This window comes from Ammospiza nelsoni, chromosome 18 (assembly GCF_027579445.1).
Source record: "Ammospiza nelsoni isolate bAmmNel1 chromosome 18, bAmmNel1.pri, whole genome shotgun sequence".
In the NCBI taxonomy this organism is placed as follows: Eukaryota; Metazoa; Chordata; class Aves; order Passeriformes; family Passerellidae; genus Ammospiza; species Ammospiza nelsoni.
The window spans coordinates 10,005,309-10,075,035 of record NC_080650.1 but is presented as its reverse complement, the minus strand read 5'-3'; the positions used below and the strand labels follow the sequence as shown (position 1 = coordinate 10,075,035).

The 69,727-nt window shown below is 54.4% G+C and overlaps 2 protein-coding genes across 2 annotated transcripts; both read right to left on the bottom strand.

Annotated features, from left to right (window-relative positions):
• Positions 1-4,726: 4,726 nt before the first annotated feature.
• Positions 4,727-8,255, bottom strand: HSPB8 (heat shock protein family B (small) member 8). Its single transcript, XM_059485211.1, has 4 exons — positions 8,162-8,255; positions 7,401-8,070; positions 6,301-6,364; positions 4,727-5,474 (listed from the first exon to the last, which is right to left on the bottom strand). The coding sequence occupies exons 2-4, from the start codon at positions 7,777-7,779 to the stop codon at positions 5,315-5,317; spliced, it is 603 nt and encodes a 200-aa protein (XP_059341194.1). The 5' UTR covers positions 7,780-8,070; positions 8,162-8,255; the 3' UTR covers positions 4,727-5,314.
• Positions 8,256-15,999: 7,744 nt separating this feature from the next.
• On the bottom strand, positions 16,000-55,710 carry SRRM4 (serine/arginine repetitive matrix 4). The gene is made up of 13 exons (XM_059485313.1): positions 55,580-55,710; positions 37,597-37,740; positions 35,179-35,259; positions 34,317-34,388; positions 32,990-33,016; positions 32,476-32,526; positions 29,787-29,879; positions 28,642-28,804; positions 20,067-20,404; positions 18,345-18,551; positions 18,001-18,111; positions 16,833-16,979; positions 16,000-16,240 (listed from the first exon to the last, which is right to left on the bottom strand). The coding sequence occupies exons 1-13, from the start codon at positions 55,708-55,710 to the stop codon at positions 16,000-16,002; spliced, it is 1,806 nt and encodes a 601-aa protein (XP_059341296.1).
• Between the last annotated feature and the right edge of the window lie 14,017 nt (positions 55,711-69,727).

Below are 69,727 nucleotides of genomic sequence, written 5' to 3'. Positions count from 1 at the left end.
GGAGCTGGGGATTGGCACCATCCTTATTAAAACCACTCACTCACACCTCATTTTACCTTCCCACTGGAGATGATTTAGCTTGATTTATTCTAATTAGTTGTAATTTATTGTTTTAATGAGCTCTTCTGCAGGCTTTTTGTGCTTCATAACCACCCTCCTTGGCTGCTACAATGCATTTCAAGGAGGTCTTTTAATAAGGAAAGGTTTCCAAGGCTGCTTCGGATAGGGAGGTTTTTGTTGGAGTATGAAAGGATCAAAATTAAGGCAGAATTTCCCTCTCCTCCAGGATGGGTTTGCTGGGGAGCATCTGGCTGGGAGCAGGAGGCTGCCCCTCAGCACTTCACCCACATGGCAAGAGTCTCCTTAATTATCAGCAGCATTTGCAACTGGGTTTAAAGACTGACAAAAGAAAACAAATAGGAGAAAACTCTCCTTCCTCTGGCTGCAGCTCTGGAGCAGGGAATTGGGGCCTGGAAGGTGCAGCTGCAATTCTAAGGATTGGTCAGGGATGCTCAACACCAGGGTCACCCACACTGCCCACCCAGGAGGGTCTGTGCTGCTGGAGGGGGCCAGGACACGATGCCATAATCAGAATTAATTCACCCACAGAGATCTCTCCTCCCCTCCCCTCTGCTGGGATGGGTGAAGCTGCAGGAACTTCCTGAGCTGCTCCCAGGGGTGGCTGGGCCATTTCGTGGCTTTCCAGCCTTTAATTTGGAAGGGAGAGAAAGGCCATCTGGTCAGGTGGGTTATTTCTGTGACATTGGGTTCGACCATTAGAAGAAAAAGTAAGTTTTCCCTTCTCTGTCCCCACAGCCACCACGTGGCCAAATTCCCTTTGGAGACATCCAAAATGAAGCAGATGAGATTTGCTTTGCAAGTAGAGACAAAAAGCTTCGTGAAAGCAAAACCTCCAAAGGGGGAGAAACTCCCAAAAAGAGAAACATGAAAACCCCCAAATGGCTTCAGCTCCAGCACAGAAACACATGGGTGCTTACAGGATATTTTCTCTGGCTTGAACAGAAGCAGCTGAGATTTGTGTGAGAAATAGTGAGAAACCCTTGGGGAGCCAGGGATGCTCCAGAGGGCCCTGGGAAGGGAAAATCTCCTGGAAGTGTCACAGCAAATCCCCCGTGCAAACCCAGATGGAGCCGCTGCAGGAGCGGGAACGGAGCCAGGGGAGAGCCTGGAGAGCTGCACATGGCCTGGGGGCTCTGCAGCCCCAGGGACTGAGGAGGAGGAGGATGGAGGAAGCCAGGCTGGGCTCCTGCGTGTGCAGAGGCTCCCAGAGGGGCTGGAAAGCACAAACAGCCCCATGAAACAACAAAGGGCCTCTGTGGGCACCCCAGGACACCACAGCAAGATCCAACAGGGAGCAATGAGAGACATCAAGGGTGAGCCAGTCCATGGGCACAGGAGTTAGTGATGGTGATGCTCCCCAGAGCAGGAATGGCCACAGCTCTGCCCAGCCACCTCCTGCTCCTGCCACAGGGGCTGGGCAGCGGGAAAATCAGATGAACCCTGTTCTTGGAGAAGGGACCGGGTCTCTGGAGCTTCTTGTGGATTATTTACCCAGCTCCACACGCTGCCAACCAAAATAAATCAATTCAGCTTTTGCTTCCATTTTAGGAAAATGAATCCTCTGGGACAGGCTGGGAGCTGGTGCCCTGCTGGGAGCCACGTGCTCCCCATCCCAGCCCTGGTGGGGTGCAAGCAGGACTCAGAGCCCCTCGGGCCCACTGCCCCATGTCCCTGCCTTGCTGGGGACAGACAGCAGGACACAGGCAGGAGCTTTCCTGAGCCTCCTGCCACCCTGCAGAGTCCTCCCACGGCTTGGGTGACCTTTTCCTTATCTCCTCATGTCCTCCAGCCCCTCACAGCAGCAGGTCCTGCAAGGGCAGGTTCCCATGATGTAGCCCCTTATCTCATGGTGCTGAGCCCTCCCCACCAGCCCATTCCAGCCCTGTGCTGGCAGCACTGGGGATCACCCGCTTGTGCTGCAAGGGGGATCACCAAAAATTTAACCCAAACCACAAAAGCTGCATGGACCACCCACATCTCCCTTCAGCTGCCCAGGAGAGCTTTGCTGGCACTCCTCAGAGGGAACCTTGCAAGCTCATGGTCCTGAGATGCTGCTGGGTTTCCTCCTCAGCCCCAACCCCAGAACTGCTTTTCTGGAACAGGCACTCTCCTTCCTCCTGCCCCACCAGTTACAAATTGCCCAGCATTCAAACTACTTAATCCCAGCAGCTCTTTCAGATCTGTTTGCATATTTGACCAGAACCGGCTTCTAAGAAAGAAAATAAAATAACAAAATCTTCCAAGCGCCTGCTCCTGTCTCCTCCCCATGCAGGATGCTGTGTTGGCAGCATTGGTGCTGTTCCAAGAGCAGCCTGGGAAAGGCCACATTAGGATGGCTCCTCTGTCTCCTTCAGCAGTGAAAATCATTTGGATGATGTGGATATCGGGGAGTCTGAAAAAGGGAGCACTGTCCCCCTGGAATGAGGGACAGGGCTGGCAGGGAGGTGCTGCTGTGGCTGGGCTGCCCCATGCAGTGTGAATTGCTGATAATCACAGCCCTGCCCTTTCTGCCTCGAGTGAGAGAGGTCCCAAAATGCAGAACCAGGATCTCAGCCCCTCCTGGGCCCCCTCAGGCAGCCCCAGGTTCAGACCCACCCATGGGATGCCCTCAGTCACAGGCTGTCCCTTAGAGCTGTTCTAAGCCACGAGCCACGATGTGTTCTGACACACCTGACGGGCTGGAGCTGCTCCAAACCCACAGATGTGATATCCCTGCACAGAGGCCTCCACTGCTCAGTGCTGTGGGGCTGGAGGCTCCAAACCCACACCTCACACACGAGGGAGGGTGAGCAAACTGCTCCCAGTGCCCACAGCCCCAGCTCTGCTCCCCTGGAGCCCCAGCAAGGCACAGATCCCATCCCTCTCCTCAGACACAGGGGAGAGGCTGCTGCAGGAGTGCCCCGGTGTTTCCAAACCAATTTTTGCATTTTGCCCCAGTGTTTCCAAACCAATTTTTGCATTTGCAGAAATGCCACCAGGGATTACTTGTTTAAAACCTCCTTTGCAGGGGTAATCAGATCATACTTGAAAAGAGCCTCAGGATCTGCAGTTACAATTATTTCATTAGGATGTGATACTCCAGACCATCCAGGAGCTTGGGAAGCTGCTGTTTGCACAGGCCCGAGCACGCTGCCCAGGGAAGAGGTCCTTAGTGCTAATTGCCAATGCCAACCCCGGCCATTAGGAAATTATTGCTAATGCAGCTGACAACAGCTTTTATAAGACTCTATTAAGGAATTCATCAGAAAGCAGAACCAAATAAAGCAAAAAGCTATTAAAGAAAAACAAAACTCACCCCCAAAGTGCGGGATCAGCAGGAACAAGAAGCAGGAGCTGTTGTGTGAGTGCAACAGCCCCAGAGCTGAGCCCAGGGCTCCCTTTGTCCCAGCACTGGTGTTGCATCAGCCTGGGGCCCTCCCCAAATACCCTGGGATGGGAGAGTGGCTCAGCTGTGGCTCATTCCCCCCTGGCAGCTCCCTGTGGAGTCACAGCTGGTCCCCTGCACCTGCAGCCCTGCTCAGGGAACCATCCTGTGCCAGACAGGGTGCAGGGCCAGGATATGGGTGCAGGGACCTCCAGCCCAGTGCTGGGCCTGAGCGTGTCCCCAGGAACCCCCGGGGTCCTTCTGGGAAAGGGGAAAACACCGAGGTTGGTCCTGGGGATATTTTTTCAAAAGCCTGATAAAAATAACTCTCTGAAGGGGTGAGGAAGAGGAAGGACAATTTGTGCTGGAGAGGAGGTGTCACCCACAGGGCCTGACAGCTCCAAGTGGCACAAGGACACAGGGCTGGAGCAGTGACTCATGACTTTTTGGCGTTCCATGCCGCTGTGGGTATCGCATTTCGGGGATTATATTTTATTCATAAAAATTGCTGTGCTCACAGCCCTGCCTGGCAGAGCCACAGAGGCTGAGCTTGGGGCTGGCTCTGCTCTGCACCATCAGGGGGTCCCAGCTCTGGAGCAGCTGCTGGGTGTTAAATACATTCTGCACAGCTGGGTGAGAGTGCCCAGGTTCCCCTGCTCGACCTGGCCCGTGGGTGCCTTGGTGGCACGAGGTGCTGGGCCAGGGTTTGCAGCACGTGGTGGGTGTTGTTGGTAACCACCTCCCAGAGGAGCCACAGCAAACATGTGAGGCTGTATTTTTAACTCTGAGGTCCTGCTGACATGGAAAACTGGGTGCCTGGCCCAGGTGCTGCAGAGATTGATGGAAAATTTCCTGCCTCCCGTCAGCAGCTGGGCTTTGCTAAACCAGGCACTGCAGTGGGTGACCAAATGGGGCTTTGCCCCAGGAATGATTTTAGGGCTGTGCCCAGAGCCCAGCAGACACCATTTGGGAAGTGCTTTCTCTGCAGGTGGGAAGCTGGCATGGTGGGATGGATGTGGGGATGGGGCAAATCCAACTTTCCCAACTCACAGCCTGGTTTAGCATCCCCAAGCAGGAAGAACATTTTCAACCCCCTGAGGCCACGATGAGCCCATGGTCCTTGCCAGGCCCTCGTTGGTGCAGGCATCCCACATATCTCTCTTGTCCTTGCCTTCATGGGGATAACCTGTGACAAGCTGGAAGGTGGCAGTGACAGTGACATTCCCCTTGTCCCCACCACCCTCCCACAGCCCCACCGGCTCAGCTGAGACAAGCAGAGGCTAAGAACATCAACTGGGTTTTATTCCTCAGGTCTGACAAGTAAAAGCACAAATTCTCTTTGGAAATAAGGAAAAAAAAAAAAAAACAACACCAAAACCCCAAACCAACGTTCAAAGCACGCAGATCGTTTCTCAGGATGGAGGCCACGCCGCCAGACGCGTGTCCTTCGCAGAGATGTAGTTTAAAAAAAAACAAAAAACCAACTCATGGAGGAGAAAAGACACAGAGCTACAGGTTTCCATGTCAATTTTAAAGAAAAAAACAAAAAAAACCAGGCCCTTTTTTTGCTATTGTATTATAAATATCCCATCCGAGCGACTCGGAACAAACAATAACCATAAGGAGGAGCATCCTTTCTGCTTGGCCCCGTGGGCACAACATCTCTAGCGGCACTCAGGGCGCCAGAAGCCCTCGGGGGCGGTGGGCTGGCACCCGGTGCGTGCCCCGGCTCTCGGCGGGGGTGGCGGGTGCTGCCATCATCCCTGCGAGCCAGCGGCACCCGTCACCCTTGCCCGAGGCTGTCAGGATGCCGCAGGGACCGGGGGAAGGGGAAGGGGACGAAGGGACGGGGATGCCGGGGGTGCCGGCTCAGGTGCAGGTCGCCTCCTGGCTCTCGACGGGGATCTCGCTGCCGCCGCTGCCCTCGCCGTACTGCTGGTAGGGGGGGATCTGGGGCGCCTCGATGATCAGCAGCCCCTCCGGGGACAAGGAGGCGAACACCGTGATGGGATCCACCTCGTAGGGCAGCCTGCAGGGGGGCAGGAGAGACGGGATGGGTTAGGATGCTGCGTTCCCGGTGCATCCCGACCCTCGGAGCCCAGGGGATGGCAAGGGTGTTTTAAGGGGGTGGCAGCAGCCCCGGCGCCCCGGCAAAGCCTCTGTTATTGCTGGAGCGCCTGGGAATGTGCGGGGGATATTTGGAGCGGGCTCCTGGCCCCGCGGGAGCTCTGTTTAATCTCCCCGGCAGATGTGTTTGACGGGATGTCAGCGCCGCGCGGGGCAGGAGAAAATCCCGGCCAGCCTTGCCCGTAAAAGGAGCCCGAGCGCCCGGCAGCAGCGAGCCCCAGCCTCCCCGTGGGAGCTCGGGACGCACAGCGCTCCTCCAGGCTGGAAAAGCAAAGCGGAGCCGCTGCCAGCCGAGGAAACCCTTCCCATGCCCTGGGCTCCGATGCTTTTCGCTGTTCACCCCGTGCGAGCCCCGCGGGTGGGACCTGCCCCCCGCGTGGGTCGGGGCTCGCCTTCGCGGTGCTGTTGCCAAAGCGAGCCGCGGGTGAGTCACGGCGATAGCGATCGCTCGGACATCACGGGGATGCGGGGATGTGCCGGCATGGAGCCCGCCCGCCGTGCCCGCTGCTCCCGGGCTCGCCTCCTCCCCGCTCCCCCGGGCATGGAGAACACTGACACAGCCTCAAAAAAGGCCTCCTCCTCCTCTCTTTCCCTTGGGAAATCACCCCGTGGCCCGGGGAGGCCAGGCAGGTGCTGCAGAGGAGCAGATTTTGGGATGGAACAGTCCCTGCGTGTGTGAGCTGGGGCACGGGGACTGGCAGAGCTCGGCCGGACCAGCCGGTACCTACTGGATTTTCTTGGTGAAGTTCTTGGAGACGATCCCTCCTTCCACCTGCTGCTCCTCGTGTTTGCCTGCAGGGAAGGCCAACACCCCACATCAGCACCTTATTATTTTTTCCCCAACAAACAACAACAACTAAACCCAACAGGAGAGTTTTCCGAGCAGCTGTTTCCCTGTCCCAGTGCAAACTCTTTCTCTGGGGAGGGCTCAGGAAGCCTCTCCATGTGGGGAAGGAGATGCTAGACACAGCACAGCCACATTTCCAGTGGAAAACTGGGGTCTCACAGGCTGCCAAGAACTGGGGCTTAAGAAAATAAACAAATAATAAAACCATTGTTGGTGGCAGCATCCCCCTTGGCCTCGCCCCCAAGGATGGGCTCTTTTCTGCCCCTCTGTCAAGTTGGGTGTTCCTGTACCTGGAGCATCAGCCAGAGGCTGCCTGGACCCCCCTGAGCTGTGGCTGTCCCCCTATGCTGCAGTGAGCTCCAAACAAACACTCAGAGCTGTGTTAGGTGGCAGCCCCCAGCCCTCCCGGGTGATCCCAGCCCGGGGGACCCAGGGACAATGGGAATGTCACTGCCAGGCTGATGGGACACTGAGGGCAGTCGTGGGCACCCCAGAAGTGCCGGACCCTATACCCACTGCTCCCGACATTAATTTACATTTCAGGGATGTGTTTGTGGCTGACTCAGCCAGGCTGGGCTGGGGGCTGCGAGCAGCTGCTCCTTTCCTCCCAGCCTCTCCCTCGGCCCCTTTAAAGGGAATCTCCCTCCGTGCCGACCTCACCCTGGCTATAATTAACCGAGCAGAGCTGGGGCCCCTCTTGGCTGCTGGCTCCGGGTGCTGCCAGCCAGGGCACAAAGCAGGGAGATCTACCCCAAAGGACACGTGTCCTTCCTCATTTTGGCAGCAAACCACCATGGCTTGTGAGCCAGATCCCCCTCGTGACACCCAAACTGCCTCTGGAGATGCCCCAAAGCCCTTCTGCAGCCCTCCCCTGCTCCCAAACAGGGGGTTCTGCCGCCCCCTTAAAACAAAGGCGATTTTGGCACTTTGCAGCAATCCCTTGAGCTGGCAGTGCCACCTCCCCGCTGCCCTGGCTCTCACCTGACACCTCGACGTAGCCATCCTTGGTTTTGACGGTGAGCTCCTCGGGTTTGAAGCTGTGCACGTTGACACACACCTTCCAGGGCTCGCGGGGGAAGGGCGCGGGGCTGCGGCTCTCGGGGTACCCCCCGAAGTGGGCGCCGTACGCGGGGGCCATGGGGGGCGTGCGGCCCAGCCCGGCGCGCAGCGGGCCCGGCCAGGTGGTGGTGAGCCGGGGCCGAGCCCAGTCGGGCCAGTCCGCCGTCAGGTCCCCGGGGAAGGGCGACAAGCCGAAGTCATCGTCCAGCAGGCGCGAGGTCAGGCCGGGCTCCCGGAAAGGGTCGCGGAGGCTGCGCCTGCCGGGGTAGTGGCAGGAGAAGGGCATCTGGCTGTCGGCCATGGCTGCCTTCCGAGGGGTCTGAGCGTGTCCCCGCGGCTCTCACGCGGAGCCTCAGCCTCTGTGCGGCTGCTCCTGGCTGCAAACTTCCCCCGGGAGCCTGTCCCGGAGGAGGCGCATCCACGCCGGGTGGGACGCGGGTGCGCGGGGACGGTGCCTCCTTCCCGGCACCAGGTGAAGGACGAGGAGAAAATCAATTCGGGCTGAATCACCGGGAGCCGGAGGAGCGCAGGAAGGACGGAGGGAGCTCTCTGGCCGCGAGAAAACGCTTCCTGTCTGGCTGCGATCCCAGGACTGGGGAGAGGAAAATAAAACTTCTTGTCAGGAGAGAGAAAAAAAAAATAATAAACCCAAATATCCTGAGATTAAAAAGCTTCTCTCTCACTTCTCACTCTCCAGCACTTTATGTGCAACTTTCCCTGCTGCTCCTGGGTGAGAGCTGCAATAAATGCCTGAGCCTGGAGCCCAGAAACTTCTCTAACCTTCCAGCCGTTGGGCGAGAACTATTTATATGGATTTCGGAGGAGGGGGGTGTGTGTTTTGCAAGTCCTGCCCTGTCAGCCGAGTATTTTGGAGAGGATGAAACAGCCGAGGAGAATTTGGGCAGTGGCAGCTGACCTCTGCTGAGGATCCCGGCTGCCACGGGGCCGCGGCGCTTCGGCAGCTGCCCCAGCCCCTGTCGCCCCCTCCTGCTGCTCTGCCCGCCCAAAATAGCCCCCAAGCTCAGCCGGGGCTGGCTGCTTTCACCCCGCTGTCACCTGTTAAAAATACCGCGGTGGGGCTGAGCGAGCTGCTCCCCTCACTGTACAGCCGCGTGTCCCCAGGGCACCGCCGTGCCGGGAAATGGGTCACCCACTGCTGGCACCCCCGGCAGTGGCACCCCACGGGGGTGGGTGGGCAGTGTTTGGGGCAGGGGCACAGGGTGAGCCTCTCCGGGATGCCTCTCTGGCCATCTTCACCAGCTGGGCCCGCAGAAGCATCCCCTGACTGCGGGAAGGAGATGGACCCTGGGCAGCAGCAGCGCTGCTCAGCACCTGCCTCATCCTCATCCTCCTCATCCTCCTGGCCCCGCCGCATGCCCCGGCCCTGCCGCAATCGCGGTGCGGGCAGGGCGAGGCGTTAATCACAGCCGCGGCCGGGCCCGTAATTACAGGGCAGCGGCGGGAGCGGGCTGCGAGCTGTGGGAAGGGGCGCGGCAGCAGCGCTGGAGGGGCAGCTCCGAGCCAGCATCACCGGGGACACGGCCCGAGCCCGGCCACGGGCGGGGGAACGGCTGGCACGGATGGGGTCCCCATGGAGGCGGTCCGGGCACGGCTCCGGTGGGCAGCGCTGGAGGATGGGATGTGATCGATGAGGGTGACGTTGGCACTTCCTCATGCCGCATCCTGGCTCTGCATCATGCTCCTTCTCTCCAGCATCTGCAATTTTTCTAATGGACTCTGTGGAAGTAATTGCAGCTTTAATGCAGCACAGGCCGCTCAGGGATGGAGCCGCTGGTGGCTCCGTGGCATTAATCACGCTGGGGACGGGGAGCTGCCTCTCCTTGGCTAGGGCAGGGCTGCCCCCCGAGCATGGGGACACACAGGGGTCTCCCTGGGGTCCGGAGGGATGCCTGGAGGTGCCAGCTGAGTACTCCTGGTGTGGGGAGGCAGCTGCTGCTGGAGGGACTGAGCATCCCCGTCCATTCCCTTGTCCTGCTCGGCTGCCTCTGCCTGCCTGGGGACTCCTGGTGCCCGTGGGTGACAGTACAGGGGCAGTCCTGGCGGTCACTGACACACAGCATGAGCTCAGCTGGGCACAGCTTGGCTGGGGAGCAGGATCGCCCCAGCACCCAGCCCTGCCACCCCCTTGGGCAAACAGCAGCGCACGGGGTGAGAGGGACAAGCCCCGAGGAGGTTTCAGGCAGTCCCACGATCCTGCCGCGTTTCCAGGAGCCTCACAACATCCCCCATCCCACATTGCCCACATAGCTCCAGGCCATCCTCCCTCCCCGGCCAGGAATTCTTTCTGTCGCCTTGTTCACCCCCATTAGTCACACGTCCCCTCCTCCCGCCTGCTCTCACCCTCTCTGGGCCATCCCAATTTAGCTCCTGTTGTCATTCCAATCCTCCCGGCTGCCTCCCACCCCGAGCCACCCCACATCAGCTCTGGGAAGCATGGAGTGCCCTTGCAGCCCCCCTTCTCCTCTGGGTTGACACACACCTGGGGATGCTGCCCCGTGTCCCCACCTGTGCCCTGCCCAGACCTTTCCTGGGTGCCCATTTGAGGAGCATGGGGACATGGGGACATGGCCCAGTGCTGCTGCTCCTCTGGGGGACTTCAGGGTGCTGGAGAGTCCCCACTGCCCCTGGCTGCTGCCCAGAAGGTGCCAATGGCAGGACCCTGTGGCATGGGAACTCTGTGCAGGAAGGGAAGGGCACAGCCCCGAGGAGAGCACTGGTGAGCCCAGTGTGACCTCCAGGGACAGATGGGCACATTTCTGGCTTGGGCTCCCGGTGCCTGAACAGGGTGGGGGGATCCAAGGGCCTGGCAAAGGGCAGCAGGAGCCTGGCCAAGCAGGAAAGCAGAGCTGCCAGAAATACTAGCCCACAACTTTTTTTTGCTTCAGCCAGTGCCCTGAGGAGCCAGTCCTCAGCAGCTGGGAGTGGAGGCACATGCCCTTCCCTGCAGAGCAGCTGAAACAACCCGAAATATCCCACCACACGCACTTGTATGCAAAAGGAACATGATGCAAAGGAAATACTGTCCAAACCTTTATTGGAACCTTTTTCTAACCAGGCTAACAACTCAAACACCCAGGAAGACTAAAGGATACAGAACACAAGTGGATGGAGAGCAAGGGGAGCTTTACAGTGAACTCAAACAAACAGATGTGCCGGTGTCGGTGGAATCAACCAACAGGCAGAGAACAGAGGCACCATTTCCCTCCTGGCTTTTCTCACATCTGGGCTTTTGTTCTACATCTTTTGCTCATTCCCCGAGTTTCAAAGGTGGAGAGCTGCCCTGGGTTGGTGAGGGTGTTGTTCTCTAGGCAACAGCCCAAAAGCTGGGGTGCTTGACACTGTTGCTTTGGAGACCCTCCCAGTCATGTGCAAACTGCCAGGTTGCAGCAAAGTGATGAGAATGATTTATTCTCTGGTGAAGAGGTAATAAAACCCCACTGGACACTAAAGGGCAAAGTCTTCCTTTAGGCACCTGAACCTGCCCCTTTCTCAAATACCCCAGGAGCCCGAGGCTGGGCACCCAGCAGCCCAGCACTGGCACTCACTGGCTGGCACTGGAGCTGTGTCCACACTCAGCAGCACAGGCAGCTCTGCCCCAGGAGCACAAACACCTCCCTGAGTGAGCAGAGCAGTGGCTGCAGCCTTGGTGGAGCGATGCTGGGGCAGGGTGGGACTTTTAGCACATCTCATTTTAGCTCTTCCCAAAGCTGGGGGAGGATGCCTGCAGCAAGTTGGACACAGCAGGGGAGGCCTCCCAGCCCTGCTAGCTACTGAGCTCACATCAGGGAAAAGCTACTGGCACAAAGCCTGGGGAAGGGGGCAAAGCAGGGCACAGCACGAGGGTCTCAGGATGGGGCAGGGTGGGCATCCTTCCTTCCTGGTGGAGACCACGGCCAGTCACTTCCATCCTATTCCCTTCCTCATCACTGATCCAAAGGGTGACAAGTGTCCCCAACCTCCAGAGGGAAGAGGGGACCAGCAGTGGGAGATCAGAGAACTCCAGGGATTTTTGGTGATGGCAGCCCTGTGCCACATGGCAGAGGAAGAGGAGCAGGGTTATTCCTCCACCAGAGCTGGCTGTCACCTCTGAAGTCCCCACTCATTTCCAGGGGGATCTGATTTGTCAACAGAAGCTGCTTCAAGGAAATGGAGAGTTTTCCCCTGCCTTGCCCATCTCCATCACAATGAGGTTCCTCTCTAAGTACTGGTGGTGAGGTCCAAATGAACCAAATTTACCTTCCTCTCTCCAACATATCTGGCACCACTTCAAAGGCTCCTGCCTTCATGGACCCAACAGCATCACCCAAATAGCTTTTTTAAAGTAATGCTCAATAAATAGAAGAAATAAATATTAAATAGAGGCCAAGTCCCCTCAGCCTGTTCAATATATGTACAATGCATAGCAAAGTAACAGTGATTGGCTGTTGCAGACAAGTTTGGTACAAATTCAGTCCCCAAAACAACAAAAACATTGAGAAAATTGCAGTTAACATAAAGCAAAGCTCAGCCAAGTGCTGCAACCAAAGAAGAAAGAACAGAAGAACAGTGATTTGAAACATCCCTTGTCTTTGCTTCCCAGCAAACCTGCAGAAATGGTGTTGGATTTTCTGGAACATGGGGTTGGGACAGGGGGGACAAACCCAGAGCCAAGGCAGGTCCAGTGAATGGGGAGAGTTGATGGCTCCAGGGTCAAAGGGACATTTGGGAGTGAGTGCTGTGACATGGGCTCTGCCAGGGAAAGGCAGCAGGGGTGCTTGTGGGATGATTCAAAATCATGGCTGGGAAAGAGCCTTTGAGTTTGAGACTCCCAAAAACCAGCCCAGATATTATCCTGATGTTGTGGCCAGCCCTGAACACCCCTTGTGTGCCTGACCACAACAGCAATTCACCAACACCAAAGTGACCCAGCTGCTTTTCCTCCAGGTGAACCTGCCCTTTGCAGACAGCACCTGCAGCAATCTCAGATGTTGGATGCAGAGCAAAAATCCATAAAAGCAGTGAATGAGAGAAACAACTTAAAAAAAAAATTTAAAAAGCACTGGCAAAAGGCACAGAGACAGAAAAACTCACAGCTTCACACAAACCCACAGAAACCCCATCTGTCCACTAACAGGAAGGGTGTACTAAAGCTTGTACTAAAAATATTAAATAAGTTAAAAAATAAATAACACCGAGGGAAACTCACATGTATATGCACATGTGCACACACACACATACACACAGAGCCTTGATCAGATCCGTCACCAGAGGCTGGATTTTGCAAGGACCTTCCGCGGGGATCGCTTTCTCACAGTCTCATCTCCTTTGTTTTCCCATGGGTGGGTCAGCGCGCAGGGATGAACACGGCAGGGCAGTCCTGGCATCCTCGCCGGGAGCGCGGCGGTGGCGGCGGGAGCGGGCGGGTTTCGGGCTGGGCGCTGCCGGCGCAGCCAAGGCAAACAGCGCGGGGCCAGCTGGCTCCCGGCCGGGCCCGCGCAGGCGACACTCCGCTGGTGGCACCGCCACGCAGACCCTCGCTGTCACCTCCGACGCGTCCCAGACCCGATTCTGCGCTCACACCCATCGCATTCCTGCACGAATCTAATGAGAAACCCGAGATTCCAAGGTGAAAGCGCGCAGATCTGCCCTGCGTCCCTTCGTGTGTCCCGTGAGAGAGCACAGGGACACGGTGGCAGCAGGAGTGACTGTCACTCCTCCGGCCACCTCACTGAGAGGGGCCACAGCTGTAAACCTTTACACGAGACCGGCGGCATGGATACATTTGAACAAACAAACAGATCCAAAAATAACTTAACGTTAGAAAAAAGAAATCAGAATAAATAAATACTGGTCCGTTCTGACATACAATTAAAAATAGAATAATAATAATATTAAATAAATAAATAAATAAATAATTTAGAGAGGTTTACTCCAATGCAAGTCTGCTTGGGAAAACCCCAGGAGCGTTTAGCTGCCACGGACTGTACAGGCAGAGGCAGTCCTTGATGGAGGGATCAGCTGGATGAGTGCAGGAGCTGCCCCACACAACCCCTGGGGTCATCTCCTGACCCACACGGGGTGGGTGCTGCCAACCCTGCCGTGGTGCTTCCATCATCTGTCCCCAGCCACGAGGATTCCAGTCAGTGTGAGTTTGGTATTTACACCAGTTGCACAAAGCCCCTCTTCTTTCCTTTCCTTCCGTGGTTTTGGATCTCCGGGCTTGCTGCTTCCTGCTGCAGCTCCGCGTGTGCATTACGGGGTGCCAAGGGGCAGGGGGTGCTCCTGAAACACTGGGAGAGCTGGGGAGCTCTGGGATCCCATCACTGCCTTTGGATCTTCCCAGGGAGCAGAAGGATGGGGCATTTCAGCATCAGACTGGGAGAGACTCTTTGGGGAAGAAGCATGAGGTTTTCAGCCCTTTTGAGAGGGAGTTTGCTGCAGAGAGTGGCCAAGGGGCCGCTGCTGGGGCCAGCACAGGAGGGAGGGCAGTGGCATCCTGTCTTTGATCCCTGGAGCATTTGCTCAGCCCTGCCAGGAGCACTTCTCTCTGTATCCTAGAAAGGGCCTTTCCAGAGGTTGGACCCATCCCCACTAAGCCACCAACCATACCAGTGCCCAGCTCTCTGCCTCAGCCCCCTCATCCTCACATTGCCTGCAGCAAGCAGGGTGAGGCATGAGGGTCTGGGAAAAGGGGGAGCTTTGGCCATTGAAGGCACAGGACAAGGGGAACCAGCATCAGGAAAGATCCTGGGAAAGAGGCCCTGACATAAAACTTCCTCCTGTACCACCCAGATGCAATCCCTGCCTGTGCTGCTGTACTTTCCAACAGATAACAGATTTATAGGCTTGCTGAGGCAATCACCCAGTTCCACCACAGCAGCTCATGGCACTCAGCCTTCCTCCCCTTGATGCTTTGTCCCTTTTCCAGCTGCCAGGGGCCTGTAGGTAATTCTGTAGATGGGGGGTGGGTTGCATTCCTTTTGAGCCCCTCTCCTCCTGCAGATGGTGGCTGCACTCAGCCCTTTTCTGTAACACTTAAACAACACACACCTCCTTGACTCATTAAGCCCAAACTCGTTAATAATCATGCAGGATGGAAGGGGAGGGGATGGAAAAAGGGAGGGAGGGAAGTCTTAAGCCCAAATTAGCGTCTCTAAGCACCCAGGTGTTGTAAGAGAAATAAACTCCTCGGCACCAGCTCAGCCTGTGCTGGGAGAAGCCTTTGTTACCCGGCAAAACACAGTAATTGCGCAGGCAGCTGGGCTGGCACGGAGACAAAACCCCAGGGCCCAGGGCAGCCTGTGGCTCCCTGGCAAAACAGGCAATTAGTGGGGGCCCTTCCTGTCCCCCTGCCCTGCTCCAGCCTCCCAGTAACAAACTGGGGCACCAGTGCATCCTGCTGCAGCCTGGCACTGGCCTTGCAGCTGTGCTGCTGATGCTGCCCCGGGACAGCCAGAGGGGCTCAAGGAGGAATTCCAGGATCGCCTGGAATCCTGCTGTGTGTTTTGAGGAAGGGGAATGGGGGTCCCCTGGCTCTTGCAATGCCCTTTTAACCCTGTGTGTTCTGACTGCACCCCACAACTGCCATCTCTGCACCTCCCTCTGGTCCCACCAGCAATGCACTCCAAGGGCAATGCTCCCTGAAGAAGAACCTCAACCCAACCTGTCTGAGGCTCCTCCAAGAGGGGAAGCCCACAGCCCCTGTCTCCCCTGCGTGGCCTGGCCCTTGGAGCACAGCACGGCACCACCTCCTCTCTGCCTTGTACCCCACGAGCCCCAGGCCTGCTTCAGACCTCAGCAGGTGGTTTGCAAGCAATTCAGTGCTGGGGGGATAAAACAACCCTGCAAAAGGTGCTGCTGCCTGGTAGGAAAGGGCAGGAGAAAGAGCAAACAGGCTTTTTTTTCCCCCCAGGAAGTACATTGGGAGGGATTTCTAGCCTTCTATTTATAGCAGGGACTGGCTGACTGGCAAAAAATAAATATTTTCTCTGCAGAGCGGGCAGCAGCTCTGGAGGAGAGACCCAAAGGACCTAGTATTTGCCTTGGTGGGGACAGCCATTCCCCCACCCATCACCGAAGTTTTCCAGCAAACTCCTCCCCATCTGGGTCTGTCTCTCCAGCAGAAGTAAATTTGTTGGTTCCTGGTTTGTCAGAAGAGCAAGGAGCAGAGTTCTTTCCTTTGGACCGCTGGTAGTGCTTTGGAGAGCAGTAGCAATGGGGAGATGGGAGCATCGGGGAGGATGGAGCAGGTCTGAGCTGACAGACCCTCTCTAAAGCACCGACCCTTCTTCCAGCCTGGCCTGGGGAGCTGGCACGGAGCCACCCGCTCCGCTGGGGAGGAGGGGCTGCACCAGGCGCTCCAGGGCTCTCACTCCCAGCCGGGGAAGGGGGACCCGGCAATGCCACCGCGTCAGTATCGGGGATGATTGCTATCGATGGCCAGGTAGGTGGGAAGGAAGCGGAGAATGCCAGGAATGTGGCGGTGACGCCGGCACCCGGTGTCAGCCAGCAGTGGCACTCCCTAACGACGCAGGCTGTCGGAGCTGGCTCCTGAGTCATAGCTCCTGCTCCTGCTGCGGCTGCTCCTGGGGCCCGAGCTCCGGCTGCTGCTCCAGCTTCGGCTGCGGCTCGTCCGGTAGCTGGAGTAGCTGCGGCTGCGGCTCGGGGAGCGGCTGAAGCTGCTGTACCAGGAGGAATAGCTGCCGGCGCTGCTGGACGAGGAGGGGCTGGGACGGTAGTAGGGGATGGGGCGTTTGCGGGCACTGTGGGGACACAGAGATGCGGGTTACCAGCAGCACAAGGACACACTTACTGCCAAATCTCCAAAAAGCACTGTTCGCTCTGGGCAATACTCCCAAAAATGTGATTGTGTTTGTTTAAAAGGAAAAAGAGATCAGGTAGCTGACGGGCTTTGGGATTCAAACCACCCACCCCCACAGCCCTGGGGAAATCCCAGCCACTCAGTCTACTTGATGTTGTCCCAAAGAGCCCTCTGCATAAAGGGTAGAGTCAATAGTTGACTCTTTCCATTATGGGACACCTACCACAGGGCAGGGTGAAATAAAAACCTGTGAGGGAATGCTCTTGGCACCTGAGTCCCTGCTCTTAGTCTTACTTAATCTTCTTTTTTCCCTTCAGCTATTGTAAATTGAGACCCTCTCCATCCTCCCTCTGCCTCCAGCTGGAAATGCCCAAGCTCTAGAGGAGGGGTGGAAGGGCCTGCTGATCAGGCTCAGGGAACCCGGTCTCCTGGAGAAACCTCCTCTGGCAAGGGCTGGGACCCAAGGACAGCCCTCACCCCCCGGGGAGTGCCAGCTGAGCCTGTCTCCGCAGGACGGGACAGCATCCCCTTGCCTTGTGATGCGCCGGGCTTCCAGGTGGCTGGGAGAGTCTCTCCGGCGTTTCCTCAGGGGGGAGTAGGAGCGGCGCCGCCGCTGCCGCTGCCGCTCCCGGTGCGACTCCTTCTCGCTGGAGCTGTATTTGTGCTCCCGCTCGCGGTCCCTGCGGAGGCACAGCAGGGGATTGTCACTGCAGGGGCTTGGGGGGTCAGGGATGAACAGACAACGACCTATGGAGGCACAGATGGGCAGAGGACACTCAGCTCCCAAAGGGACAACTCTAAGCGCTGTGGTGGTGTCACCTCTGAGTGCTCACACAGCTGGACAAAGAGACTGGGTAACACTAATGGCATCCAGCAGTGTCTTCCAGTGGCTTTGCACTGCCAAGCCAAGATGGCTTCCAGGGCCCTGTGTCAGTGGGTGCAGTGTGTATTTAGCTCTTGCTGGAGCTGGCAGGAGCAGCCCTGCCAGCAGGCCCCACGTGAGCTGAGGGCCTGGTAGCCCTGCAGGGCTCTGTAAGCCTCGCCAGAAGGAGTGCCGGTGTTGCTATGGTTTTCTCTTTTGTTAAATTCCCACACACGTCAGCACAGGCCCTTCTGTGCAGTGTGGCTGATTTCATACACCCTGCTCAGTGCCATCTGCAAAGCAACATATTACAGGTCAAGGGCCTGCCTGATCCCTGCATGCTGCAAGTGTTCTCCTCACCAGCACGGGGATTGTGAAAGCCTGCAAGAATCGACCCTGGCAATGTACGATCTTGAGGCTGCAAAATGTTCACAGCAGCACAGGTGCTACCAGGAAAACCTGCCAAAGGCATCTCTAGGGTTGAACTGGGAGGCTGTTTCCTATGGTGTGTGGAGGGAGTAGAGGTGCCTGGACTGTGTTTCTCTCTGCAAAGCTGTGAGCACCAGCCTCAGGGTATCTGACATCTGCCCTCACAGCAGGGGCCCTTCCATGAGCCTGACAACTCTTTGTGAGAGCTGTGACTTTCAAAAGCAGAGTGTATTTCCCTGCTGCAATCAGATCCATGTCTGACAGGCCTGCTGGCTGTGTGGGCAGACCCAGCTGGAGCCTCGGGCTCTGCCCACCACCCATAGCAGCACGACAGTGATGGAGGCAGGGAAAGTGTGGGGCGGCAGGTACCACATGGGTGGGCAGCAGATGCCACAAGCAGACAGCTGTACCTGCTACGGCTGTAGCGGGAGTAACTGGGGCTCCGGCGAGGCCTCGAACTTCTACTCCCAGGACTTTTTTTGCAGGATTTGGAGGAATAGCTGGGGGAACGTGAGGAAGACCTGGAGACAGGAAGGAAACATAAAAGAGTTAAAGATGCTGGAGGGTGAGGCTGTACCAGACTACTCCAAATGACGAGCGGGTAAAGATGTCCCATTCCCCAGGGTCTCAGCCCAGCTCTGCATGGCCAGTTGTGGATCCCACACTCTTACACCTCCCCCTGCAAGGAGCCTGCTGGCTGCCAAGAGCGAGCCACTGCCCTGGGTCACAGAGACACCGTTCCAGCTGGCCCTACCTCCTTGCCGAGGAGCAGGACCTGCTTCGGGAAGAGCTGGGCGAGGCCCGGCGGTGCGAGGAGCGGCTGGAGGCGGGGGAGGAGCGGCCCGCGCTGCTGCAGGAGGCGCTGCGGGAGCCGGGCCTGCGCGGGGAGCTGCGCGCCGCTGAGGGCAGCGGCATTCGCTTCTTGTCCTCTGAGGAGCCCAGACATGACGGTAGGCACGCTCTGTGAACAGACATTTGGGCACTTCTTGAAGCTGTGGCTGAACCCCCTGGCTGAGGGGAGCAGCATGCTCCAGCAAATAAATATTCCCATCCTTCCATTCCCTAACTGGAGGTGAAAAGGACCTCTCAGCTCCCCAGGCTCTGTTGCAGAGGACCCCATGTGTGCGTGCTGGAATCCAAGAGCTCACCCTCTGGGCTCTGCCAGGGAGAAGAGGTCTGGAAGAGCACTGTGGCAGCAGCTCATGTGCCCCATGCCCAGCAGAGCTGTCAGGCTGGCAGAGCCTGGTGGGGCCAGCGAGCAGTGCTGGTGCTGGGCAGGGAGTGAAGTCAAAAGTGCTGGAGCAGGGGAAAGGCAGAGCATGGCAGGGCAAGGGCTGTGCTCCAGCCTGGCTGGGGAGCAGCGTGAGTGGGCACTGAGCAGGCCTGTCCTGTTGCCTTTGGACAGCTGCATGAATTCCTCCTCTTCCAGAAGTGCTCTGGAATGAACTGGGGTCAGAGCCCAGCAGCCAGGGCCAGCTGCAATCCCAGCTCCACCCATGTGAAGGCAGAGTTACCCCACTGGAGTCACCGTGTAAAAAGTGCAGACAGACCTAAAATTTTACCCTCTGACTGAAAAATGAGGCTTATTCTTACTAAACCCCATTACCCTGGCTCCCTCCTGTCACATTCAGTGCTCCAAACCATGTCCTGGCTCTTTCAGCCTTTAGGACCCAAGGGCTTGAGCTGGAAGAGCTCCCTACAACCACAGCCTGAGCACAGCCCTGGGTACCAGCCACCACGCTTCAGTGCCCTCATTCCCAACATGCCCTGGCAAAAACCCAGGAATGGGAGCCGGTCATGGAGGCTGGCAGCTGCTCCCGTCTCCTGAAGATGACCTGTGGCACTGGGTGGTGGTTGGTGGCCCCAGTGCAGAGCTGCTGCTGTGTTATCCTGCAGCCAGCCAAGTCCTTGCCCCTCCCTGTGCTCCCCACTAGCAGGAGATGCTATCTTGTCACCCTGGAGCTGTGCTGGATGAGCTGGGAAGAGGACGGGGCATGCTGGGTTTGGCTCTCTGGACAGGTGAAAGAACAGGCCATAATGATGTTAGTGGAAACAAGTCCCTCTTCCCTTCCCCACATTAGGCAGAGAGGGAGAATTAGCATGGCACCCCCCAGATGCTCCTTTCACACTGTGCCCAGAAGGACCAGAGACTTTTCTGACATGGCCATGCCCAGGGGAGCAGGGATGTGCTGTGACCATAGCCTGACCCAGGCCCAAACCCTGCATGAGCCACAGCAATGCCAAAACACTGCCACAAGCAATGTCCAGGGATGTGATGGCTGGGTTTTATCTTTCTCCTCAGGCTACAGAACTGGTCCTTGCTGAGTTCTGGACTCCAGACTGGCAAGACCGTGGGTCTGGTTGGTACCTGCCTGCCTCCAGAGCACACAAAGCTCCCTGCCAGCTCACCTGGGCAGCTGGAGCAGGCAGGAGACACAGAGCAACAACGTACCAGCAGCTACTGGTAATCACTGACCTTCGGTCTTGTCCCTGGGCATCTGGAGACAGATTTTCCAAAGCTGTTCCCTTGGTGTGGGAAAAGCAACTGGTGAAGGAATTTCCTGAATCAGAGCTGTTATCGCTGTTGGCCAGTTTGGGCTTCCCGGACGAGAAGGCATGGCCAAAGCCATCATGGACTAGACTTCTTTTCTCCTGGCTGTCCTTTGACCTGGATGAGCTCGTTTGAGTGGAGGGAGGGGAGGAAGTATCGTTTCCTGAGTCATATTCATGATACTCTCCATTCTGGCTGGCTAGGTTGCCAGGCGGGCTGTCTGTTTTGGTAAAGAGGTCAGCAGAAGACCCTGACTGAGAGATCTGAAAGCAAAAAAGCCATTTGGCATTGTTTGAATGGTTTTTGGGGGGGTTGGTTTTGGTTTTACTTTGCTTTTTTTTTTTTTCAAATAAACCCAGAAATTTTACCATCATGATGCACTGAAACAAAAGGAAAGGAAAGAAACAAAGTAAGAAAGAAAGAAAAAAAAGAAGAAAGGAGAAGAAAACAAAAGCACATATCCCTAAAAGAAATCCACAGTAAGAAGAAACTTATTTTCCCCCTGCTATAATAACGGGAAGATTTAGAGATCATGCAAAGAGTATCAGCATGCGGTTCATGTTAAACAAAAGAGTTCAACAAAGTAAGTGGGCAACCAAAGAATTAAAATAACTAACTAAATAAAAAATGTAACAGAGGACAAAGCCCTTATTTAACCTTAAAAAGGGGAGGAAAATAAAGGGGGTATATACATATAAAAAACCTGCATAATCCTTGCAAAGAAAACAAAAATGAAACAAAAACTTAGATGAGTGAATTTTTTTTAAGCTTCCTTAATAAAGTGGCTGAACCAATGTCACTAAAATAAGCAACAAAAAAACAAATCAAATCAAATTAAGGGCTTCTGTACAAAGCAAAAACTGGCAAATAAACAAGCTTATCACTTTGAAATAAAAAAAAATTTAAAAATAAAAAGAAAAAAGAGGGTGAGGGGAAAAAAGAAAAATCCCTTTGGAAATAAAAGGTATACAGATATTTCTTTGTGTGCTTTTTACCCCCTGAAGAAGATATAGCTAATGCGCTCAAGTGACCTCTAATAAATTCCCTGGTGTCTTGCGGATAGCATCCACTTACCCATCAAGAACTCCTCCTTTAGTAGGTAAGGTGTAAGAAAAAAGGAAGAGCGGGCAACATAAGTCCATCATTAGAGTCTCAAATTACATGAAAAAAACATAAACCCTCTCTTCAATCCACACTGCCAACTGTTTGCTGCCTCCTCTATGCAAATGTCATGACTGCTTTTTGTCTGCTCGACTGTCTCCCTTATTATTCATTTTTGTTTCCTTCTGCTTGGAATTAGCCTGTCCAGCCCGTTCCTGGAGGCTGATGGCTTGTGCTGAAAGCTGCAGCTTGCACTGAATCCCCCTGAGCTGTATGGAAATGACAAAGGGAACTCAGCGAGGGAAGAAGCAAAAGAATGGAGGAGGAAAAGTGTGTCCCCACTGTGAGGAAGGGGACAGCAGCCCTGCTCCTGCCAGCCTCTGCAAGGGGGTCCAGACACACCCTGGCTGGGCTGCTGAGCACAACAAGGCAAGCAAGGACCCCAAACTCACACAGACTGACCTGGGCAGGGCTATTCTCTGGGACCCTGAGCACCACCAAGGGAATTTGCATCATTCCAGTATTTTATAGTTCAGTTTTAACTGCACTGGCATTTACCTGAGCCAGCTCAGGCATGTGGCAGCACTGGGAGTGAGGCTGTGCTAGTGCTAACATCTGCCCTTGCAATGGGGTGAGAATTAGGGCCCAGTGCACACATCTGGACTCTCATGTGGCCTCCTCCTCTTTCACTCAGAGCCTCCACTCTCCTCAAACCCACTCGTGAGGTTTGGTGCAGGGTTCTTAGAGTGTGGACACACAGGTTTGGCTCCCCCCACTCAGGACAGTCCTCCAAACACGTTCCCAGCAAGCCGTGCTCCCTCAAACTCGTGCACATGCCCTCATGCCACGCTCTGGGGCACACAATGCCCCATCTATGCCATGCTCTCCACACCAGGGACCTGGGCCATGCCCTCACCAGTCTGGGACCTTCTGAGCCAAAAAACCACATTGCAATGTTGGTGCTATCTCAGGCAGCAGAGGAGACCTGGATCAGCTGTCACACAGCAGGCACAGGGCCAGTCCCTTTGGAAAGTTTAGCTCTGGATTGGATGACTTTTTCATCCCCAGAGGGGCTGCAGACTCAGCCTGTGTCATGTTTCACATGGATCTCCTTCATCCTATCAGATGGTGCCTGCACATCCACGCTGCTGCCTGTGGCATTCAGTCTGTGTCCCCAGGGAGGGCTGCTCCAACCCAGTTCAAGGTGCTAACTGGGACAGGGACAGCTGACTGGGACACAGGTGCTGAACCAGCAGGGACTGAAACCAGAGCAGAGCTACCAACACCCACAGCAGCTCTCAGCACAGTCTGCACAAGGATGGCTGCCCACAACACTCTGCTGCTCTGAAAACACCTGGAGCTGGAGGATCTCCAAGTACTTTCTGTGTTGCCAGGGAGAGAAGCGTTACTGCTTCTGGGATAAGGGATTGGTTCATCCAAGCAAATCCATAATGGAGTTCCCCATCTCCACCCCACACTAACTTCTAACTGATGCTCAGTCCCAGCTCAGAGGAATCAGAAGCCCCAGCAGCAAACATGGGAAATTAAGTGATCCTTCTTCATTAGCCAACTTGCACCTTCAAAGCAGAAGCCCTGGACAGAGCAGAAATATCTCCCAAATGCTCCCAGCTAGGAATGAGTGGAGACACACATTGCAAATCCTCATTTCAGCATCTGGAACTGCTCCTTGCTTCTTCTCAGCTCTAGCAATTCTCTACAGGTTCTTCCTTACTCCAGCAGAAACTGGAATGTCACAGGAGCCCAAGGGAGCCAAATAGCCAGCTCTGCTTTTCACCAGCTCTTGCTGAAACCCTGATGCCACATCCAGAGCCCCAAGAGATCTGACCTCTGTGCTATGGACCGCTGCACTCTCCCCAGCCACATTCCAGAATATACAGGATTGCACTTTCAAATATATTACCAGGAATTTTTCTTAAAAGATGGGTTTTGGTTTGCATTTAAGCTGAATCCTAACCCAGAGACAACCAGTTTTATATCACCTTTAAGTTACAGGCAAAAAATCAGCATGTGAGGTACTCCCTGGCTGCAGGAGTAGGATGAGCATGGAGTGGGCACAGGGTTGTTCCAAGTGTCACTGACCCCAGCATCACACACAGAAATACCTTCCTTCTGTTCCTTCCCAGTTTAAACTGAAAGGCTATTACTGCTGCCAAGAAATACAGCAGTTTCTTGGCATTTCTAAACCAGCTTTTCAGACTGACTGCAGGACCTGGCATCCTTGCTTCTGCTCTGCCTTGGCTGACATCTACCTTCAAAGCAGCAACTGTTGTCAGCATATCACAAAATCTGTCAAATGACCGGGAGGATCAACAAGCTCCTCTGTAGTTCAACATCTGTGGCAGGAACTGGGAAGAGGCAGTGTGGGTATCAGTGAAATATGGAGCTGACAGTCTGCGTGAGGGCTGGAGGGTCTGCGTGGGGCCAGGGGGGACACAGCAACTTTTCAGCCCCACCACCCTGGGGCACCAGGCTGTAACCAGTGGCTTCCTGCAGGCTCTGGGGGAGGTTCTGCCCTGCAGCAGGAGCCAGGACAAGTCTCAGGGTGCTCAGCTTGCCTGCCTGCTCAGACCAATTCCCCGTATTCCCCTCTGGATGATCTTGGCTTTGCTCGTGGTCCCATTTTACTGTGTCTGAAAATCTTGCCAGTCACCCAGGATGGAAACAGAGTACCACATCTAAAAACATTGCACAAAGCTCAATTGAATCACACCATTCTGTGTGATTCTGAATTCTAATGCCTTTTTACTTTTCTCGGGTGGCTTAAAAGAGCCTGCTCTTTCACAAATATAATTCTCTCTATGTGAACATTTGGATTTCCCCCCACACACAACACCTAATAAGTAATCAAATAATCTCAGTGAACTTTGTTTCATCCAGCTTTCAGCAGAGAACACACTGCTGCCCTCAAGGGAACCCAGGATATGTATTTATTGGATTTTTTTTTTTTTTGTTTCAAATCATTATTTAATCAAGATGAGGGGGGAGCAGAAATGAAGCACTCACTCATATTCCAGACTGTAATTCCAAGTGCAATCCCAGACCAAGAGGCAGCGCAGACTAATAGATTACAAAAATACAATCACTGCTCTTCTTCCAATTAAACTGCACAGCTCCATTTACTGTGCCACAAACAGCCCCGGGGCGAGAGACGACAATGCTCAAAGTTGTCTCAGCCATGCGGGGACAGCAGAGTGGCACAGCCTCACTCAGAGCTGCAGGATTTCATCCGTGGGCCTTTTTTCTCCTGTTTTGCAACTCACTTCAAAGCAGAGTTAATTTCTCTTTCAGAGGGGCATAACGTCTGCTTTTCTCTCTTTTTCCAGGCACTGTGCTAATGAAAGGAGTGAAACACTTGTGTCGGTGACCCGGGCCGGCATCTGCCAGCGCGGGGCCAGCACCTGCTGGGGCTGCTGGGGCTGCCCTGGGGCTCCTCCACCTGCCAGCGCTGGGGGACACGGCCTCACCTCTGAAAGCCTACCCCAGCTGAAAAGCCAACTTTGACTGAGTACAAAAACCAGAAGTTCTGTAGGAATCCAGTATTTTGGCACACTTATGAGTCCCTGACTCAAGGAACGCTGAGTGGGAAGATCCCCCTTTTTTTGGCTGGATGGGGAGTTCAGGGTGAGGCTTTCTGTGCCACAGAGCAGGGAGGCAATGGCACAGCTGTCCCTGCAAGCCCTGAGCTTGGGTTATTTGGGACTGGATGGTGACACTGCTGAGCAGCCTGGCTCACTAATACACTGCTGGGGTAAACTCCAGACAATGCCAAGCAAAGGTTTGTTTCTTTTCAAGGATCTTTTTAGCCTGCTGGGGTGCTGGCATTGTATCCCCACCTCGGCTTGAGCCAGGCTGGCACTGCTTTGGAGCAAGGGTTTGTCCTCCATCACCTCTTTTTGGTACCTGGTGCACAGCCCAGCCCTTCAATGGATACAGGCAATGATCCTTTCCCTCCAGCTGCTGCTCCCAGCACTGAGCTGTGGATTTGTCACACAATAACCAGGGGTAACCTCAGTCCCTCGGCTGGGAGGGAAAAACAGGAAAAGGGAAAAAAGAGTACAACTTCCATATTTATAGGTTTTGCCTTTCTGCTCTTGAAGGGCCCTGTCTGCTGTCAAAAATATACTGCCTAGCACTCAAAAGAATAGTTTTTCCTATGTAAGCCAAAACCCAGGCTAGAAAACAGCAACAGCAAGCTACCATAAGGTTTCCTCAGCCTTCCAGCACACTCTATCCCAGTCCCTGCACAGCATTTCCCCATTCTACCTTCCTGCAGACACGAGCACAAAGACAAACAGCATCATTTGGGCCAGCTGTACCCCACTGAGCTTCACTGGAAATCTGGCTCAAGCCTGTGATAATTTGTGGCATCACAAATGAGTTACAGTGAAAGCAAAGGAGCTGGCAAGGAAAGTGTGTGCACGGTGCAGTTATCTTCATCAGCAACAACAAAGGCAATTAGATCCGTGCCCTGCAGGTATTTATATTGCACTGCTAAAGGAAAGCAGGGTGGCACAGTCATCCATCTGTGTCGGTGTGGAATAAAGTGCCTGCAGCTGGGCAGGGGTATTCTGCACAGAAATAAATGCTGCACATTACCCACAGCCTCTCTGTGCCTGCTGAGGCACAGGCCCACAATCCTGCTCTCCACAGGTGCCTCTTGCTGCTGCACGGGATTAAAGGAGGAGGAGAGGGAGAAGCTTGGAAATTCACTGCCATAAAGAAAAGTAGCAGGGAACTTCGAGGTGTTTCTGCATGTGTACATGCATGTGTGGGTGCATCAGCTTTTGCATAAAGAGGGAAAGAAGCAGCAAGGTAGATGCACAGGCAGGGCATTGTTTTGTGTGCTTTATTCCCCAGCAGTTCCAAGCAGACCTAGTTAGAAATTGTGGCTGTTTCACTACAAAGGAATGAAGACAAATAGGGTGGGGAGGATAGCAGAATTTACCACAAAGCACTTCAAATTTTCAGAAGCAAAATAATGTAGAATAAAAAACATCTTGAAAAGCAAAACCTTTGTTTTGGAAGTGCTACAGCATTATCTCATATTTCCCTGTATCTCTGTGTATTTTTCCTTGATCCTCCTTGGACAGCCCCTTTTCTATGGAGATATGACAGTGCATCTCCCTAGGTAAGGTGGTTTGGTTTGGAAGCCTGTGCCAGATGGAAGGATAGGGAGTGTAGCATACCAACTCTCACAGAGGACTGAAACATGGCATTTTTGAATCATAAATCTGATTTTTTTTCACAAAATCCTTTTTCTCCAGCTTTTTTTTTTTTTTTTTTTAATATATGATCAACATATTCTGCAAGAGCACATTTTCATTTCAGGCTGCTCTCAAAGTCTGACAGAATGAAGCTTATTCATAGAACAACCATTTAACTCATGAAAAGGAAAGGCTTCAAAGGGTTGTGTATAGTCATTAATAAATGAGACTAAAGGTTCCCATTCCATTTTTCTCTTGCCAGTTTTGAGTACATGATATTTAATGACCTTATTCAGCAAAATTTCAGGGGCAGCTCTTAACCAGGGGCTTCAATTTGAACAAGTGCTTAAATGTGCTCTTGAATGGTGTCCCAAGAGAATGTACTTCTTTTGGGGACAGGAGGACAGTAGTGGCTTTCATGAGTCATTATGCCTTTTAGTCATTAAAATATTTGCCTAAGTTATTAACCCTTACTAGAAAGAATACAGAAGTATCCTGATGACTTCTACTTTGCACCCACCCCCTGCATCTGGAACTATCAAGCTCTTGTCTTTCCTTCCCTCCAGCTTTTCCATTTGCTTCACTCATTTACCTCGAGTGAAGCAAAATGGAAAAACAAGTGCAGGATGCTTGAGTTTAGCTCATTTTAAAGCCTTTAAAATTTTAAATGAGAGTTTACTCTTTCTCAGGAAACAGAACAGCTGGCAGTTGGCCTCACAGGACTTAGGAAGCCTGGCTTCCGAGAGAGGAAACCTAGCACTAATTAAAAACTAGGCTTAGGCTCAAAAGCATTTATGAAAAATACACTGCTTGAACTCAACAACACCCTGGTGACATGATGCAGTCTTTGGCTCACTGTTTTTTTTTGGGGGGGAGGAGCTCTGAGCTCAGCAACACCCTCAGTTCATGACAATGAGCTCCATACCTTGTTTTTCTTCCCGTGCACACACCAGCGTGTGGTGTGAGGTTCTGCTCTCCAGGCTGCCTTATAAGGCTTTACAAGCAGTGACTCACATGGCCCCACACGCTCTATAACGAGAGCAAATATGCATATCTATAATGTTGAGAGACAGCTTGTGCCTGTCTGTACCCACGTACAATCCCTGGGTATTTTGATCAGCACGCTGTCTGTGTGGGTGAGTGGGTAGAGTCTCTCCTCTTGCTGGCACCACCTCTCTCCTATCTGATGTAGCTCCTGCGTGTGGCTGAGCTATTTCCAACTGATGACTGGGCCTAAAGGAGAAAACAACTTTGGGGCTTGGAGGACTCTAGTCAAAACACCTCTAGCATTACACATCCACACGTGTGACTATCAGATCCTGCACTACCTCCAGTCCTATGCAGCAATTTCTCTCTCCAGAGTGCCTATCTGATACCAACACCACAGTCAGGGCATCACACCTCTGCTTTACTGCTGCCAGGAACAAAGGGGAAGCATGCCACAGAAAAGGAAGACTGATATCAATCTCTATCTAATATTTCTCTCCATCTCTTGCTCCCTTAATTCATGTATTATATCATCTCTTTCTGTGTATATGGAAAAACATCCCAAGGCACTGAGCCTGATTTTACCCTCAGATGCACATGCAGTTCCCATTAGCATCAACGAGGGCTGCTCATAACTTCCAAATTTGGCCCCTGGGCTTGTCAGTCCAGAGAAACAGTCATCTTAGAAGGATCCTGATAGTCAGAAAACATCCCATGCCAATAATCACCAGCTCATTAAATGTAAATGTTCCTTCTGTATATGTTTGATACCCTTTTTCAGCCTGAAGGACTAAACTTTTGGACGTAAAGACCAGTGAAATAAGTTCACATCCAGCTGAGCAAAGACTGCATAACAAACTCTTCCCTTTAAAATATCGTTTCTGGAGGCCACTTTTTTCTTTTTCTTTTTCTTTTTTTTTTTTTTTTTTGTTAAATGTCCTCAATTCATTATTCATAGGCTAAAGACTTTTCAAGTTTTCCCCCTCTCCAGCCCCACCCTTGGTGTGAAAGTGCTGAAGGAAGGAATGACTTTACATACATTGGAAAACAGCACCATGAATTAATAATACAGTTTAACCAAGTTCGTCTAACATCACTATAATTGAGTTATAAAAATTTCATATCAGAGTTCTTGCCCAGATTCCTCTGGCTACTTCAAGCAAAGAAGGACAGTGTGTAATACTTACTACTTCCTTAGAAGACAGGAAGCTGTAGAGTGGGAGGGTTTGGCTGGCTTTTTGACTGGCCTGAACCTCTGCAGAGGAGCTTCTCCTTGCTGTGATCTTTGAGTGGTGCCAGGAGCGCCTTTGCCGTGTTTTACGCCCTTCCTCCCGAGACCTGGCCCTGTGCCTCCAGGAGACAGGAACACCAAAATGTTATTCCTTAGGATTGCACTAGTGCCCTTTCCCAGCTCCACACCAACCCTTTGCAGGTCTGTGCCAGGACTCTGCGTATGGGAGACTGTCCTTCCACATGACTGCTCTGTGGAGTCATGAGGGAGAGGAAAGGGATGTTTTGCTTTTCTACTTTAAAAGAAAAATAATAATTTTGCATCCAGGCTTTGGACCTTAACCTCAAATTTCAGCTCCAGTGCATGATTTTATGGTGGCTCGAGGCAAGCCATGACCTTCCTGCACCATAGAATGTTCCTATGGTGACACACCTCCAAGAGAAAACACACTCTGCTCTTGCATGAGCACCCCTCCAATTACTGATTGCATTCCTCCCCCCACTGATCCTCAGCTTTTCATAAGAAAATTCCCAGTACTTAGGAGGAGTGAAGTAGGAGAGTGGGGGTGGGCTGTTTAAGTGCTTTCAGAGAACATGAAAAATGAAATTATTATGTGTATAAATGACTTGCTATTGCAGCAATGCTGGGTCTAGCACCAGCATCCACTTAGCCGGCCCCAGGATGCATCTGTCATCCAGAGGAGAGATTTTAATCAGGTCAAAGACAATGACTACAGATTGCCATGGGCAAGTATATTTCCATTGCTAAGACCATGTTTAAGGGTTTCCTGGGACATCAGCAGTACAAAACCCTTGGGCTGGGGAAGGGACACTGGACTGGAATCAGCTGTCATGGGCTGAGCATCAGCCATGGGGATTAGAAGTGACTGTCAGATCAAAAAGCTGTAGCCACTGCTTCCTGAGGCAAAACCCTTCCATGGCTGAGACCACAAACAGCTCAGCCCCCAGCGTGGCACTGCTGCTGCCAGAATGGGAAGTGGCTGTGCACAGAGAGCCTGGGGGTCACACAGGCTGTGGCAGCCACATCCTTGAGCCCAGCGGGCAGTGCTGAGGACCCTGAGCTCGGGAGCAGTGCTGTTACCTGCTCCGGCAGCTGGGGGAGTGGGAGTCGGAGCTCTCTGAGCGAGAGTGGCAGCGCCGATGCCGATGGGATTTCCGGGTGCGCCCACGAGAGCTTTAAGAAGCAGAGAAAGAAAACCAGCATTAGGTTAGCAAGTGGGGGATGCAAGAGCCAGCAGCTGAAGGCTGAGGTCGATAATGTTCAAATCAGAAGGGAGGTATGCCTTTTAAACCAAAGAGATTGGTGTGTGAAACGTGGCACAGAACATCAAGGCATGAGAAATTCTCCATCCTTTCATTGCTGCAGTGACATCTTCCTGAGATCTCTGCTAGCATTTTACACACAAGCTATTAAAGGTTGGCTCTGTAGCATGCTGGGGGAAGATTTGTGGACAAGCATGTGGGAGTGCAGCAGCCAGCACCAAGACTTTAAAGAGCCATGTGCTTGTCTTTCATCCTGCAGCCTACCCTGTAACAGCCAGGCAACTGCCCAAGACCTTCCTGTTGCTGAGCCTTGGGGGAAGCACCATCTCTGTGTGCAACCCATCACAAAACTCAGCCCTCTCCCTAGTCCTTGTTAAAAAGCAGGTGCAGAAGGACAAGGTGCAAGTGATAGAGTTCACTCAGCAGCAGCCAGCCTTCCCCACCCTCTCCAGGTGGGAGCATTTAGCCAGTCCTGTGGGCAGTTCTCGTGGATGTTGCACAAAGTACAGCTCTCCTAAGCACAGCCTGCCTTGTGCACAGTTCCTGCTTGAGAGACAGGACCATTTCCCTGGCTTCTGAAACGTGCCCAGTCACTGCTGCTGCCTTTTCTGGCAGGGCCTGAGGACAGTCCTCAGCAAACTGTGTGCAGGGGACAGAGGGCTTGCTGCAGTTCCTTTGCACCACCAGGCTATTTCTCATGGATTACCTGGCCCTGTTACCTAAGGGCTGTAGTTGTCCATGCCAACAGCTGAAGTCCTGGGTGCAGAGAGCAGGGTGACATGGATGACAGGCTAGCTGCCACCTTCTGTGCCCCACCCCTCCCATCTTTGTTCACCACAGCAGTTAATTTAGGTCTGGAAGCGTTTCCATCTGCTCAGGCTGGCATGGCTGTGCCAGCAGGCAAAGCTAACTGTGGGTGAGCTGGTGGGAACAGACTGACTTCATGGCCACACAACACAGGCTCTGACAGCACAAATACAACCTGCTTGGACAGCATTTAGCAACTTGCTGGTAGAAAAACTCAGCAAATAATTGCTTGAGAACAGCATCTCCCTTAAGACAAAAGGGCAACCTCCAGGGCAATTCCTTCAACTCTGCTTGGCTGTTTTCTTTGATGCCTTTCACACACAATGATTCTGTTTTTCTTAAACTTTGCATTTTGGGATCCTCCTTTCTTATTTCCATACAGCTAAAATCAGCAGCACTGAACATCTTTCACTCATATGGTGGATTTGTGTGAAAATCCCTGTGTTTGCCCTTCACCCCCTGCAGAAAGGAAAGCTGGTCCTGTGTGTTTTAGATAGCCAGTTGCTTGATGCAAAGATAAGTCAAAGCAGTGTGATTATAAAAAATCCTCATGGGATCCATCTGATCCACGCCTGGGAGCAAAAGATTTGCAGAAACTGGGAGTGGCTGAGCTCTGATTTGCCAGCAGAAAAATGAAGCTAAAATGCCTTGGGGCTGGTTTATCCCCCAAGAGCAATTCCAGCAGCTCTGGTTCCCTGAGGTCAGGGCACACCAGCAGGACATGGATCTGAGCTTTAACTGCATGGTTAGGCTGGGGAGATGCCTCCTTTTACAGATAACCTAGGGAGCCTCTCTTTTACCACTGAGGTTTCTAGGTGCAGGGCAGCCCAGCTTGGGGGGAAACTGAGCTGAAATTGTGCCATTTAATGTGCAGAATTCTCAGTGAAAAGGAGACTGGCTTTCTGCATGCAATGGAGATGGCCTGTGAGGCAGTATCACAAGGCCCAGCAAAGCTAATCAGGGGGTCAGTGACCAAGGTTCAGCCCCAAGACTGTTACCTTGCTCTGAAAGCAGGTCAGAAGCCACAAGTTGCAGTTCCCAGAAGACAGAGAATGAAGGGAAAACCAGAAGCAGCTTACAGTCCTGAGGAACAGTTCTTCCTTCCAGTCCTGAGGAACCCCACTTCATACCATGCTCCTCGATCATGTGCCCCACAGGATTGTGCTCTGCTAACACTCCAGGGCTGAACCTCAAGTCCAGATTTTCACAAACTCCATCCCCTCCAAGCAATCCCTTCTCTTCTCTTTGACCCCATTCAGACCCTTGGCTGTATTGTATCTCATGGGTAGGTCCTAATGCAACCTCCTAGAGCAGCAAACCAGGAGTTGCTGAGGCCCTTCCCACAAGGGTGTGCCAGCCTGCCCTTTTGGCAGGACAGTGTTCAGCCTCTCATGCTGCCCCCACCAGAAAAGCTGGAGCCTTTTCTCTGGACTGGGTGGACAAGACTCTGCACATCCGTGCAAGATACACAAAGTACACAAAGAGGTGTCACAAAAGAAAGGCAGAGGAAAGATCTCCAGCCTCTACAAGCCCTTTTCCATTCCAGCAAAACCAGAATTGCTGGTTTTAGCTTCAAAATAATAGTGAGAAATCATTAGAGTTGTGCCACACGTGTTAGCTCCAGGGGCCCCACCACATCAAGCACTTCCTAGCCCCACACTGTGCAGGCAGGGCAGAGAACTCCATGAACCACTACTTACTGTTTTTTGTGTTTTCTTTCTTCCTTTCTCTTACTTTTGGGGCTTGAAGAACTAAATAAGAAATGGCTAATTAATTCGGAGATTTCTGTTCCGATAAAAAGCTGCACAATCACACAATCAATGTTACAGCTCAGTTGCCCAAGAGCATGCAGTAAAAATGAAAGGCATTCATGGTTGTCACAGCACAGGGGGTCTGAGTGCCTGCTGACAAAACTGCTTCATGGGCTTGGCCAAAGCCCTCAAAGGGATCAGCCAACTTGGTGACTTTGCCTTTTTCCATAGAGAAAATGAGTATTTCTTGATAATGTATACACAGATACTGGAATCAGAACTCTTCCAGTCCACACCTGGGGAGTCACTGACCCCAAAACCACATGGAATGGGGGAGACCCAAGGGGATTCCACAAGGAAAAACAGAAGAAATGTCCTCTGCTCCCAATCAGTGAACATCAACCTTGAAAAGACCATTAAACTCTTATTTCTAAGGGACCACCCACACTTGCTCAACTCTTACCTGTGCCTTCTCTTCTTTGATGACAACCTGCAAGACACAAATATGTACACTGAATACAGGGTCTCACAAAATTGGAAATTTGAGTCCAAGTCAATGTGTCAGGCTCAGACTGAGCACTGAGAGAAGACCTCAGGCAGCACCTGGGCAGAATGGTTCTGCCTCTCCTTTAGGAAGCTGGTGAGGGAGCAGCTAAAAAATACTGGTTTGCAGTATTTCCCTAAAAGTAACTGAGAACATGGTCCTCAGGATAACAAGTCTTTAGAGAGATCAGATACATCCCCTGTCTCTGGTGGGTCCTTCTTCTCTGCTACTGCCTCCAGTTTTGCACTGCATGTAGAGGTGGGCCCATTCCCTGGTTTTCTGTATGAAAGACCAAATAGCAGGCAAGGGAAAAATCCTCTCTGTGTAACTCCAGAGCAGCCTCACAGCCAAACCAGCATCATGGCTCTGTCTTGCCTCCTGGAGCACCATTGGGATGACATAGGAGACACCTAAATGGCTACCAAGGGTTCAAAGCCACAGTCTCTGACCCCGGACTTCCATCAGAAGATGGCATCCACAAAAGAGCATAAGAATTCCTCCTTGGGAAGAAAGTCTTTTAGAGAAGTTCCTATATCTTTGTCTCTCCTTTTCCCTTGCTCTGTGGAGGTTCAAGCTCAACTTTTCACCCTGTTATTCACTTTTGGTAGCTTCTCTCTTTCATTCAATATATTATAAATACATGAACCTTCTTAGGGAGATGGAATCCACTGTTCTCGTCAAATATTGGTTTAACAGCTGAGAGAAAACAGTGAAATATTTGCAATTTTAAAATTTAATCATGCTCTTTGAATTAAAAATGGACTTCAGAAGGGGAAGGTGGAAACAGTCACTGGGGCTGGGAGAGGAGATTGGGATGTGGGTGTGGGGAGTTGGTCTGAGCCGTTTTCTGGTCCTGACACTCTCTGTAGGCTGGGGAGGGCTGGGGAGGAAGGGGTGGGGACCAGCACAAGCCCTGAGCACTGATCCCACTGGCATTCCAGAGCACGGACACATGTGAATAGGACAGCAAGGACAGTAGGCTGAGGCTCCACAGACCTCTCAGTGATTTGGCTTGTCCACCTCTGTGCGTCCACACCCCAACAGTTCACGTTTCTCTGTTTGCACTGGGTGGACACCCAATTCCATGCCCTCCTAGCCCAGAGGGACTCAGGCTACGCCTCCTCTTGGCAGTGGTCAGAGACTCGTACCTCTCTGCCCACTGGGACCAACAGCTGCCCAGGCAGCAGTGCCTTCCACCCCTTCTCCAAACCGCCAAAAGCCATTGCATCTTCAAGGAAAAAAATACCTGGTTTTTTTTCGCTTCTTGGAGCTTTTCTTCTTCTTCTTCTTCACAGGTGAAGGGCTGTAGGAGGGAGACCTGAGAGAGGACAGAGAGGCATTAGGGACTACAGGGCTGCTCACAGCCATGCTGGCCACCCCAACACTCACCCCACTACCAGTGGCATCTCCAGGGCAGAGAGTGGCTGGGGGTCCTGGTAGGAGCAGGATGGGCCGAGGGATGGACCCAGGGATGAGCCTCAACCCAGCTCTGCTGCCCTGAGGGGAGGGCAAGAAGATGGCTGCTCCTCCCTGGGCTGTGGAACCCCCAGGCCTCATTCCTCCATCTTACACTGACCCTTTTCCCTCATACCCAGCCAAGGGCTGCCCTTCCTGTCCCTCGCACTGCCATGGCTCCCTCACACCCAGCCAAGGGCTGCCCTGCCCATCCCCTCACACCGCCATGGCTCCCTCATGATGCTCTTCCCTCACACCCAGCTAAGGGCTGCCCTGCCTGCCTCTCATGCTGCCATGGCTCCCTTGTGACCCTCCTCCTTCACACCCAGCCAAGGGCTGCCCTTCCTGTCCCCTACCACCACCATGGCTCCCTCATGACCCTCTCTCCTCACATCCAGCTAAGGGCTGCCCTGTCTGACCCTCACACTGCCATGGCTCTCTCATGATCCTCTTCCCTCACATCCAGCCAATAGCTGGCCTGCGTGTCCCTCACGCCACCATGGCTCCCTCATGCCACCATGGCTCCCTCACACCCAGCCAAGGGCTGCCCTGTCTGTCCCCTCATACCGCCATGGCTCCCTCATGATCCCCCTCTCTCACACCCAGCCAAGGGCTGCCCTGTCTGTCCCCTCACATCGCCATGGCTCCCTCACCTCCTTCTCTTCTTGCGGCCAGATTTCTTTTTCTTCTTCTTCCCCCGAGCCGGCAGCGGCCGCTCCCCATCGCACGAAGGGCTGAGGATGGGGGACAAGACCCAATAAACATTAAAAATAATAAAAATAAACCCTGAATGGGCTCACACGGGACTCTCTGGCATCGCCACCTCAGGGACATGGGGCAGCAAGGTCAGTGTTCATGGTGGGTGTGGGTGCTGCCTCATTACCCTCTAACAAATTATTTAGTCACAGTTTAAACAAACTGTCTAATAAAGATATAACAAGACAGCTCCACCACAGCAATGCTGATTATCTAAAACATGTTTGCTGAGGTTAACGACTCCAAAACAGATTTATAGGTTTTGTTGCTCTTTGTAAATATGCTTTAAATAATTAATTGGCATTTAATTTGCATACAGTAATTATTGCAACCAGATGCATCTAACTATAATAAAGACTTGACATGTGTTAAGTAGCAATTGATTAGAAATATATATATATTTATTGAGACACTATGGTAATTGAAGGAGATATGCATCTCTTATACAGTTGTTAAACCTTGAAAATAAACCCTCCTGCAAATTAATTTCTTCTTTAAACATATGATGCTGAATCGTGTTATGTTTCAATGAAAAGCAAATACCGTGGTTAATTAATTCAGAGCATTGGGCTGAAAAAATGACAGACACTCTGTGGCTACTCATTAACTAAAGCAAATGCTTGTAAAGACAGAGGCAGCTGGTGGCATCCCTAAATCAGCCCAAATCAGCCATGTGCATCTCCAAACAGATCCACAGGTCCCTCTGAATCCCCAAATGGATCCAGGACCAAGATTTGTGGGGGCACAGCGAGATCCCCAGGGCCTCTGAAAAATTACTGAGAGTGCTGGGTTTGTGCCTCAGTTTCCCCACTTCTCATCCTGCCCCTGGGAATAGCCAGGAGCAAGGGATGGGTGGAAGCAGCCCCACGGCTGGAGAATGCTGTGAGATCTTCACTACGAAACAGGCTAGAAATTGAGCAGTTTTCTGCAGCAAGAACAAACATTATTGCTAATGAAAGTACTAATGCAGAGCAAACGACACTTTGGGGGGGACACTCAGACTCCACCACCCCCCAACACTTGATCATCCAGGGCTTGAATTACCACTGAAATTACATGTCATAAAAACTCAATTGCTTAGTGCTTTTAATACACTTTGGGAAAAAAAAATAAAAGCTCTGCAAAATGAAACTGCAGGCTAATGCTTCAGTTGTGAGCTGTGAATAATGAGTGCTTCTGGTGCAGTAAATTCAGTGTGCAAGCACGGCATGGCCCCATGGAGCACGCACATCCTCCTCCTCACTGCTCCTCCCGAGGATTTCACGGATCAGCAGCAGGATGTGGCACACCTTGGTGGCCTTTCCACCTCAATGCAGACAGAAATCTGCATTTTCCAGGATGTCTCATTGTCACTGAGCTCGGACACCTGCCCAGAGACACCCAGGGACACGGCTGGGCACTGCCACAGCCACAGGAGCAACATCTGGCCATGCAGCCCCAGGCACTTTCTGCAGAGCCCTTCTCCCTCTCCCCAGATAAAGTCTTTTGTCTTTGATGTGGCAGCTTTCTCCCGTGCACTGATCTGACTTCAATTGTTCCTCCGTGATAATAATCAAAGTCTAATTAAAAGTGTGCTTTAGATTATTGTTCTGGTTGGCCTGAAATCTGAAGATATGAAATGTGCTTTCCTGCTCTTTCTTTCCAGCATCTTTAACTGAGCAGAGAGGCTTTAATCCCAGAGACGGTTGAGCAGGCAGGGCTCTGAGACCCCAGCTGCTTCATTTACAACGTTTCATTCATTTTTCTCCTCTCAAGTGGTCAGGTACTAACGACAAGCTGATAACGAGGCTGTGTCCTAATGAAGGCAGTGCTGCTGCGCTGATCTAGCATGGGGAGAGGGGAATTGCTCAGGGTGATTCCCAGCAGACCTGGCAGGCAGAGGAGTGCTGGCAGGCCTTGGAAGACTCTGAAGGAGGCTGTAGGAGCACGCCTTGGAGTAGAAACAAACTGCATGTTTGTCCCTGCAAACTCACACAGGGATTTCATGTGATTGCACACATTTTCTGTGCACACACACAGAGCCACTGAAGCCACTCCCAGCTCTCACAGACCCCAGAGGGGCTGAGAAAACATCCAGAGACACCTCCCCTGCCACCCCCATGTGTCCCAGGGTGGCCCTGCTGATGGCCCTGGCTCGTACCTGCATGATCTGTGGTGGCCATGGTCCCGTCTGTCCCTCCCCTGCCACCCCCCATGTCCCAGGGTGGCCCTGCTGACAGCCCTGGCTTGTACCTGTCGTGGCTATGATCCCCTCTGTCCCTCCCCTGCCACCCCCCATGTCCCAGGGTGACCCCGCTGATGGCCCTGGCTCATACCTGCGTGACCTGCGGTGGCCATGGTCCCGTCTGTCCCTCCCCTTGGCACAGCCATTGGTGCTGGCAGGCTCCCTGACCACGCAGCTGCTCAGCTTCTCGGGCCGTCTGTCCTCCGCAGGGTACGGCAGGCAGCTGAGCGTCCCACTGCCGAGGCAAGAGGTGACAAAGAGCCATCAGGAGCTGTGCCCTCAGCTGGGGCCATTCCCCATGTCCTGGGGAATCTCCTTTTGCAGGCAGGAGCTGTGCAGCTGGGAAGGAGAGCTGCGGGTTGCTCTCAGTGCTCCCACAGGGCTCTGGAATGCCCCGTTCCCAAGCCAAGCTGCACCCCAGCCCAGGCATGCTGTGCTCATTCTCCAGGCAGAGATGCCATGAGCATCGTGCAGCTGGACAGCACAGGGCCAGATCCAATCCAATGGGAACAAAAACCACAAGCCAGTCAGGACATCTTTGTCTTCACTGTGGAGTTTAGATCACCAGCTCTGCAGAGACAGCACAGATTTTGCACTCCGATAGGAAAAAAAATCCAAAATCCTTTCCCATTTCAAATGTGGTTTTCTCAACCTGCTAATGCCTCCAAAACACCTTGCATCTCATCCTCAACTGGTAGCAAACTTCCTACAAATAAAGTGCTGGGCTTGTGAACACACCTGGTCCTGCTGACAGCTCCACCTTGAGAACCTGGGACAGCCCAGCAGAGTTAAGGGGAACCACCTGGGCCAGGTCAGTGCCTGCAAGAGCCCTGGGAGCTGGCAAGGAGCAGAGCAAAGGCAGGGAAAGCCTGGAGAGAGTGGTTTCTAAGAAACATTGGGGTTTGTGCAAGCTGAAATGGAAAAAAGAAGCTGCTGAATGGAGAAAACAAACCCAAACAAGTCTGCGTGCAGACACTCAGGAGGAAACTAAATAGGTTTCTAGGCCCCGCAGATATTTATTTCAAAGAACGAAAAGATTAATGAAAAGCCATAAACCATCCCCAGCAGGGGTGCTGAAAACACTGGGGTTTAGTGTCATCCAGAGCATTATGGAAGAGATAAAGCAAACGTGGGCATGTCCAGGCCCAGCCAGGCTGTGGGGTGATACCCAGGGGAGGCTGGGTTCAGCTGGCACTAAAAGTGTCCCCATTTCTTCCCATTACCACTTTAAAGCCAATCCCAGGACTGGGTGTGGGTGCCACTTTAGGGTCAGCTCTGCAAAGTCCCGTGCCTGTGTCTGTCACCAGGCCTGCCTCCTCTCCTTGGACAGCAGCACTCTGGAGCCCTCAGGCCATGTGGATCCCAGCAGAGCAGGGGGAGGCTGCTGGGATGTCCCCCTGCCAGCCCTGCAGCCACACTGAAAGAAGCTTTGGCTGCAGGACCACCACAGCCATCACACAGGGCTGTGGAGACAGAAACGAGGGCCATGAGTGTGCTGGCAGGAGGGTGGTTAAAGAGCAATGGCACGTAAAAAAAGCCCCAGTTAGGCATGGCCAGATCCTTGCATGCCCCAGGGAACATCCTGCTGCCTGCCTCAGCCATGAATAACACTCCTTGGGGTTGGAATTGGCACAGGAGCGCCTGCAGAAGGGTCACCCCTCTCTTCCCACCTGTTTTTTGTCTCTCTACAAGCATCCACTTTCTCTAACAGCCAGCTCCTCCTTGAAGCTCATTTTGTAATGCCTTAACATTCAAGGATATGCACAGCCAAATAAAAGGGACAGGGATCAGTGGGGGGAAGCTGGGTGAAATGTTTCTGTTTCATGCAGGAGGTGAATAATCCCTCTTGCTTTAAAAAGTCTGTAATAAACCCCCCAGTCGCTTCCCAACGTCTCCATTATTTTTAACCATCCAGGAAGCTACATGGTTAATCATTTTCTGTGTACCAGCTAATTGGCTTGAGGCCTTTCCAAACCCCTTTTAAGAACAGCCTTCTGAGGCTCAATCATTAGGATCCATTAAAAACGTCCCCAAATTAATGACCTGTGCAAAGCCTGAGCTGGATGCACTCCAGCAGCAGAGGCAGGGGGATCCTCCCCAGGCTGGCAGCAGGCTGGAACACCACTGCCAGGACCCGGGCACAGCAGGTGACATCCTTGTCACCCAGCCTCTAATGGGATTTCCAGGTCCTGGGGTCAAAACATATTGGCCTCAAGGCAATCAAGGACTCCTGTCCTGCAACGTGCCAGGAGCCATTTCTTCTGGGCTTGGAAGTAATTATTGATGGAAATAATTATTTTCCAATTCCATCAAAGGCTGGCTTCCATTCAACCAAATGTTCTCCTCTGATGGATGCTGAGAGTCACTAATGCTTTAAACTGGCTGGTAATCCCCTGGCGTGGAGCTCCATAGACATTGATTGAAAATATATATATATTTTAAAAAAAACATTTTCTTTTCTTATTGTCTTTCGTGTCTTTCATGACTGATATAAAAGTGATGCAGTTTGGTGTGAATGATCTCTGTGGCCTCAAAGGAGGGATTATCACACCCTCCCTGCTGTTTGTGCCTGCAGCAGAAAAGAAGAAGCCTCTGTGGGTGTTTTTGCTGGAGCTGGCCCAGGGAGAGCAGCGGGGATGCTCGGCAGGATGCTGCTGGGAGCACGGGACTCACTCAGCCCAGGGGCTGTGCCAGGGGAGGCAGGAGGGTGCCCTGCTGGGGGGCAGCATGCCCCAGCACTCCTGGTGAGGCACACAGCCTCTCTCCCCACTGTTTGGTTGCATGTTTGTCCCTAAGGATGCATCAGTCCTGGCCACGGGCAGGCAGACCAGGACAAGGCAGCTGCCCACCCATCCCACCTGCCCTCCAAGCTTCTCCATTTCCATTTGGCAATTTGATCACTTGCACTTGTTTTTCTCTTCCCTTTCTTTCTCCTGTGCAGAAACTCAGCCTGTCCATCAGACCTGTGCAGAAGCAACACAGCTGCTCCTGATGGGAGATGCCCACAGCAGGGCACGTGTGGGCTGCCTGCCCCCCACTCAGTGCAGAACATGCCCTGTGCAACCACCCACCATAGCTGGCTCATCCTGTCCCTCCCCATCCAGCATTCTCTGGTCCAGGAGGGGTTTTTGGGCTCATGGCAAATTTTGCCAATGCTGCAGTGGCTGGAAGAGAAGCAGCAGGCACACAGTGCCCTCAGCACAAGCCTCTCCCAGCCCAGCTTGCCCACCTCCACACTGTGGTGTCAGATTTGGGCTCTCACATGTATTTCCTCTCTGTGTTGGCAGCAGAGGGTCATGATCTATTGCCTACCCCAATACAAGTGATGCAGGAAAGGTCACTGCTGGGAAGGAACCCAAACATCCCTTATTTGGAGGTGGATGAAACCACCATAGACCACTGTGGCCACATGGAGGAGAAGGGATGGGCGGCTCTTTGCTGCTGGCAGTGCCCTGAGGCCAGCTCACTCTGCCTCCTTTGCCTGGGGAGGGGATGTCACACCCAGTGTGTGGGGATGCCATGGAGAGCAGCTAATGCCTGCCCTTGCCCACGGACAGATCCTGGCACTGCCCACAGAGGACAGGACAAAGGCACAAAGCATTTGCTGCCTCAGGGAGCAAACTCCCAAACCATGCCCATCCCTCCATCCTGGGCTGCCATGCTGCCTGCCACAGCCAAATGCCATCTCATCAGGCCATGGCATGTGGCGCTTGGTGACGCAGGCTGCTCGGGGAGCTGAGCCCAGTGACACCCATGCCCCCCAGCCCGCAGTGACAGCACTCAGGGGGCTTTGCTGTGCCCTTGACATTCCCTGGGTGCTGCCATCCCCTGCCCACAGGCTCCCGTGTCCCAGCCCAGCTCCCCTGGCCCTGCAGCTGCCTCCTGCCACAAACCTTCCATCAATCAGCCTTTCCCTCCAGTAACTCATCTCAAGAGGAGACAAAAGCAGGAAAATTGTCTCCCTGTGACCTTTCAGCTGCCAGACTGTGGCACCAGACCATCTCCCCACTCAGTTGTGTTGTCCCTCACCCCCACAGGATGGACCCCAGCAGTTCCAGCTGTCAGTGGCCTTGTGCAGTCCTTGTGTCCTTCCCAGCTGCCCTGCAAGCAGCAGTGTAAGCAAACTGGGGCTGGACTATGCTAACCAAGCAGTTTTTGGGGATTTTTTTATCCTTTATTTTCCTTTGCACATGCAGCTAGGTTGGGTGCTGGATGCAGAAGCACTTCAGAGACCCTGGACACTGAGTGCACTTGGCAGACCTGCACTGGCAGCACTTCCAAGGTCACAGGATTTGGGATAGCCAATACAGAAACTTTGCTACATTCCCTGCTTCAGCCCTAGCTGCCTTCATGTTCTTATCATCTCTACACCCCTCAGTGAAAAGGCAGGAGCAGCTTCAGCCAACCAAACCCCCCAAATAAAAAAGGCTAAAACATCTCCAATGAGCCTAAAAGCTGTGAATGTTTCACTGGTATTGAATGATGAAGGATGGACACCTTGCCTGGAACTGGGAATATCAGGATATGGCATCCTGAGGGGAGGCTGGAGAAACTCCTGTGCCTGCAGCTGCTTGCACCAGGGAGGTTCTTGCCAGTTCTCCTGAGTTACATGCAAAAAGTGCATGGACAGGTGACGGAATATCCCATCTTTCCTCTCCTTTCCTCACCTGGAGGTTTTGGCTGTGCAAGAGCGGGCAGTGGTGGGTCAGGATCCCTGCTCTCCCACATACCTGCACTCTCTGCCACAGCCACACCATGTGTTCTTCTGCCCTGGGCTCTAGTGAGGGTGATCTGAGCAGCTCAAAGTGTTTCTAAAATCCACCCTTTGGGCTGAGAAGCTTTTTGGCACCGGCAGAATGAGCCTGTGATTTTCTCTCTTGCTCTCTGGCTTTGCTTATCTGATTGAAAAAGAAAATGCTCAGACCATTCCCTTGTCCTCCCAGAGGGAGGGGACAGAAAAGACTGTCATAAAGACATTTCCCAGCAAAAACTCCAGCAGATGTGTTTATGTAAAGCCCTTTGAAATAAGCACTAAAAATACCTCTTCAAAATTAGGAGATGGGGAATATCGTGAGTGCTTCCCACAAGCACTCACACACACACACACAAACACCCGAGGCAGGTTCTTTGCCCACCTCATTCAACCCATTATTATTAGTGCAGCAGGAGCCCTGCAGTTTGTTATTGAAAATTATAATAGCAAATCACCAAGATATTTTCCTTGATTACACAGACTCCAAGCCAGTTCAATTTTAATCTTCTCCCTGCTATTTTTTTCCCGTGTATCAGCAGAGGCACCAGCTGCAGAAAGACACGTGGGTTTCTTGAGGCAGTTCAAACGCACAAGAGAAACACAATTCTGTACTATACATTTTTCATAAGATTTTTGCCAGTTGTGACTCTCCTCCCCCTCCTGCTCCTGGGAACCCTGTGTCCTGGCACAAGCCTGGATGCGGCTCCTTTTCCTTCTCGCACTCCAGAAAGGTTTAACGACCGCTCTCGGCACATCCCGGGCCAAAAAAGCAGCTTGGCTCTTTCTTTTCCAGCAGTTGATTTACTATGCATGGCTGGATCAGAACAGAGGAGCTTCCCCGCTGGAGGAGGCCCCGCTGGCGGCGCAGGATCAGTGCCAGATGCTCCGGGGATGCTGAGAGGGGGCAGCCCGCGGGGAGGGCTCTGTGCCGGGCACCACCTGCCAGCGGCCCCCGGGGATGGACAGTCCCTGCACAGGGAAAGCTCCACGGGGAAAGCCAGGCCTCTGGGAATCGCCTCCTTAGGCATTCTCGGTGAGCACAGCCTCTCCCTGCTCCCCACGGCTCGGTCTCCTCCTCCCCAAGGAGCCCCATCTCTGTCCCCCTTCCTTGCAGCGCTCCGTGTCCCTTTCCCTCGCTTCCAGCGACCCAGGATGGCTCTGCTGACTGCCTGCCAGAGATAACAGCGAGGAACCTGAGGAATATGGCACATGGTCACATTGTTTCTAAAGAAAACCTGGCCTGCTGCCCCATCTCGAAGGGTTCCTGCGGCATCCTGTGCCTCCCACGCTGCCGGCTCGGCTCGGGGTCCCTGCGGAGCTTCCTGCCCGTCTGCACCTGCACACTGCCCGGCTCTCGGGGGGACAATCCTGTGCCTTTCCTGTCCTCAGAGCCTCCTCCTTACACAAGGGCTCCCATGCCTGTACAGCAGCCAGTTTTCTCCTCCATCAGGAAACACGACAAGAGCTTTGGTTGTTCCAGGTGCCCACAAATGCACATGGAAGTGCTTATGTGCTGCCCCATGGCACAGCGATCTGGCACATCCCTGATCCATGGCATAACCCTAATCCATGTTTTGGGGGACACTAGGCTCCTGGGTGACCCAGAGGTCTGGGGCTGAGAGATTATGCTAAACCACACCGTAACCCCACAGCCACTCTCCTCCCGGCACTCCCGGCTCCTCTCCTTGCCATCACCCCCAGGCAGCCTGCAGCAGAGGTGAGCTGACAGCCAGGCATGGGGGCAACCTGGAACAGCCCTTGCAGAGCTTGGGATAAGGAAAAGTCTGGACCTGAGCTTGTTTCCCTTGAAACATTTGCCCACAAGCAGCACAGGGCAAAACCAAGCTGGGCAAAGGTCAGGACCAAGGGGCTGGGAGGGAGCCCAGAGGCTGTGCTTGGGCATTTCTCAACACAGCTCGGGGAGCCAGAAGCTGAGGATGATGCTTAATGCTTTAGGAAGGGTTTAACAAAAAAAAAAAAAAAAAAAAAAAAAAGAACACATGGATGTCCTAGAAAATAAGGGCTTTGGCACTCCCTGCAATATGGTCAGGCTGGAGAGCACCTTCACACCCAAGGGACTGCACAGTGCCAGCCTCTGCTCCCGGGACCATCAGATGTGCCTGCATTGTCCAGACCCTGTGCTACTTGGCATGGCAAACAGCAGTGAAATAGTGAATTTGCCAATAACAACTCGTTAAATTTTAATCAAATAGGGAATGGTAAGCACACAGTTACACACAGCTCCTGGGAGCACTGAGATCACTTTAAAAATAAATTAGTAATTAGGCACTTAGAAAGCAGCAAGGAGGTGGCTGGAGAAGATCCACTTGGAGCAGCAATGCTTTCTTTGCCACTCACATAAAGTTTTTCCTCCTCTCCCTTAATCTTCTGTTGAATTGTCACTGGAAAAGGGGAGAACACACTGGAGGTCCCAACACTCAGGTAACTCCAAGAACAAAACCTGTTCATGCAGCTGCCACATGCCTGGAGAGCTGTCCTGGAAATGCCTGGCTGAGCCTCTCTACTGCCCCATCCATCCACCCAGGCTGGGGACAGGGACACCCAGGTCACCTCATGCTGTTCATAAACCCTGAGCCACCCCATGTGCCACAACACAGGCATGGTGCTCCCTAGGGAGCAGCGATTCCCAAGGGCTCAGCTTGAAATGACTCCAACATTAAAAATTGCTCAAATCCCCCAGGACAGACTCAGGAGTGCAGCCAAATGGGTGTCCCCAACTTGGGTGCCAAATGGGTGTCCCCAGCCAGGGCATCACCTGGGCAGGGTCTGGTGAGGAAGGGTTCCTTGGCCATCCCTATCTTTGGGACTTGTCTCCTGAACATGCAGCCCCCTGTGATGTACAGGGCTGCACTGCCACGGCCACCCTGGGGCCAGGAGGGCTCCGTGACACCGTGAGGTGCAGATGTCCCCACCCAGAGAGGCGTGGGCAGAAATTAGCTCCCGTGGAAAGGAATTAACAAACACATTTCTGCTGCTGAGCAATGAGCCTATACGATCCCAGCCCAGCAGGGGATGTGGAAAGTGGACTCTAAACTCCCACTCTCATTTACTCACAGGGGTTTTTAATGGCCAAAAAGGGCCTTTTCCTCCCTGTGTGTGCAGGGACAGCTGAGCTGGAAAGCTCCTGAACTGCAGCTTCATGGGTGGGAGTGTTTGGTTTGACTCCAATTCTCTTTCCCTGTAACACCCCCTGGTCCTGTGGGAAACACCCCAGTGGTCAGGCTGCCTGCCCAGGAGGGACTGGTGAGGAGGTTTTGAATAAAGGAGAGTTTCTGGAAGGGAAGACAAGTCCTTTTCTCCTCTCACTGTGCTCCAGGATGGAAAAGGGTGGTATAGCTGTGCCATCCCTGCCACACACAGGGCTATGAGGTGCTCAGTGCTGTGTGGGAGTCAGAGCCAGAAAGAAACCTCCTGTCTGCTCTCAGGTCCCCAACCATCCACACCACCCTGCAACTCTGGCCACTGTTTTAAATCATCCCAAAAAAGAAAAAAGAGGATATTTGTCCACTTGCTGCTTCCTAGGGGGATGATTTGGAAGAGGCAGGTGAATCCCTGTGGCAGACCCTGCCAGGACAGGCTTCAGAGAATCATTTCAGTTTCCATCCCATCCATCTTTAATTGGGTGTAATAATAATTTTATTGCTCGCTGGGATTTGTGAGGCTGAACTAATATTTGTAAAATGCTTTGCTATCCTCAGCTGAAAGGCAATCTAGAGTGGCAAAGCCCTGGTGTTATTCACATTTGGATAATCCAGAATTATTCATAAACAAAATCAAGATTATGCAAATATATTCATTAGTTCTCAGAATACCTCCAGGAAAATAGGGGAATTAGTTTTGTTAACAATTATGTATTATGTAAGTGTGTGTCTAAGCACGCACAGCCCCGGTGCTGGGGCACGTTCACCTGGGACTCATCCTGGGATCCCAGAGGGCTGGAGAACAAAGGTTTGGCCTGCACAAAGCCACCACCTCAATTTTGGGATATCCTGATGCAAATCACAGCACAAAGCACAGAGCCCTGTGCCCTGCCCCACTGACACCCCCAGTGTCCCCTCTGTGCCCCCACGTGTGAGCACCATCACCTTACCCCCAAACCAGCCTCCCCTACCCAAATGAGGCCTTCCACAGTACATGCAGGGCCAAGGGGCTGTGGATTTGGGATCTGGGGCATCCCCCTCACCCAGGGCCTGCCCTTTGTGCCCTGACACGATGCCAGCTTGTGCCCAGCCTGGCTTTCCACAGCGTGTCACCGTCTGTTTGGGATGTGCTGGGAAATGGGAGATAAAGGTGCAGTGAAAATACTGCATGGTTTAATTAATGCCACATGCCTTTCACTCTATAGGTTGTGTGCATGGTTAATTATTTTTATAAAGAAAATAATTAGTCCCAATCAAGGCAGAAGCTCTCCAGAATTACAGCTCATTAACCACTCTCACATTTTTCTGTTCTATAAAAAGTCATGTGGTGCTGATGAAGATTATAGACCCTTGGAATCAGCATTAAATACGAATTCAGACAGTGTTACCATCCTATTACCATCAACTGCATCGACTTGGCTTCGGTAATTGCAGCTGGAGATGAAGGGCAGGGATTTCTGCTCCACCCAATCTCTGCAAACAAGCACCCTGCCCATCAGTTTGCTGCAAACAATGTGACCCAAGCCCTGCCTTGGCTGAATGCGGCCCTGAGGAGATGCCAGCCCCCAAGGAGAGAGGGAAAAGCTTTGGTGAAGATGAGGAGTGCTCAGGGTGGGTTCAGCTCCCATTTGCAGTGGGGCTGCTCCTGCACACAGCAGGAATCACCCTGAACCTGCCCTTTGGCAAAGCCACCAGCCCAGTGGGTGCAAAGGCCAGGAAATGCAGAGGGGACAAGGAGCAACCTTGAGGCAGTGGGAATATCCTCATGGGACATGGGGAAAATAGGGCATGGGGGGATGCTCCTGCCAGGGATGGGGGAGCATCTGCAAGCATCTCCCTCTGGGCTGTGCTAGTCCAGGCACAGGTCCAGTTCTATTGAACGTGGCACAGGCCTCGCTCAAAGCCTAATTGAAAGAAATCACAGCACATTAAAGGGAGTTCAGGTCAAATCAATACCAAAGTGCTGGGGAGGGTGAGCAGGGGGAGCAGGGCAGTGCCAGCTCTGCAGGGAGGGCACAGGCTGTGTCCAGGGGCTCCATTGCCTGCTCTTCCACCATGGGCAGGCAAGGTGAGACCCCGTCCTCTGCTCTGTGCAGGACAAACCCGGCAGCAACACAGGCTGAGGGCTGGCTGTGGCAGCCAGCAGTGGGGAGGGAGCCACAGGTCCCTAGGATCCTGCTTTTTAGTTTCCATTAATCAGGGATGGATGTGCCCTGGGTGGCATTCACAGCCCAGAGAGCAGGCAGCCAGCACTTTGGACCACTGCAAAATTAACCCACTCATCCCCATGGCACAGCTCCTGTGCCCAGAGCCCTTGGGGGGACGGGGAAATTGGGGCTCTGGGTGGAAAAAAAGCACTTGTGGTGAACTCCTGAGGCAATGGGGGAGTAGCTACTGCCACAAGGCAGCACAGAGCAGGAGCTAAACCTTCCACTGGCACGTGCTGCCAGCGTTGTGCCTCTGGCTCTGGCCCTGCAGCTGCAGAGATGCTCCACACTCACAGGGAGGGCAGGGATAGAGACAGGGACCCTGGAATCACCAAAACATTCAAAACCCTCCAAAAGGTAAAGGTGAGGGATAACCATGGAGGCTGCCCCACACACAGGGAAGGGCAGGTGACACATGACAAGTTTTGTTGCTTTGGGGTCTTATTGTCTGTAAGTTGCCAGTCTTGGAATTTTCTGGAGAATAAAAACCCCATCCCTTCAAAGAAGTGCTGAAGCCAGTTGTCTTGCTTGTCCCCATCATAACAATCCTGACCAGGCTCTGACCAGAGCAGGGGGGTTTGAAGAGGGCAAATGCTTTAAGGTAAATAAGTTCTCTGAGTTAAAGCACCAGCCTCAGGAGTAGATCTGCCCAAATCCCAAACTGCCTCTCACACCCTCTGGGCCCCAGCCATCCATCCATGTCCATGCCTTGGCAGAGCAGGATTCCTCTGCTGGCTGCAGCTGATGGAGCAGTGGAGAATGACTTCTGTTATATTTACATGCTCTTACAGATTGGTGTTACACTTGCCCAGCTTTGGTGGGCAGGGGATTGTAGGGCAGCTCCAGCTGACCCACAGATTAATGCAGCAGGAGCTCTTTAACTGTGAAATCTCTCTTAATGCAAAAATATTTCTCTTGCTGGGCAGTAGCTAATTCTTCATCCTGATGGTAATGTAGCTCAAATCCCAGCCTCCTGCCCCACTCTTTTCCTGTCACCCTCCAACACACGTGGGCACAGAGATAAATCCAATACAACCAGCCCATTGCCAAAGTGCCACCAAGTTCCTGCTGGAATTTGATGTCTGTCTGTGGCAGTGCAAAGGCACAGAGGTTGTGATGCCTGAAATGTGCTGGTGTTTGACGCGGGCTGATGGGTTTCATTTTGTCATTGTTGCCTGTGGGTCTCAGAGCATTTCAGCCACCCTGTGGGCTGTGAGATGGGCACCTGGAACCCAGCAGCAGAAAGCCCCCACAGCCCATTCCAGCAAGTGACAGAGAGAAGAGCAGCCCAACAGGCAGCAGGACCCTGCCCACACTGTCCCCTCTGCCCAGCCAGGGGTGAACAAGGAGATGCCCCAGCTGGGGCTGGGCAGCAGCTGCTTCTTCTCCCACTAATGACAATTCATAAATTAAACACGCAGAGCTTAACGGGTCATCAGTGGAGCCCCAGCCTCGCTGCCTCCAGACCAGAGACTCATTTCAGCCCGCCTCAAACACCAGCACAGTTTTTAATAGAGTTTATTTTGCCACTTGCATTATTTTTTGTCAGTCCTTCCTGCGGTCCCTGCTGCGTTGGCAGGGAGCGCGTTCCCGCCGCGTGCAAAAGAAACGGCTATTTTTAAACTGCCCGTGTTTGTCAGCGCTTCCAGCTCAAGTGCCTGCTGGAGAAGCCAGTTCTGCAGCACCCGGTGTCCCACTGAGGGTCGAGTGCCCTTTGCCAGGAGATGGTGGCACAGACGTGGGCACTGTGCCCGGCCACGCTGCCGGGGGTGATGGCCCAGCCCGCGTATCCCTGGCACACACCAAAGCCTGTTGGGGATGCTGTGCTGCTGGGACCCACCACTGCCACCAGATTTCAGGCATCACAACCTCTGTGCCTCTGCAGACACCTCTGAAATCATCAAGCAAGGCTGCAAACACAAGCTGGCTCCCTTTCTCCCTGCCCAATCCAGGCATCAAACCCTGGCCTGTTTTCCAGGTGATGGCACCACCAGGGATTTGGGCCCAAGGGAGTGAGAGCTGTGTGTGGGTCACAGGAAAGAGCTGTGGGTCACAGACCCAGTCCCGGAGAGCCTCTGAGGGCTCATGCCAGAGCAGAGGCTGTGGCAAAAGCCCTGGCACCCTCTGCACTGAAACACTGGTGGGATTTTCTGGCCCGGGCCAGGCTTTGCAGTGATGAAGAGGTTTCAGTGCCCACAGGTAGAAAATGAAAAAATAAATGAAAAAAAAAAAAAGGAGAGAAAAGGAGAGGGTGGTCATGCATGAAATTATTTCACTTCAGTGATGTGGGGGTGCATTTGATAAGTCCAGCTTATAGAGAAATGGAGGTGTGGAAAGGTACAGCCACCAGCCATGGAGATGTGGGAAGGGGTACAAATGCCAGGGAAATCTCCCAAGCCCAGGGAGCCTGGTGAGAGAAGGGATGCCTGATCACACAGAAACTCTTTCTGGGGTCAAGCTGCAGCAGCACAGGCTGTCCCAGATGATGGGGACAGGATGGTGACAGCAAGGAGACACGAGCAGCCACAGGACCTGGCGCTGGGCAGAAGCTCCTTAGCAATCCCTGTCATCAAGGTCATCACTGCTATTTATTATTTAGGGCCTCACAGCCCTAAATATTCATTAGCAGGACTTGGTGGGAGGGGTGTGAACACGTGCATGGGGTTCAAGTATCCTGCTCTCCTGCCTCTCCAGGGATGGGATAAAAGCAGGGATGGGGACTGGCTGGAGATGGTGCTGCTACCTGAGCCAGGCAAGGATGAACCCCAGCCCTGCAAGACCCTAAACTGTCATACTTCACCCTGGCCTGGTTCTCCACACTCCATGAAACAGCCTCACATGAGTGCTGGGATGCTGCTGAGGCGGGGAGGGACCCCATGGTCAGCACAGACCCCACCAGTGCCCCCCTCACAGCATCTGCAGACAGGGAGCTGCCTGGCAGCCAGGCCAGTGTCTCCAGTGGGTTTGATCAAGGGTGAAATCAAATATTTCTACAAAACCATCCTCCAGCCAGCCAGTGGAATTGTCCTCCCTTTTGCTGCCTTCCACCTGATTTCATCCCTCATCTAAAGAGATTGGATACGGTGCTTCCCTGGCACAGCAGGGACACCGCAGGGTCGCTTTTGGCCAGAGGTGGGGCAGCAGCAAATCCTGGATTTAGGGAGACCCTCATCCTGTGTTTCCTCAGCAGCTGCTGTGGCCCCTCACTCAGCAGCTGGGCCAGGTTGTGCGTGTTCTTACTGGTGAGTGTGGGAGCAGGAGCCATGGTTTGGGCCCCAAGCAAAGCCCAGCAAAGCTCTCAAGTGGACTTTTAGAGGTCAGAAATTACCTGTCCCCAAAATCACAGCACTTCCCAGCAGGGTCACGGTGCCCAGCACCAGCGCAGAGCAGAGGCAGATGGAAAGGAGGAGGATGAGGATGACGAAGGCTCTGCGAGCAGCAGGGAGTGGGTCCTGCGGGCATTCCCAGCTCTTCCCCTCGCTGAGCCGCCCCCAGCCCCCCGGCAGTGCCGAGCTGCCTAATTAGCTCTGCCTGCTCCCAGCGCCGTCCAGCTGGAGCCGGAGGGCAGGGGCACACAAAAGCCTCGCTATTGACAGCCCCTCCGAGGAAGGGGCTTTTCTTCTCCCCCTCGCTTTTCTTTTCAAGCCCCTCTCCCCCCTCCTTGGGCCGGGGCCACGGGCTCATTAGCACCGGGGCTCGCAGGATGGAGCAGCAGATGGCAGCCAGGCGGCCCCGCGGAACAGATGCCCGGCCAGCCAGGGGAGATTAGCGGGGCTGGGGGGCAGCGGCACGGCAGGGCTGCCAGCGGGGCTCCCTCCCCGCCGGCACACCCCACACATCCCTGCCGAGGATGGGGGGGCACGCTGGGGAATCGCGGCAGCCAAAGGGAGCCAGAGGTTGGCATGGCCAAAAGTCGCTGCAGAGGCCACAGGAGATCCGCAGCTGCTTTGTGCACCCTCGGAGGATACCGAGACCTCCGGCACTGCCGTGCCCTGGCTGCTCCTGCCGTGTCCCAGGGCAGCGGGCAGGACACGGCACCCAGGACACGGCACCCTTGTCCCAGACTCCTCTCCAAGATCACCCGCGACGGCAAACTACGGCTTAATCCCACCCCAGCAGCGCATCCCTCCCCCTCCGCGCACGGCGCATCCCGGGGGATTAAGGGTTAAAGCACAAATCCCCAGCGCTGCCCTGATGTGACCCACTTAGACCATCTGGCACGGAGGGATGCAGGAGCCTCCTCTGTCTCAGAGGCTGCCCCGGGAGCTGACACCAGCACCCACAGGCCCAAAAGTGGATTTTGGCTGAGTTTCTGGAGACACGGCAGTTCATGCCAACAGTACCGTGGCTGGCGGTGAGGCAGCAGGGAACTAAACCACCCCTGAATCATCCCTCAAGCCCCCACACTCCCACCAGCTCCAGTTCCTGGGACACTTGGAGCATCTCCCACCTGGGGACCCGATGCTGATGGAATTCTCAGCAGTGCTGGAGAAGTCAGGCTTCCAGGTGGGACAGGGCTCCCAGCCCCGTGCTGTGCCCGAGGTCACGGCCAGAGAAGAGATGCAGACAAAAGCCCAGCCCAGAGGGAGGGAAGCTGATCCTGCTCTGGGGCTGGGGCCACAGCATGGTGCTCATACTCATCCCCAGAGGCCAGTGGCACCTTAACACAGCAGATTTTGAAAGCATTTTCAGTTCATCAGAGCCAAAGCCCCATCCTCATGGCCCAGTGAGAGACACTGAGGGCACCCCGGTTTGGCAGAGGGGCTCAGGGCAGGGTAGGTGGTCTCTGTCCCTGATCCCATCCCTCCCCAGCACACTGGGCACAAAACCCTCTCAAATCATACTGGGATTTTGCACATGCTGGAGCAATTCCCCTGCAAAGGCAAGCTCTGGGTCAACCTCAGCCTCCCCTCATCATGCAGCCCCTCACCCTCAGCTGCACAGCAAAGCCCCACCAGGCCCTGTGTGGGGAAAGGTTAATTGGAAAAGCCCCTTTCCCCATCACCTCAGTTTTCCCTTTCACTCTGCAAACTGGTCAATAATCCATTTACTTTGGCAGAGCTCTGCTCTGGGCACAAAGCTGTCTGGGGGGCTGGATTTCGTGCCCCCCCCCCCCCAGCCCCAGCAGGAGGGAAGGTATTAATGCACTCTTTTGTTCCAGGATGAACCGTGGGTTTAGCAAAGCTTTAACCCTCCCAACCTCCAAGACAGCTAGATGGGAATTTAGATGGAAGATGCTTTATCTGCAGAAGCAGCAGGAAGGGAGTGGTGAGGGTTGAGGCAAGGGGGAAAAGCATCACTTTCTGTGCAGGTAACCCCGTTGCTGCCCCACAAGGATGCAGGATTGGGCCCTCAGCCATTCCCAGGGCACCCTGCAGGATGCTTTGGGCTATGGACACTGTGGGGGAATCCCTGGCAGGACCCCCATGGTGTAGCTGAGCCCCTTGACACTCCACAAGGGCACAGGACCAGCCAGGAGAACTGATGGGAGGTGGGCAGTGCTGGCCTAGAAACCATGGCAGCATCTCCACTGCTGTGGGAAGCACGGGGCCGGATCCAGGGCAGGGTGTTTGCAGGGGACCAGCTGTCAAGTGTGGGAGAAAACAGCAATCCAGATGGTCATCTTAATATTTCATTTGGCTAACTGGTTTCCCCATCTCCTCTCTGGCACCACAGTCATTTGCTCTTAAATTAGTCGGGAGTATCGTCAGGGAAGGGAGGCTGGTCCAAGCAGTGGCGCAGCGAAACCTTCCGGAAAAACAAACCCAGAGCGGAGCCAGGCACAGAGACCACTACAACAGGAGCTGCTGTGAGCCCTGGATCTGTTCTCTCCATGGATGGAGAGCAGGAGCCTGGCTCTGGGTACTGCTGGACCAGGAGCCTAGGGCCAGCTTGGGGACATCACCGTGCAGCCAAAGGAGCCGCTGCAAAGCCCCTGGGGGTGTGAGATGTGGCACTCAGAGGTGTGATCCTGCCCAGACGGCAGCTCCAGCTCCTGGCAGAGCCCCGTGGGATGCGAGCCGAGCCGGCAGCACCGATGAGAAGAGCTGCGAACTGCAGCATCTCTGTCCCCGCAGCTTTGGTGGCAGCCCCTGGAGCAGCACAGCCCCTCCGTGCCCGGGCAGGGCGAGCACAGCGAGTGCCCCGCGGACCCCGGCAGGGCTGGCCCCGCTCTGTGCGGCTGTCACACCCCTGGAACAGCCCAGGGCCGGCAGGACACACTGCCAGGGGACAAAAGGAGCCGGGCTGCACTGACCCAGCAGCGGAGCACAGCCCAGAGTGGGCACCTGGGTCTGCTGGTGCCCACCACAAACCACAGCAAAGCCGGGCTGGCTCTGCTCTGTGCCAAGAGCTCTGCACTGTTTCACTGCCACCGGAGCTGTCACTACCAACAGCACGGAGCGGTGCTCACATTTGGGAACTTTTTAATGGATCTGCAAACACCCCGAGCCACGGTGCTCAGCCCCACCACGATGTCTGTGCCATCCAAACTGCTGGCTAGATAGAGCCAGGCAGCATTCCTGGCACCCAGGCTGGCTGTATTTCCACAAAATCTGAATTTGTTGCCTTATTACATCTCCAACGTCAAGATATTTAAGCTCACTGAGGAACCTCCAGGCAGGAGTGCGAGTGTGAGCCAGCCCTCAGCCCAGGTGCCGACCCTACCCGATGCACAGATGGAGAAAAACAGAGGTTCCCCTCTGCCACAAAAGCTGAAGCCCTGCAAACACTGCCTGTGGAAACAAGAATTGTTCTTCTCAACTGGAGGCTGAACCCATGCTTTTCCCATTTTCCTACCTAGATTAATGGAAATCAGAGAGGTTGGAAACATTCACGCTCAGCAGCTGGGCTGCAGGGCAGAAGGGACCCCCATCCCCACTGCGCTGTGGCTCACAGCCTCCACTGGCACGGGGAGCATCTGAAAAGGCTCATTTCAAAGGATCCCTCTCTTCCCTAGGACAGGCTGAGCCCCCAGGACCCAGCCTCCTGCAGACTGAGCCCCTCTCCTCTACAGACACAGCACCTCCACGAACTTTGGCTGGTTCCCCACAGCAGCTGGGCAGGACCCGGCAGAGGAAAAACAGAGCAAAGAGAGAGGAGAGCCAGCAAAAGAGTCCTTTGTTTATAAAAGCAGCACAAATAGGATATTATTAACAAATACTGAGACAATCAGCAAAATAAAGGTGGTCTAAATTAGAGTGTGCATGGCTGTGAGGAAGCCACACAGACCTTTGCCTGTGTGACAGCCTGGCAGAGGGGCTCAAGGGGTACCTGCAGCCCCCTCGCCTCTTTTCACAGGTTTCTCTGTTGCTCAGCCTCTGTCAAACACGGGGGCATTGACTTTGCTGGAGCAGGAGGGCAGAACAGGTGCTGGGTGAGCAAAGTCAAAGCTGCTTGGCTATGGGACATGGGGGACACCATCCCCAGAGCTGTCCCTGGCCGTGGCACTGACCAGGCTGCTTGCACTGTGTGTCCCTAGGGGTCACCAGCCTCCCCTCGGTGACAAGGCAGGGTCCAGCCCCAGGGGCTGTTTCCCTCCCCAGGCTTCACCTTCCCAAGGGTCCGAGGTGAAGGGCTGACACAGAGACAAGGCCACCAGCAGGACACACACCCCAGGGCTCTGCACAACGGGGATGGAGCTGGTCACACTTTCCAGCTAATGCCCTCCACCACTCCGTAGCCCAGCTAGAGCTTTGCAGACCCGCACCCTGCTCCCAGGCTCCAAAGTTTCCCAAACCTGCCCAGCTCTGGAGCACAGCACCTGCCCAGGGAGGGGGCTCAGCCAGCCAGCACCCTCAGGCATGGGGAGGGTGCCCCGGCTTCTCCAGCCACGAACAGCTGCTGGTGGCAGGGAGACACGCTCAGGACTCTCCTTATGGTGGGAAGAGAACTAGAGATGGAGAAGGACGCAGGATCTCCCAAACCCCCCTCCCCTGCCCCGGTAGCCCTTACCTGGGCAGCGGCTTGCGGGCGGTGATACTGGCCACGATGATGCTCTCGGGTCGCGGCGTGGCCACGGCTTTGAAGGTGCCTCTCCAGAACTTCTCGAAGAGCTGCTTCTCTCCCTGCTGCACGCCGGCCATGGCCCCGGGACCCACGGGCAGCCCCGCCGCTGTCCGCGGTGCTGAGCGCTACATCCCCCGCTCCGCCCGGCCCGGCGAGCCCGCAGCCCGGCCCGCTGCGGGGAGTGCGGCCCCGGCCGCCCCCGCCTCCCGTTTTGTGCCGGCGGGGCGGGCAGAGGGGCCGGGCCCGCCGCCGTCCCCTCCCCGGCACCGCCCCCGCCGCGGCTGCGCCCGGAGCGGCGGAGCCCAGCGCGGGGAGGGGGCGGCTCCGGGGCACCCGCGACCCCCTCCGGCCGTGTCCGCTCCCCGCATGGGTGAAGCCTGGGGGGTTTCCACCCCCTCGCAGCCCCCAGGACCGTCCGTGCGTCCTCCCCATCATTTCCTTCCCCAGCCGAGAGGCCGCTGCCAGCTCGCTGCGGGATCACCGCTGCGCTTTGCCCTTTGCGGAGCACGGAGCCTCCCGGGCACAGAGAGTCCCCGGACCCCGCAGAGGCTCCCAGGAGCCTCCGTGTTTGCCCAGTCCCGACCAGACACAAGGAAAGAAAGGGAAAGCCTGGAGCCACAGCTGAGGGAGAAAGCGGCAGGAGGCCGTAGAGACGGCTCTGTAACTCGTCTATACTGAGACCCAAATGGGACAGAGAATTCGAAATACAACCCCTTTTCCACCTCCCTTCCCATTTAACTGGGCAGGGGCAGGGAGGGAGCATGCAGTTCCTCGGCTCCAGCGCTGTGCCGGGCTGGGAATCCCACAGTGGGGTCCCAACCAGCGCAGAAAACAATTCCTCTCCTTCCAGGCAGGATTTGACCCGCCAGGACCGGACGCGTGGGGAGGGAAGAAGAGCTGGGGCGGTGCAAGTGCAGCGCTGCGATCTCGCTCAGCCTCTGCGCTGAGTACAATAAAAACGTCTTTAGGAGAGAACGCTTCTTCTACCACATGCTTTGAAGCGCAAGTAAGAGCTGGTGACCTTGGATGAACGAGACAGTCTCTATTGTGCCTCAGAAACCCGCACGATGCGCTTATGTAAGCGGCGGGGGGATAATGGAGCCGGGAACAATGGGCGGTGGGAGCCGGAGAAGAAGGAAAATCATGGGGAAACTTAATCGCTTCTTGCAACACCAGCAGAAGGCTCGTTCTGGCGGCGTGGTTTGCCGGCTCCTCGTTGCCTGTCCCGCCTGTCAGCAGCCGGGGTCAGCAGCGCTGGCACACGCGGGCCGGGCTTTGTGCCGCGGCTGGACGGGGATGCTGGGGAAGGGCAGCAGCGAGAGCGGGCACGCATCCAGCAGGGCTTGGAGAAACACTGTCAGCGCTGCCAAACAATGCCTGAAAACCCCACGGGGAAGGACAGCGCTCAGGCACGGCGCAGAGATGCTCGCTGGGAGAGTGTTATCCCCCGGGAAGCCGCCCAAGGGAAAGGCGGCTCGGAGCTGTGCTCCAGCCCAGGGCACGATGCGCATGCCGGGGGCAGGTGTCAGAGCGGGGATCCTCCAGGGACAGTCACAGCAAAGGGCAGAAGGAGCAGGAGAAAGGGTTTGAGAGGCTAGAGCTGCCAGGCTGTGAAAGCACGGCTGGGGAGGGCACACACAGCAGCCCCTGCACAGCCACCAGAGGCCAAAGCTCGTCTCCTGCAGCTGGGCACGGACAGGGACTCCCCACCCGAGCAAATCCAACCTCGGCTTTCCTCTGGCCCTGCCAGTCATTCCCACAGAACATAGGCTGCTCATTAGGAACCTGTTTCCCCTTCAGAGCACATTAAACTCAATAAAGAGAGATCAGGTGTTAAGTACACCCACTCCCCAGTCTTGCTCTGATTTGTTGGCGAGTGACCCAAACGTGGGGTGAGGATCAGGCAGGAGCCCCAGCGGCACTGTCAGCCCCAACCCTCCTCTGGTGCCTCATTACCACACAACCTGCCAGGCATCACCATCCCCTGGGCTTTGCAGGATGAGCCCAACCACCTCCAGCTGCACTCCGGGGCATTTCACCCCTTCCACCAGCGCTCTCTCCAATCACCCTAACATTTAATCCCAAATAAAAAGAATAATAAATGTTTGCACTATTAAATTAGCAGCACGGGTGGTGTGTGGGCAGGAGGAAGGCTGCCATCACTACAAGAGCCTCTCTCCTGGCACACCTTGTGGAGACATCAGTGAGCCAATTAAGCAATTGGCTCGGTTAACGGAGGCTCCCAGGAACAGACTCCCCTGCTATAGAATAACTGCGCAGTAATAAATTGTCTCATAAATAAACAGCCTGAGAAAGCATTATAAGATAGCCACGAAAAGCACTATATCACAAGCAGAAAGGATGCTGTGTGCATCTGGTGTGTCTGTTAACCCATGGAACCAGGGCTGGTGTCCCTCTGGGGCTCTGGGACTGCTCCCATGGGGTGGGCATGGCCACAGCATCCCTGGAGCCCCTGCAGGTGCTGCCTGTCCTATGGGAGCACCGTGTGCCAGCAGCACAGAGCCCTCAGTTAGTCACCCCTGGGAGTGCCATAAATGCCAGCCTGGGTTATTTACAGCTGCAGCAGTAACGTGGGGCTCTGCCAGGTTCAAATGCTTGCTATAAACTGTAGCAGAGCGAGTGAGTCTTGGAATGGGAACAGGGAAACTGCATAATTGCACATTTTCCTCTTAATCAGGACCTATTAATAAAATATAATATATAAACTTCTTTAAAGAGCTCTTCTCTCATTATTTGGGGGTTTTTTGAGTGACACAAAGGGCCTCCCTCCAGTGCACGGGGTGCTGCAGACCAGGCTCTCCCCAAGGCTGCTGGCCCCCAGCCCTGCTTGCCACACCTGGCTCTGCAGCCCTACAACCCCCTGTACCCTACAATTAAACACCCAGAACCCTCCTGACCTCCCAAACCTCCCCTCAGCATCCAAATCCCCCTGGGAAATGTGAGAGGGACCCACCTGGCTCAGGGACAGAGGAACTCCAGCCATGCCTTCTCCTGCTTTTCCCTCTTCCACATTTAAAGGGCCCTGTGCCCTCATCCCCTCCCACACAGAGGCTTTGATTTTGAGGATGTGGAGAGAAGAGGGGGGTCCCTGCTCTGGTGAACACCCCCTGGGCTGCTGCTGAGGAGGACAAGCCCGAGGGAAGCAGGGATCAGCAGGAAGAAGCTGTGTGTGTGCAGGAGGCACCCCAAGGGAGGGAAAGGAGAAAATGTGTTTAGCAAGGATTAAGTTTTAATCTGTTCCCCCTAGTAGGGAGAAGAAAGCTGGGCTTGTCCTGGAGCTACATAAATATTTTTCTATAAATGTTGAGCGTTGTTTTGGTTTGGGTTTTTTTCTTATTTGGCTTGTACCCAGTGGGAAGAGCCAGAACCTGGTTTTGCTCAATCCACTCCATTCCCACCTCCCCGTGCCATTGGCATGGCACCACTCCAGCCATTCCCCAAACAGATTTACTGGGAGGGCAGAAAGTCAGTAATTATCTCTGGAAGTATTCATTACATCAAGAGTCAATAAACAAAGGCTGTGAGTGCCCTCTGCTCGTGGCACTCCAGAAGCACCTACCAATTATTCCCTTGGCTCTGCCCTGCCTGCCAGGAGGGGGGTCCTGCAACTGAACTGGTTTGGCCATGGAGCTGTGCAGAGGATGCCCAGTGGGGCTGGATCCAAGCTGGTTTTCCCAATGAAAGAGTGAGTGAGGAGTGGCCTGCAGGGTGAAGAAGCAGCAACAACCACAGGACAATGTGCACTGTGTGCCAAGCTGGGAACAACCCTCAGATGGCGGCAGGACGCAGCTGCTGGAGCACCTTTAGCCTGGTAAATGCATTTAGGAGGATCAAACTGTTGCAAGAGGGAATTCACCACCTTTCTAGGGGTAAATACCTGGTTTATGGCCTTTTACCCTGCAAGGCTCCTGGCTGACCCCTCAGGGCAGAGCCCAGCACCCAAATGTCCCACTCTGCCCATCCCTATATTCAGGTGCATCCAAGGTCAAGGTACTCGCTAAAGGTGTCTTATTTTTCTTTTCTTTTTTTTTTTTTTTCTTTTTTTTTTGGCCTTCCACCCACAGAAAACCCAGGGGAGTCCATGCAAGGCTGTGCTGGCCCCTTGGGCACAGGATGGTGGCAGTGACCACCCTGTCCCCTGCCTCCATCACCCTGCCCAAGTTTCTCCAGGCAGTAAATAAGGGCAGTGGGAAGTGGAGCTGCAGCTTTCCCTGCAGAGGGCCAAGGCTGTGGCTGCACCCACTGCCCACAAGGGCCATCAGTGCCCAGCTCAGGAGCTCCAGGATGCTGGGTCTGGTGTGAGGGGGCTGCTGGGGCTGACATTGGGGTGAAGACCCTTGTTTGGGTTGATAAACAACAGGGATGCCCATGTCCCCTCCATCAGCACTGGCTCCACTGTGCCTGGCAGGGAAGAGGGAAACCTGTGGGGTTTGAGTGTGAAAAACCACGATGGGAGTGGGACCAGCACAGGGTGGGACATCCCCATCCAGCCCCTGGATCTCAGGATACCTCCCCATCATCTCCAGACGGACACTGGATGCTTCTCCATCATCTCCAGACGGACACTGGATGCCTCTCCATCATCTCCAGACGGACACTGGATGCCTCTCCATCATCTCCAGGTAGACACTGGATGCCTCTCCATCATCTCCAGGGGGACATCAGGGACCTGCCAAGCCTGTGTCCCCCTCCCCAGGACCAGGTGTGTCCCAGCCTGCTTTCAGTGCTGGCCTCTGTGGAAGCAGCCGGCTTCTCTGTGGGCAGGAGGGGGCTCTGCAGCTCACCTGCCCACGCATCTGCTCCAACAAAAGCCTTTTCCCCTCGCTGCTTACCCAGTGAAGCCGCACGGCCCAGATATTTAGGCAGAAGGAGAAAAAAGGGCGCAGGGACAGGAGCTGTGAGCAAAGCCGCCGGGAAGAGCAGAATGAGAGAGCAGGAGCAGAGGGAGGCAGGGAAGCCAGGCAGCCAGGCCATGTCCTTTTCTTCCCTGTGGCTCTAAAAAAGCTCCAGACTGGAAAAGGGGACGGAGGCTTGAAGTTGAAAATATGATTTTTCCCCTGTGAGCAGCAGTGGCTGTGGAGGCGAGCCGGCCCCAGGGACCCTGCGGCAAAGCTGCGCAGCCGCTGCTCCCCGAGCGCCACTGCTGAGAGGTCAGACAGGGCTGGCACAGGGGGACAGAGGGGACAGAGGGGACAGAGCCCGCAGCCACACGTGTCCGAGCAGAAGAGACAGAGCCTGGCTTGCCAAGCTCCTCGCTGGGCTGTGGGGGGCACAGAGAGCCCCCAAGTGTGGGCAGAGGGTCCCAGAGCCCCAAGGATGATCCCCCCGGAGCTGGGGAGGCTGCTGGGCTCTCTGTGCCCTCCCTGCTGGCAATTGGCAGCCTCCAATCACACGGACAGCACTGATGGATGTTGCAGGAATCACTGACAGCTCGGCTCTGGCTGCAGGGGGCAGGTTGGGGATGCTCAGCACAAGTTTGGGATGCAGAGAGGGAAGGCAGCGGGCTTTGGCCTCCGGACTGGGAATGCTGGAAGGGGTCAGACAGGATGTGCACCCTCGTCCAAGCCAGCACTGAGATTTTCCATTCCTGGCTCAGTCCTGCTTCCCTTCCTCCAGCACCTCCCTGCACTGAACCAAGTCAGGGGCAGGAGAAGGTCTGAATTCCCCAAACTGCTCGAGCTCACCCTTCCTTGGCCACCCCTTGCACAAAAACCCATCTCCCTGGGGAAGATGAGATCTGGGTAAGGTGGGACAGAGACAAGGAGCAAAATCCTCACCCTGTCACTTGGGATTCAGATCTTAAAACTCATTTCATGAGCCCCCAGGAAGATGCTGCCCAGGACCAAAGGTATTTAACCAAATCTGCCTGGGGAACACTGATGGGACAAGCGGTTTGACCCCATGCAATCACCTCTCACTGAGCTTTTTCTTTCCCTGGATTTTTTCCCCCTCTGGATTACTGGGGGCAGGGGGAGCAGTGGACAGAGGAGCCTCCTCAGCCCCTGCCACGCTGGGCTGCCCACACCACAGGGGGATGGAGCAGGAGGGAGCAAAGTGCTGCCTTTTGGCTTTTATAGACTATTACTGATAATGGAGAAGAACAAAAAGGCTTTAAAATAAAGCACTCGAGGGCGTCAGCCTAAGCGTTAAATAGGCTTCTGCTAAAATGCTGCTTCCACTGAAAAAGCTCCCTGATTTGGATTGCAGGCATTACCCTGCTTGGGAGAAAGCTCTGATAAAACCAAGGAGACAGGCAGCCCCATCCCGGGAAAGAGGCTCTGGTGCTTCTCCTGAGGGTGGCATTGCTCCCAGCTGCCATTCAGGGTGCTCCTTGCTCAGATCACTGCCACCCATGCAGAGGTGCCCCAGGAGAACCCGAAATTTCAGCCTTCCCACCCGTGTGGGGAGCAGCACTGCCCCTGTAAAACACACAGAGCATTTTGCAGTGTTAATGGGCAGCACAACTGCTAATGTGTAAACTTTTACTGCTCTGGAGGGTAAACAGAGAGTTTGGGGAGCAGACACTTCCCATTAAGATGCACTAATGAAACGTGAAAATGTTTTAGCGTGCTGTAATTTTATATATTTTTTGAGAGCAGCTGCAGTGCTGTTCCATTTGTGGCTAATTTAAGCACAATTAAACCAGGCTAAATTACAGCCAAGTAACTGCAGGAACTGATGTGACAAGGGACGTGTCCAGGGGCCCCAAATCTTGCTGACCTTGCTGTCACTGTTCAGGCTGCTCTGCAGGCTGGGTCAAGAGCTGACAGCTCCTGGAGCTCGCCCAAAGGTCACAGCAGATCCCTGAGGACAGTGGGGTCTTCAGCCAGGGTGGGAAGTGCTCCAGGGCTGTTGTGGGGGTATCTGGGTGTGCCTGGATCTTGGAAAGGTCCTCTTCTTTCTTGCTGGGAGCTTGGATGAGCCCAGGGCTGTAGCAAACCCTTCCTGCTTGGCCAGAGAGCCCCAATCCCCCTTGCAGCAGCCCTGATGTCCTTCCTGGGACATCTCCTCAGACCACAATTACCTGGGGGATGCTGAGGCTGCATCCCACACCTCAGCCCAGCTGCCTCCTGGGGAGGCTGATTCACCTCAGGAAAAAAAAAAAAAAAAAAAAAAAAAAGCCAAAAATCTGATTTTTCTGGAGAATGAAAATAGCATTTCCTTTTGGGTAAAGGGAGGAATAGAATACCTAGAGGCTGTGTTGTGCCTGCTGGTATCATCCTGAGCTGCTGGCTGCACTGCTGGCTGCAGGCTCCCCTCAGCAGGGATGGAGTCCCACAGCCTCGTGTCCTGCATGGTTTGGGGTGCAGAGCCTGTTCCCAGCAGTTTGGGGGTGCTTTGTACTGCTCTGCTTAGCTGAGGGTGGCCCTGCCAGTGAGGATTGCTCTGAGGGTTTCAAAAGCACCAGCAGCCAGCTCAGGGCTCCTGCAGCCCCCAGCACAGGAACTGCTGCTCCCAAGGGCTTTTCCAGTTGATTCAGGCAATTGCTGTAAATCCCCTGTGGCCACTGCTTTCCAGCTGAGCCAGGTTAGACCCAATTCAGCTCAGGGAGAGCAGGGCTGACGTCCTCCCACAGCCTTTAGGGATGCTCCTGGTGCCTAGGGGCACTGTGTCCCTGCAGATCTGTCCCCCACCTCCTCTCCCCATGGCACATGGGCAGGCTTGGCACAGGAGCAGCAGACCAGCATGGCAGGGCCCAGCATGGCCAGGATTGTCCTACCCAGCCTCGCTGCAGGACTCACACTCCCCTTTCATCTCCTCGGTGCCTCTCCCCAACCCCTGGGGCAGAGGGAATGCCAACCTCTGCCCCTCACACAGCCAGGGATGCTGGGGAAGGTTATGCCCCCATGCCATAACGCCCAGCCGGGGTGGTGACAGCAGAGCCACCCACAGCCCCCTCTGCTCTGCTGCCTCTAACAAGCCCCGTTAAGCAGGCCATGCCTCATCAGCTCCAATTAGCGTCGTTCCTGAGCCTCAGGCAGCTCCATCACCCGCGGCCGGTGAGCCTCAGCATCCCCCGGTGCTGCTGGTCCAGTGCCCAGCAGGAACAGACCCCATAGATCCCATAGATCCCATGATGGATCCCAAGATCCCATGGATGGATCCCATGGATGGATCCCAAGATCCCATGGATGGATCCCACAGATCCCATGGATGGATCCCACAGATCCCATTGATAGATCCCATGGATGGATCCCACAGATCTCATGGATGGATCCCATGGATGGATCCCAAGATCCCATGGATGGATCCCATGGATGGATCCCATGGATGGATCTCACAGATCCCAGCTCTGGATGAGGCTGCAGCCAGGCCAAACCTCCCCAGCGCGGCCTCCAGCTCCGCTCTAATTAATCCAATTACAACACTGCGTTGGCGGCGCAACCGGTGGATTAATTGCGGTTCGTTCCAGGTAGAGGGAGGCGGAAACGCTCAAAGTGGCTTCTTGTTTGCTGTTAACTGTGCCAAGCCCGGCCTCCAAGAGCTGGAGAGGAAGGAGTCCTGGCGCCAGCATCATCCTCGGTGGGACAGCGAGGAGCTGGGTGCCTGCAGAGCCCCTGCCCTGATCCCACAAACAAATCCTTGCCTAAAAAAACAAAGATTAGGGGGTTGAAGGTGGGAGCAGGAGTGTGAAGTAAAAGGCTGCTTGCTCTCAGACCTGTGTGTATACATATATATGTATATTTAATGGAATAAAAAGGAGATTATTGGAAACAACTGATTGTTCAGACTGTCAAAGAGATGAAAGTGTCAGGAGTAAACAGATGCCGGTCACGATTCAGCGCTCATTAAGGTAGGAGAAGGATTCATTTCATATGCATGATTAACTCCTGGCCACTGATGATTTACACAGCAGATGATCAAAGGAGAATTAATTATTGCACAAATCGGGCTGCTGCCAGCCCGGCCCCTGTCCCTGACGGCGCTGCCGGTGGCACAGCCCGTGGCCCCCAAACCCAGGACAGCCCTGGCCACTGCTGCCCCAGGCCATGCCTGGCCCGGCTGGGAGCTGTTTGTCCCCACAGCTCTCAGCTCTCCCCCCCATTTCACTGCCCAGCACCCCGAGGATCCTGGGCTGCACCCCCAGGCACCGTGAGCATCACTGGGGATGTCCAGCACGCAGCCCAACCATCCCCTCCCCGCTATCAGTAATTAACCCAGGGAAGGTGCCTCTCCACTTGACACCTTTCCTTTCCTTTGTGATTGAGTCTCTCTCCGTTACAAACCCACGCTGTAATTAAAGGAAGGAACTCCACTCCCTTCACCTGATTTATTTTTTAACACCGTCCCCTTTTAATCTCGTTCCTCCCTTAATTAAATTACGAGCCGTGAATCAACACCACTGCCAAAGCTGCTCTGCCTCACTCACTTCCCTGCTCCGAGAAGAATCGCCAGGAGTGACAGGCGAAGAGCAGCTCTGCTCGTGCTGGGATTCCATGAGAGCACAGGGGCTGCATCCTGCAGGGCTCACAGAGAGGAAACATGAACCCCGGGCCCAGGTGTGGAGCAGGAGCGATGCTGTGGGATGATTTCACAGCCAGTTTGGGCCCTGGCAGGTGATGGAGGACACGGGGCAGCTGGAGAGGCATCACCCTTCTGCCTGTGCCCGCTCTCAGGGATGAGAAACCTGCTGGAAACAGGGCCCTGCTGGGATGGTCCATCTTTGGGAACGGCGGGCTGTGAGCCACAGATGCCCTGCAGCCCCCAGGGTCCAGGATCTCAGCATCCCTGGCAAGTGTGGTGCTAAGGATCCCTCGATCCCGCATCCCTCCCGCACCACGGCACCCCGTGCCCTACCGGCCTGCTCCCCGCGCCTCCCCTCCCAGCTCTGCAGCCAGCACTAAAGGACAATCAGATGTCACCGCCTGACCCGGAGAGCCCCCCAGCACCCATCCCTGCGGTGCGGGAGAGCCGGGAATGCCGCTTGTCCCCCTAGGGTGGCACCGTGACCCCCTCCGTGCAGGCTGGGGCTGACAGAGCTTTTAATGAGGGATAATGGTGGTCTGCACCTAAACGCATCGTTCTATTGGCTCATGACTGCAGCAGCACCGGGACAGCAGGGATAAATCAGAGAGGGCTCCCAGGGGCTTTATCCCTGCGGACAGCCCAGAGGGAGGGCAGGGGAGGCGGCAGAGCCACCTCTGCCTCATCCCCTCATTGAGTGCAAATGAGCCTGATGCCAATTTAATGAACTGCTGATGACTATCGCCTTTATTTTTAAATCTGAATTCCCGCAGGAGTCACCTTCAGCAGGGAAGCAGCCCCTCCCCAGCGGCGGCAGCGGGGATTGATTGCCTGCAGCTGATTAGCAATTACACTTCAGGGTAAATAGCATCACCCTGGGCTGGGCACGGGGTGATGATGGCACATTCTGGGGTTCCTGCAGGGATGGGACCCTCGGGGGTCACAGGCAGCTCCCGGCTGGAGGGGACAGTCCCTCACATCATTTTCTTCCCAAAGACTGTGGTGGCTCTGTGTGATGGGCTGAGCTCGCCACCTTTCCCTCCCCAGGATGAGTCTCTCCTGCTGCCGCCGAGCTGGTACTTAGAGGCATTTATGAATTGTGTCTTTAATACGGCGCTGGAATATTTGCCCCATAAATTCTTAAAATCAGATTTATGGATGAGCTATTACTGACATCACAGACTATTAATAAATCGGTTAAACCTACAGAGAAGATTGTCTTCCCCCCCCCGGCACAATAAGCACATAAAAAGGGCCGTGAGGCAGCACAGCAGCTGCGGGCGGTGCTGCCTGGCCAGGGGCACACGGGCCATGTGCTGTGTGTCCCCAGGGCCACCTGCCCTGCCCCGGAGGCCACCAGCCATCCCTCCCCGTGGGCTGTGGGATGCCCGGGGCTGATCCCGCTCCTCAAAGGCAGGATCCAGCACATCCCCGTTTCCCCAGGCAGCGGGGCCGCAGGGAGCTGCAGGCAGAGTCGGGCACTCCGGAGGGTGCCAGGGACACAGAGGGCGCCGCTCCGAGCGCGCTGCCTCCCTGCTCAGGAGAGGAGCTATTTGCAGAGCGAGCGCGCAGCTATTTCGGGGAGAGGCTTCATTGAGAAAAGCCATCTGGAGAGAGGCGGCAGCGGAGCCGCGGCGCCGGGAGCAGCTGGCCCCGCAGCTCCGCTGCGTTCCCGGGGCTCTGATGCACAGGGAAAATGCGGAGTCTTTCCTCATTCCCAGCCGCGTCAACTGCCTGGATATTGGGATGTTTTGTACCCAATTCAGAGCCAGAGAAACCTGGTGGTTTTATCCTCACTCCCACCCTTGGCAGGGCTGTTCCCACCCTGGGGAGATGCTCAACCTTCCCATGCGATCCCCAAGATTTAGGCAGACAAGACCGGGAGACACCCTAAGACCGGCTCCTGGTGCCATCGTGGGTGACAGGAAACGTGGGATGGAGGGTTTGAGCCCCACACCAACTCCTGGAATGGGGGTATACCCTCTTCCTGAAGAGAAAGGGGCTGTGGAGGGCAGTGATAGGAGGAAATCCCACTGCTGGGAGCGGGTGGCTGGCACTGACCCCACTGCAGTGGCCCCACATCCAGCCTGTGCCCCCGGTGCCACCAAGCACGAGGAGCTCTCCACCAGAGTCAGGACACGGCCCCGGGAGCACAGGGGGAGATAAACAAACACAAATGCAATATTTTCTTCCGCCACCAAGTTTCCATCAGTGCTGGCTGGCTGGGTTTGATTAAACCTCTCATTTATTACATTTTTGCAATATAGTTTCACTACCAGATTAAACGCACATCAAACCCACGGGAAGGGTCCCAGCACACCCATGAGCAGCACAAGCCATGGCAGAGTGGGCTGACAGGGGGGACAGTGGGACACGAGCTGGGCCTCCAGCAGCTTTTGTGCAGCTGCGAGTGCAGCTCTGTGTGGGTGGGTTCCCTGGGGATGGCAGGCAGGGGGATCTGTGCAGCTGGGAAAGGGCCAGAGAGCCGTGCAGACCCTCCTACAGCAGTGGGCTCACCGAGACATGTCACCTGCTGAAGGGACACCCATGGGTCACTGAGCTGCGCTGTCCCTGTGCAGCAGCTCTCCACGGGTGCCAGGGTGATGCAGTCCCATCCTGATCCAGCTCTGAGGAAGAGCTGCTGCAGTCCAGAGCCATCTCCACGGGGCAGTTTCACCATTCGGGCTCTCAGCTCTCTGCCTGCTGCCCCCGGAGGGGCTGGCTGCTCAAATCCCCTCCAGCACCGCAGCTGCCGGGCTGTGCAGCCTCTCCTGACACCAGCCCCGCTGCCGGGCACTTGAAAAGCCTCTGTGTAAAAGAAATTAATAGCAAAGTGAATTGCACTCGAATGCAGCTTCTGCAGAGATAAAGCAGTGGCAGGGGAGCGGTGGAGTGTGAGGGAGGAGTTTAACCTCCCCTCCCCACAAGCGCAGGCAGTGATGGATGATGACATTATCACAAAACCAGGTCAGATTAAGACCAAAACAAGCCGAGATCCACGAGGCTTCCTGCCGGGGTCCTCACCGGCGGGGCTGGGTGTCAGCAGGCTGACAGCAGATGTCAAATGATTGATTCCTGAGCAGGCTGGCTTTCCTTCCCAGCCCTGTGATTGGGAGCTGGGAGGGCTGGGGCTGCCTCCTGACACCGGTGGGGTTCTGGTGGGTCTCACCCAGCAGCCAGCGATCGATGCTCACCCCCGAGCCAGCTGCCTCCAGGTTGGGGGTGTTTGTTTGCTGTGTGATGGACAGATTCGGGAAAAGTGCATCCTGAAAGCTCTATGGCCTCGTCTGGAGGCTGTGGGGCTTTCACCCCCAGCCTTTGCCAGATCAGTGCAGCAGCAGATCAGCCCACCACGGAGCTGCCCTCGATCCGGACAAGCACGAAGAATGGAAAAATGTATTGTAAAAAAATGCAGGTTTGCAAGGGCTCAACTCACTGTGTGCCCCATGGGCAGGAATGAGAGGCTGGAACAGAGTAGGAGCATCTTCCACAAGCTACAGCTCCGAGGGGGAGGACAGTTTTCCCCCAGTTTTCAGGTGGAGTTTTCAGGGAGCAGCACTGGCAAAGCATCCCTGGCTGGGAAAGCAGCAGCCAGCAGGACCTGAGCGCCACAGCTCCGTCATCAGCGGTGATTAACGAGGCGTCTGAGCTGTCCTTCAGCACCAAGAGACAGCAGGAAAATGCCTGTGGGACAAGAAATGGGCTGGTAACCGAGAGGCTCCTGCTGGTGACTGACTCTTTGGACAGGGAGTGTCCCATCCCCAGGCAGTGTCACCCCGGCTGCCATCCCTCCCCAGACACCTTTGTGCTCCCGATTCCCAAGGGGATTTGTCTTGCAGGGCCCCTGCAGGTGCTGGCAGGAGGGAGTCAGGAGCTGTTCCCACCTGTCAGGGCACAGCAACTTAATGTCATTCAGAGCTGGGATCTCACCTCCAAATCCCTCCTTCCTTGACGAGAGCAAAAACCATCCACTCAAATCTTCAAACAGCAGTTCAAAGCCTTTACATGGCTCTCAAGATTAATTAGCAGCTAAATAATAATCCAGGATAAGTCTTACCAGGGCATAAGAACCACGAAATGGTCAGCAGTGATGTGCAGGATCCAAGGCAGGAGAAAGTTTCATGTTCCTGGTTAAATCCAACATCTCCCAGGAAAATGCAGCCTCTTCCCATAACAAACAGCCGTGTCAAGAGTCAATCCTCACCCGAGGAACATTTCAAAGCGAACTCACCTGGGCCAGAGGGGCTGTTTGCTTCACCTGTGTTAACCTTGGGCAGGGCAGCAGCAGAGCTCTGGTCACTGAGGGCCACCCCAAATTCCCACCAGTGGGTTGGAGAAAGCTTCTGGTGGGTCAGAGCTGCTGCAGGGGCAGGAGGCTCAGCAGAGGCATGGCCATGGCCTGAGGATGGGCATTAAATACAGGGACACTGTGTCAGCTCTGGGACATGCTCACATGCAAGCAGTGCCAAGAGGAGAAAGGACTGCCTTTGCCTCATCCTGATGTGGGTACTGTGCCCAGCGCCTCTGCCACAGCTCAGAACGATGCTTTTCCTGCTCTGAGCTCCCACCTGAGGCTCACATCCCACTCCAGAGGCCACCACTGCAGGC

Coding starts and splice junctions, on each gene's coding strand:
- SRRM4 (XM_059485313.1), bottom strand. CDS start 55,710: ATGGCCGGCGTGCAGCAGGGAGAGAAGCAGCTCTTCGAGAAGTTCTGG. Junction 18,552..20,066: donor GCCCAGGGACAAGACCGAAG/GTCAGTGATTAC, acceptor GTCTGTTCACAG/AGCGTGCCTACCGTCATGTC. Junction 16,980..18,000: donor TCCCGCTACAGCCGTAGCAG/GTACAGCTGTCT, acceptor GTGCCTCCGCAG/GGACCGCGAGCGGGAGCACA.
- HSPB8 (XM_059485211.1), bottom strand. CDS start 7,779: ATGGCCGACAGCCAGATGCCCTTCTCCTGCCACTACCCCGGCAGGCGC. Junction 6,365..7,400: donor TGGCTACGTCGAGGTGTCAG/GTGAGAGCCAGG, acceptor CCTTCCCTGCAG/GCAAACACGAGGAGCAGCAG. Junction 5,475..6,300: donor AACTTCACCAAGAAAATCCA/GTAGGTACCGGC, acceptor GCCCCCCTGCAG/GCTGCCCTACGAGGTGGATC.